The following is a 69814-nucleotide window of genomic DNA, read 5'->3' as shown; positions in this document are numbered from 1 at the left end:
GATGCAATATATACGCTGCCCAAATCCGTTAGGATAGCTCACAATATGTAACAAAAACCTAAAAATGTTTAAGTTATTTTTCCCTCAGTAATTTTTTTTTAATTTCAGCCTATTACGGGGGTACCATTGTTTATTCCCCCAGTAATCCTTGATTTTGACAATCGATCCCAAGAGAATAATTCTAAATACACAAAAAACTTGTACGAATATATTTGTTGCTGCATTACTGATAATAAGGAAAGATCGAAAGCAATCTGTATAATCCATCCTAAGAGAATAGTTAACCAAGTCATGACAGAGCCACCTCCCCAGACTTAAGAGGTTCCTAGAGTAGTGCAAGCCATAGAGACAGAAAGCAGAATGGCAGGTGCCAGGGGCAGAGGCGAGGGGGAAACGGGGAGCTGTTGTTTAATGGGTGCAGAGTGTCAGTTTTCTAAGATGAAAAAGTTCTGGAGATGGATGGTGGTGACCGTTGCACAACAGCGTGAATGTACTTAATGCCACTGACTGTACACTTAAAAATAGTTAAAATGCTAAATTTTGGCCAGGTGCAGAGGCTCACACCTGTAATCCTAGCACTATGGGAGGCTGAGGTGGGAGCATCACTTGAGGCCAGGAGTTCAAGACCAGCCTGAGCAAAAATGAGACCCCTTCCCTACGAGAAATAGAAAAATTAGCTGGATGCAGTGGTGCACGCCTGCAGTCCCAGCTACTGAGGAGGCTGAGGCAGGAGGATCGCTTGAACCCAGGAGTTTGAGGTTGCTGTGAGCTATGATGACAACCACTGCACTCTAGCACGGGCAACAGAGCAAGACCTGGTCTCAAAAAAAAAAAAAAGCTAAATTTTATGTTATGTATATTTTACACAATTAAAAAAATACACATTGAAGAAGACTAAAAAAACATTTAACTTTCTCTTTTCTAAAACCCAATTCTTTTAAATAGAACTTGTCTAGGGTCGGGAATATGAGATAGTGAATGAGATCAATGAGAACATTCATTCATTCATTCATTCGTGTCTCAAAACACATATCCACGCACCAGGCGCTGTGCTGGGTACAGGACACACAGTGAGACAGCCAGACAGACCTGGATGCTGACCCTTCTCCTCAATATTGATCTGAGTTGGGGGACTTGTATTTCAAAGGGAATCCGTTAAACTGTCCGGGGGGATATCGACCGATGCCCTAGATCGTGCATGCTGGGCTCCTCGATGGAGAGGTGGCTTGGTCCCAAGTGGATGAGTGGGCACAGTCATTTCTAATGAACACTTAGTGTTGTCCCCACCCCCAAGAAAACTCCTGCTCTGGAAGGTGGAGGCTGAGCAAACAGCTCCCTTACTTTCAGGCATTTAAGGGCAGATGAGACACATGGGATGGCCAGGCAAGTATGTCACCAGAGAAGCACTGGTGCTTCTGGGTTCCTACCATGTCCCCACAGCCTCGAGGAAGGCATGGTCCATGTTCAAGACTTAGCCAAAAAGGAAGAGAAGGGACAAGAGGTGCCCCGCCACAGGCCGGGGCCTCTTTCCTGTTTGCCAGTGCTTGCTAGAAAAACGCTTTAAGCCATCCTCAGACTCTGGGATGGGGGTGGGGAGCTAAATATAAGCAGGGGGTTAGCACTAAATGTCATAACTGGGAGGGACTGGGAGCAGGGGCATGAGGCGGTGGGAGCAGAAGCCAGTACTGTTCATTGCGTGTCTGCTATGTGCCAGGGACGGGTGTGACGGAAGCTGCACAGAAAGGGGGTCAGTGCACAGGCAGTGAAGTTGGGCCACCTGCTTCCAGTCCTGGATCTGCCACTTAAGGTTTTGTCACCTTGGGTAAATTATTTAACCAGCTCTATGACTCAGTTTCCTCATCTGCAATGATGTGAGGATGGTAACCTCTACCTCGTGGGCTGCTATGAGGATTAAATGAGTTTATAGCTGTAAAATGCATAAGTCAATGCCTGGCACGTGGTAAGCACGATGTGAGTTTCTATTCAATGAGATTCAGTAAATGGTTGGCCCCATGTTGCTCAGGAAGTGAGAAACTCTTGAAGCCTGAACACCACCAACCCCCAGACTCGGGCTTGTCAGTTGTCCTCTTGTCACCAAGCATGAAGCTCTCCATGTCCTCCCCCTTTCCCTGTCCTCCCCTCTGAGATTGCCTCTGCTTTGCCCATCAGGCAAGGAACTTTTATTCGGGTTGGTAAAAGAAGTAGGCAGGGGCTGCGGAACCCCCAGGGGCTGGGAGTAGGGTGACATCAAGCTGCTCGTCTCTGCCAGTGCCCCCTGCCTCCTGCCAGGCTGCAGCTGAGGGCACGCCAAGAGTAGGCGGATGCAGACCCGGCTGGAGGCAGATTCATATGATCACTATATCAGCAACCCACTCCCTCCCCAACTCTTGCCCTTAATGGTGATTATTATACTTATTAGAGACTCAGCTGCCAATGGTTATTGATTCTCCCTGCTGCAGCATTTTAATCAGGGACTGGAAGCTATTGTTAGCAACACGAGCCTCCAAGGGCCCCAGGACAGGTGCAGAGCAGGGCATCGGGACCTTTTCGGCCAGGCAGGCGAGGTCCCTAGGGTTCAGAGTCCTGTGGAACACTCACCCCAGAAACACTCTGTCTCTGGTGGCAGGGAAGTGGGGCGGGGAGGGGAAATGGCGCCACCCTGGGGGTCCCTCCACAGAGGCCGACTGGCAGTTCTTTCCCACCTGGAGCACGGCTGGGGCTGGCTCTGCTGGGAACACCACCAATCGCCTGCACTCACCGGGGAGGATTCTCTTCCCTGGTCCCCTCCCCGGTCACCTGGCATCCTCACCACACACCTCTGCCCGCTGGCACTGAGGGGTGAACTGGATATGTTGGCGTCTCTGTGGAGCCAGGCAAGGACCAGTGACGGGGTGAGGTGGGAATAGCCTAGCTGGGTTGTGGCCACAACACCCCGACCATTTTTCCAGGGTTTGGGGTGAGGCTGGGAGTGAATGAATGTTTGTCAAACCCCTGTTAGGTGTCAGGCATTGTATTAGGAGCTTTGCCCACATTGCCGCCTTTAATCCTCGTACGAGCCTTCCCGAGAGTACAGCGTTCAGCCCATTTTACAGAGGAAGTGGAAACTCAGAGAATCAAAGTCACTTGCCCAAGGTCACTCAGCCAGGACAGAGCAGAGCTGGGGTTGGATCCAGGTCTTACACATTTATAGGTAAGAAAAACCCCATTTCACAGATCACTGGTGGCAGAATCTTCCAGACCTATGAGGAATTTAGTCCTGCACAGCCCAACCCTGTTCTACGCAGGCTCCGAGGCCCCTGGATGGACTTGGATCCACCCACACGTGATTGCAAGAGAACTGAGCCACCTGCCTGGGCTCGGAGTCGGGGGACGGCCCTGGAGTGGGGGGGGGGTCCTGTGGCCCCACTCTGGCTCCGTCTTCCACTGGCTCGCTGAGGCGAGGCTGCCCTGGTTGGCTGAAGCCTTTGTCCACTCCTGCCCAGAGGCCACTCTTGGTCCTGGGGTCCCGGCTGGCACCTGCACTGCCCCCTGCCCAGCGCGCCATCCTGCCTCCTGGCGGAGTTTGTGCAAGTCCTGGCGCACGAAGCCCTTGCAGCAAGCGCAGAAAGGGGAGAGAGGCCAATGAAAGTCAAGTGAAAATTCAATAAATCAAAGATATTAAATATTATAAAAATGGATTTCATACACCCACAAACAAATGGATGTGTAACGTGAGCGTTTTTAGTTCTACTGAAAATATGAACTGGATTAGGTGGTAGTGGCTAAGAGTGACCGCAGGCCGTTGTAGCGACGCTGGGGAATTCTGAGTCCCACCCGCCAGCTCGTCCAGAGGGGCCTGGACAGGCCATGTCCCAGGCACGTCGTTGCTGAACGTCTTAGAAAATGTCTTAGCAATCCTGTCACTGGTGCTCTAATGCTCTTTGGCACCCGGGCCCCTCTACTTTCTGAGGGGAGACAGGCTGGAGGAGGCGGCAGCAGCTCCAGGCAGCTGAGCGCCCCCTCAGGGCATGCCAAGGGCTCCTGCTCCTCTCCCGGGCTCCTTCCCCCTTCCCCATCTCCTCTGAGTTGCCTCAGGGCCTAATGCGATGGCGGGCCATGACGTCATCTCTGAGATCACACTGGCAGACTGGCTCCTGGGCTTGGACAGAGTTGCCCGTGTCCCCTCTTGCTCCCGTGGGGCGTGGCCAGCCAGTCTTGGTCCCGTCTTCCCCAAGCCTGGGTCTCTGGCATTAGAGCCGGCCCCCTCTTTTTAAAAACTGGTTTGTGCCTTTTTCTCTGTCCCCTCCACCTCCCCTCCTGCTCCCCACTGCACTAGTTCCTCTGGGATCTTTCAGAAGGCGGTGGACGCGCCCTGGGCCCAGCTCCCCACTTAAGGAGCCCTGGCGTTTCTGACTCCCACCCCACCCTGTGTGTGGCTCACAGCCTCTGCCCTGCAGGCCCAGCCACCAGCAGCCTGGCCAGCCTGGCCACGTCTCATCCTGCTTTTGCCCACTGCCCTCTCTCATTCCCATGCCTGCACCCCTGGGTGCCGACACCCACCCCTGCTAGTGGTGGGGAAGCATTGCTTTCTAGGGGAAGGCAGCTTGGGAGGCAGGGAGGGCTGGAAGCCCCCTGATAAGCCGGGTGGCACCCAGCAGAGCATACCACCCTCCTGAGCCTTAGATCTTTCTCATCTGTAAAATGGAGGTGGCACCGATGGCAGGTTTGGACGAGATGAGACAGTGCTTGACCTGGCGTCTGGCGCACAGCGCTGTTCCGCAGGCCCCGGTTCCCTGCTGCCCTCTCCTCTTTCCAGCAACTCACGTCCTTCTAGCTGCACGGTCGGGTTGGGGCAGGGAGTGTGACAGACCCGGGAATCAGTCAGCATCTGGGAGGCCTGATGCTGGCGGGGGCTGTGGTGTTGCTGCTGGGTCACCTTGGTCTCCCCTGTGTCACCTGCCACCCACTCCCAAGGAGTGACATATCTGGATCCACATAACCCCAGTGGCTCCTGATATGCCCTGAGACTTGCTGAGTGAGTCACAGCAAGCTGATACCACAGAAATGAAAGGAACCAGTGTTGTAATCTCGGTTATAATGAGCACGATGCGTTTTCTCCTGTGAAACTTGGACATGCATCAGAGCGGCAAGCTGCCTTGGTCCCTGCCCACGCCAAACGGGATGCCGATACAAAGGGTCTTTGTTAAATGCCACCTTCCCCCAGGTCCATGCCTGCAGCTCCTGGGCTGTTCTGATGGCAGCCAGGGAGGGTGTAGGTCTCCTGGGAGGGTAACCTTTCATGGGGGGAGGGGCAGCTCTGCGGGGAGGGCCTGAGACCCATGCTTAGGAACTGTCCTGCAATTTCTTAGAGGCCCAGAGCAGCCCCAAACCTTGGTCACCATGACTTCTGGTCCCAAAAGGGGCTCAAAGAGTGAGAACTTAGGGTACATCATACTTCTCTTATAGCATGACAATAGCTTCCATGTGTTGAGCTCTATATGCACAGACATTATTTAATTCGATCCTCATAACAGCCCTGAGAGGAGGGTATTATTCCCATTTTATAGATGTACAAAGTGAAACACAGTAACTCACCTTGTGATAAAACTCAGATTCAAAACCAGGTCCTTCTCCATGGGTTAGCCAGACCAGGCCTTGCGTTGAGAGGCACTGCAGTCTGCGGCATCCTTAGACTGAGGTGCGCGATGCGTTTAGTCAGGGGCCAGCACGAGAGGTGGCAAACACCACCGGGGTCCAATTGAGGGAACTGGCGAGGGAGGGGGGAACACCCTGAAGGCGGGTGGAGAAGAGCCATTCAGGGACCTGGAGAGAGCCATCCTTGGATGAGGGGCCACCCACAAGAGCTGTGCCTTGGCAGAAGAGCAGCACAGCACACCCGGGCTTGGAGGGAGTGTGGGTGAGTGAGAGAAGAACGCCTCTGCAGGCTTTTCCCCGCAGCCAGGTCTCCATCGTGGACCCCACCGAAGACCTGGCTGGTGCAGACTTAGAAGCTGATCCTCCAGGTCCGGGGCACAGAGCTGGGCGGAGCAGGAACGTGGGAGAGGGATGCAGGGGCCAGCAGAGACGATTCCGTGCAGGGGGCTCTGGAGCTTTCTGGGGGACAGACGTGGCTGGCAGTGACGCTCTGGCCCAATGGAGGGTGGGCTGGGAAAGCAGAAGGTGCTATTCCACCTGCACCCAGGCCGCTGCGTCCTGCCCTTGCCACCACTGGACGTTCTGGGGGCAAGAGCCCCAGGAGAGGACCCCTGTTCTTCCCCTCAGGGACCCAGAGGATGTCCCAGACTTAAAATAGGGGCCTACCAGAGGGTCACCAGGGGAGTCAGGTGGAGATGGGAGGAGGGAAGGAGAAGAAACCGCCTTTGGAGGAAGGAGGGCAGAAGAGAGCAAGTGGCCAAGGCTGCCCACCTCCTGCTTCTCACCTTCAGAAACACACTTGCTGCCAACAGCCTCCTACGCTTCCTGCAAGTTTGCACAGCGCTGACCGTGTGCAAGGCCGATCCCTGCCAAGCAGAGGCGTGCACTCAGGCGGCCGTCTGTGTGGGTGCACCCTCTGTGGGGTGCCTGGCCCCTGAGAGCGGGCTCTCTCAGCCAATGAGGAGGGCAATGTCAGCTCACCTGATCCTCCTCCCTGGGGTTGCTTCCTGCCCACCCCAGCCAAGCCTCCCTCCCCAGCCTGAGCTTGGTATCTCTCACCTGTTAGCATTACTGCCTACAGCTACCGCCCCAGAGCATGAAGTCTGCAGGACAGGGCGTGCATTTGATTCGTCACTATAACCCCCATACTGAGGAGTATGGGAACCACAGGGAGTGGAGTCCTCGGCTGGGAGATACTCTGTAATCCCAGCTGCCCCGTGCTCACTGCCAGAGAGAGAGACAGCTCAGTCACTCAGCCAACATGCAGTCATTTTCCGTCTGTCGGGCAGGTGAGAACAATAATACCAGCCGCCCCCAGCCCACTCCCCCATGCCCAGCATCTTAAAACATTAGCCGCTTAGCAAAGGTGGGGGGGAGGCTCCTGTGACTTTCTGTTTCTTTGTCCCCGCTACCGAGCAGCTGATGGGGAGTGGGAGGACAGTGGTAGCCTGTCGGCTTCGCGTGTGCACACGGCAGGTGCCGTGCAGCCTGGAGGCCTGGGCGAATGGAGTCCGAGGGCTGGGGAAGAGTAGGCTGGGCCTGATCCATCACGCCTACAGACTGCTGAGCTTGCCAGGCAGTTAAACCACAGGGCTCAGCTCCCGGAGAGACCCACTGCGGTTCTTTCCTACCTTGGTCCCTGGGATGGAGTCCTGATTGGATGGAATCCCAGGAGCTGTCGTTTACCCTCACTAGCTGCTGGCCCCAGTGTCTCCCATGTCTGCAGGAGCGAGGTCAGATGGGAGCCTATATCTGTGCCAGGGAGTGCGGGGCTGGGCCTGTTTCTGGGGCACTGGGGCACTGGGGCAGGGAACAGGGCTTGGCTGCCCGGGCTTGGCTCCCCCATGCACCCCAAGAGCTTTCCAAGTCCATGGTCCTGAAGAGAGAAGAGAGATGATCCCAGGGACTTGATCTTTCCCCTTCCCCTCTCTGCTGTCCCCAGCCTCTCTGTGTCATTTGTGTCACAGAACAGAGGGCCTAGTTGGAGAGAGACAGGTGAGATGGCTGAGAGAGGGATCCAGCTCCCCTACCGCCGGCCGGCCCCTGCGAGTCTCTCTCCTTTCAGAACTGCATTGTCGTCATATTTCTCTCCTGCTCAGCCCCGCTGGCCTCAGCTGCCCTGAGCTGCTCCTGCCTCCCCATCCATCACGCTGGCTGCGGGGCACCAGGGTCCCTCATAGAGAAACCTCTCTGCCCTGGGCCTCCAAGGAGACGGGCTCAGCTGTCAGAGAAGAGAGCCGTTTCCGAAGAGGTCAGAGCGCCAGGATTGATTGCTATGAATTATGGACATCGCGTCCCAGTCAGTCCCCAGCTGGAGAGGCTGTCCCTGCCTCCCTTCCCTGAGTCGGCCCTTCTGTCTGCTGTCCCTTCAGCATGTGCTAATGTCACATTAGGTGCGTTCCTGCGCTGACATTGTTTGTTGGCTGATTTCTGTAATGGGTGGGGATTTTGTGCAGACCTCCCCAGTAGGTTGGGACCCTCTGTGCAGGAGGCTGTGCCTCCCCCATGGCTAGAGCCCAAGGGCTGCGCGGCACCACACCCGGTGGGAGCTCAGTACTGAGCAGTCACTGTGCCTGGTGATGGGGTGGCAGAATGAAGCACGGTTGTCTCCAGGAGCCCCAGGAGGGAACCGGGAGAGGTTGTCCTCATCTATGGAGGCAGCAGTGGGCCCAGACTGCACAGAAAGCGGTCACTGGGGCAATGTCATTCCCACATCAAAGGACACTTCGCAACACTCTGCTCCAGTGAGGGTTGCCCCAGCTCCTTCCTCCTCTTCCTCCACCCCTTCCTTCCTGCTGGGCCTCTGCTGTTCTTCCTCTACTGCTCCCACCTCTCTGGTCTCTCCTCTGCTTGCCTCTCCTGTGGCCTCCCAGGCCTGTCCCTGGGCAGTTTCCCTTCCCCACCTCTGTCCCTGCCGCATCTCGGCCTTTCTCCCCTGCCCACACGCAAGTCACCGTTAGCCTCTCATGCCCTCCCCGGGATTCCTCTGTCCCCTCTGCCAAAGAGCCCCACACCGGGGAGACTGTTTCAGACTCCTAGACGCTTCCTGCCCCTTCTCCCGTCCAGTCTGCTACCTCTGTTCTCACCCAGACCTCACATCTTTCTTCTAATTCACGTGGCGTCAGTCTCCTAACCAATTACTCAGACTCCAGGCTCGTCTCCTTCAAAACCACCTTTCATAGAACTTTCCGAATACCTGCCTGACCCTTCTGACACCGTGCACCCCCGCAACCCGGCAGGAGCTCCTTGCGTGCTCTGCCTCTATACACCGCCACTCTGCTCACACCCCTGCCCCAGCCACGCCTGGCACGGTGCTCCTTCTGCCAAGGTCCCCTGGGGTGCCTTCCTTGGCCCACCCTGTGCGCTCTGAGCTCCCACCAGCCCTGGGTGTCCTGGCCCAGCATCCCTGTGTCCAGGGCGCCTTCCTTGATCTCGGCCCCCCAAGCAAATCAGCTGCTCCTGCTTGCTGCTGCCATGAGGCTGTGTGCACACCTCTGTCTCATGGCGACAGCTTCGGATTTTAATGGTTTATTCATGTATCTGTGCAACCCCCACGCTCACCCCACCGTGAGTGAGTCTCACATCCCCAGCACCTGGAGTCCCTGGCTCATAAAGGAATGCCTCTAAATTACTGAATGGGGGAAATAAGATGAATGGAGGAATACTGGGAGCGGAGGGTCCGGTGGGCAAAGGCCCGCAGGTAAGGATTAGGGTGGCATCTGAGGAGCAGCGGCGTTGGACGGGATTCAGCCGCAGGGGGGAAGCTTTGAATATTCGGAACACCCTTTCCCTAGCTGCTCCCGTCAGCACCTTCTCAAAGTGAGGAAAATAAATCTGTTTTCCTTATGACAAAGCCTGATTTGATGATAAACCCTCTCAGCTTCCCAGGAGGCGGCGGTGACTCTGATAGGTGGGGAGGAGGCGGGAGTAGGTAGGGAGGAGGGGGAGGAAGACAGAGGGAGACAGGAGGCGGGGGCGGGGCGGGAAGAAGGCTGGTTCTGTGCGCAGGTTGCTAATGTGGCAAAGGCGGCAGGTTTTACTGTGCATGCGAAAGCAGGCAGCGAGTTTGAAAAGCTACCCACAGGCTCCCGCCGCCAAGCTGGGGAAGGAGAGAGGGAAAGAGAGGGCCGGGCAGGGTGTGAAGGCTCTGCTGCTCCGCCCTGAGCCACAGCCTGACCTGGCACCGTCACGGTCAGCCAGGGCCTCTCAGATGAGGACGGGGCAATTCTGCTTTCCAGGGGGCTGTTCCACCCACTGAGGTCACAGACTCCGTCCCTGGGGAGGCATGTGCACGGTCACTGGGCCTTCTCCACCGTCCTCGGGGTGCGCCCCGCCCAGTCCTGGCACTGAAAGTTCGCAGCCTACAGAGGCTTCTGGGAATCCCTGTCCCGAGGTGAGGGCGGTTCCTTCGGGGTGGCTGAGTCTGAGCAGTGTGTGGATGTCGGGGGACGAGTGGGCGTCCCCTATAACTTTCCTCCCTCACCCCTGAGAGGACCAGAGTGGTCTGCACAGTGGGCAGGCAGCTCACCCTTGTCCCTGGGGGCTCCTGCTGGGGGGCTTGCTCTGAAGATCAGTAGCTGGTCCCTGCGCCCCATCGTGTCATGTCTCTGGGTGTCCTTTCTGTTCAGAACACAAAAGAGCACGTGCACTCATGGAGTTGCAGACCGTACCTTCAAGATCTCTGAATCTAATCCTCTCCTGGCCAGAGGAGCCAAACAGAAGAAAAGAGACTTGCCTGAGGCCACACAGCAGGTCGGGGTCAGTGACCCTTTCTCCAGTCAGAACAGGGCCCCTGCCTCCCCCGGAATCCAGATAAAACAAGGTGCCCAGCGCCTACGCCAGACACAGCGCAGGCTAGAGACGCATCCAGGGGGAACCAACATCTGACTCTAAAAGCTGTGAAACACAGTGCAGCTCTTAACTGAGTCTTGTCGAGCGGGTGACTGACGTTAAACCCAAACAAACTTCCTTAAAACGCTCTTCGCCCCTCTCCTCCGAGTCCCAGACCTCCTGGAAACGGTCACTTTCTCCCTGCCCCTTGGAGCCCCAGCCCTGGAGGGTTTCCTGCTCCCCTCCTCCGCTCCTAGGCTCTCTCCTTCCTCCACTTCCTTTCCCCACTTCCACCCGTTACCCTACCCTGGCCTGGTAGCCAAGCAACGGCTCCTTCCTCCTTAAAAGGTTATACTTGCTCTGGTCACTGTCACCCTCCAGCTTGTGAATCACGCTTCTTTCCCTCCTGCCTTGTGTTTTTAGCATGACTAACAGGGAGAGAGGGGGTGAGGGCGTTTGTGTTCCTCAGAAAAGGATCCACTGAGCTGACAATAAAATCCCACAAGGCCTCATGCTCCGGGCCTGCTGCCTCTCTGACCCACCTCGAACCTTGCTCTGGCTGCTCGGGTGGGATCTTCTCTGCTCAAACTTGCGGTGCTTGTTTCTCGTGTTAGGGAGGTCTCAGCTCAGCCCTCGCCACCCCAGAGAGGCCTTCCTTGACTACCTGTCTTATGTCACTAGCCTCGACTACCAGTCTGGGCACCTGGCCTTCCTTTTGTTGTCCCCTAGCGTCTGTCCCTGTCTGAATTGTATTGTTTATCTGTTATTGTTTATTTATTACTCTGTTACTGCCTGCCTCCCTCACTGAGAACCGGCCTTGTCTGTCTTTCTTATTAGGATGTCCCTGGTGCTTAGCACTTAATAAAGAGTCATTCAGAGAATCAATGGAGGACACTAGAGATGGTTTAGACTGAGGCAGGGCCTGGATCTGTGCAAATCTCTTTGTAGAGAGGGCCTTGCAGACCCCGGGTCCTTCTCCACCCTGCTCAGAAAACCGAGGCTGAGGATCCACGGGAGACTGGGAGCCCCTCAGCCACGGATCGGGAGATCCCCACCACCTCTGGGGTGTGCGAGCTGTGGCCTCCCGCTCTGTTCACGTGGAGCTGTGCTCTTGCTTCTCAGGTGCTCGTGTCCCCGCCTTGTTTCTTGCTGCTTCTGTGCAGGCCGTCGTAGAAGTTACTTGGAAAACACCACCCATGCACCCCCGCACCAGACCTCATCCTGGGAATGGAGTGGTGGGAACTTGCTTGGCGATGGCAACAAACACACACTTCCCCTTCCCACTGCTCTTCCAGTATTGCGGGCAGGAGATAAGGGGGCAGATCCTGGACTTCATGGAAGGAGAGAGGCGGTAAGTCTGGCCCCGTCCCCACTTGCCCCTCCAAACCGCAATACACAAGAATGGGGGGGGGAAGCAGAGAGGCAGGGCTGGGCCACCTCTCCGGGAGTTCATGTCCCCATTAGGAAGAGACTGAAGCAAGAGAGAGGAGCTCAAACCTGACTTGGAACAAGCCCCATTTGGACTTGTTGTGGTTCTGTTTACCAACAAGCAGGAAGGAGACTATTGTGCTCAGGGTTACAGAAGCGGAAAGAAATCCCTGAACAGGGCGCAGGAGCCAAGAAATCGGCTGGGAGACAATAGGTAGGAAGGGAGGAGGTGTGGGAAGGGAGCTGCACACCGGGGGGCTTGGAGGAGAAATCCAGGTGTGCAGAGAGTGGAGGCATTTGGGGACATTAGGAGAGAGAGGGGTAGAAAAGGGGCCATTTGTGGTCAGATCTCTGCAGCAGGTCTGCCGCCTCACCGTGCGTGGCGCTGGCCCGGAGCTGTGTTTGCTGGGTGTGTTCTGAGCGAGGCTCCTACGGGAAGTGTGAGGAGATGAGATTCGGCAGGTGCGTTCAACACCCAGCCCCAATCCAGGAGCTGGAGGGCTTTGCAGTCAGGCTGAGTTTGGGTGTCTGTTCTGCCTCTTACTCGCTGTGGGACCTTGGACCAGAACTTAATCCCTCTGAGTTCTTCTATGGACTTGGGGCAGGGCCCACCTCATCAAGCTGCTGTAGGGATAAGAGGTGACGATGCATGCGCTGCAAAGAGCTAGCACACGGCCCAACACAGTTTCCTACAAATGGTGGCCAGGTGGCTGGCTGCAGCCCAGGCCTCTGGCCCTGGCTTAAACCAGAGGACATCACCATCTGCACCAGGTCAAGGCCAGCTTGGACACAGGGGCATGGGCTGAAGGACTCTGAGAACTCTTGGGTTGTTTGGAATATTGACTTTCTGACAGCTTCCTATCTTTCTCTATTTCCCATAATCTCTGCTGGGATGATGTCCTGACCTACTGACTTCAAGAAGCACCTCATTTTCAGACTGACTTCTGCAAAGGGGCGGCGTCTACGTTGACAAGGTTATTGCAACCCAAGTATTCAGCTGATTGGGAAGACTTGAGTCCTGAAAGACTACATTGTTTTTTCTCCTCTGCGGGGTGCTTTAGCTTGAAACATCTGGGTAACTGCTTAACACCTTCCTATATTGCAGAACATTCCCAGCATGGGGGTTGTTTGCACCTTTCTGGCCTAGTATTTTTCAGGAATTTCCAGAGCCAAGGACCTAGTATGTTGTGAGTGGTCCCACCCTTCTCTGCCCACCCCATTCCCCTCTCACCCCCACTCCCGCCCCCAGCACTCCCCCAAGGGCAGAGGCTCATCTCCCACTGCTCGTCCTCAAGGTTAAAACCTGCCATCTTGCCTGTGTCCCAGATCCCTAAGAGAGGTGCTACGGCTCTCACAGGAGCCTGTCCCGGGACGCAGGGGACCCCTCTGCGGGAGGGAGTGCACATTGGTGATCCTTGGGGAGGGGTGCGGCTTATGGGCCATGTGCGATTCCAGAGCTGTCACCTTTGGTGTCAGGATGGATCAGGCGGATTGTTTCCTGTTCTGCATGGACCAGAGGAGGGTCAGGGAGGGTGGCAGCTAAGCCAGCTTCGGGGCCAGAGTGCAGTTGATTTGGGACCAGAAACCTCAGGTTGGGAGGTCTGTTTTCTGTATTTCCTGCCTTTTGCTTTCCTTTACCATTTGATTACTCTTTGTCACTGTTGGTCTGTGCCACCGGGAACAGCCATCGAGGGTTTGGCCTCTGTGCTTAGACTAGAAACGAGATGGGCTTGGATATGCTTTGAGCAACAGAATCGGCCCAAGGGAGCACCCAGGGGCCAGGACAGGGAAAGGCGCTGGCGTGATTTGCCGGAAGTTACACATGACGTCTGGGCACGGGGGGTCAAATGCAGGTCTTCAGACTCTCAGTCCAGTGCTCACTCCCTTGCACCACAGTTCCTTTGTAGGTGCCATGGTGTGAAACGCGCCCTCCTGTGTCTGAACCGTGCCAGAGGAAACTAAGCGCTGCCTGCTCTGGCGCCTGGGTGCAGAGGGGGGGAGGGGGGAGCGTAGGGCAAGGACGCAGAGGGAGAGCAGGGAGGAAGGGGGAGGGCAGCATCCTGTAAGTGCCGGTTGGGAAGGTCTAGGCCACGGGTTTGGCCAAGTCTGGAAGGGCTGGACAGGCTGGGCTGAAGATAAGGGGCCTCACTATGGGGAATTTTATTGCAAGAAAGCACGAGGGAGGTGGGACCTTGGCTTCTTTGTCACCCAGGGGGAGAAGGGAGACGTGGGAGCCCCGGGGGAAAAAAAGCAGGCATCCTCCCTCTATGTGGAGACCTTCGTGTGCACTGCTGGTGACCACAGGAGGGAGGCCTGGGGACAGTGACGGCGGCTGCTGTAGAAGGTGATGTTGGCTGGGCCGAGACGACCTTGAGAGAGAGGAGAGGCAAAACTGAGCTGGTGTCTCCTGCAGGGGAGAGGGGAGGGGCAGGTGAGGAGGAAGGAGAAAGCTGGGAGAGAGAGATCTGGACGGGCAGGGGGTGGGGCCGAGCTGTGGCCACCTCATCTGTCTGCTTCCCTCCTAGCCAGAAGCAGGAAGGACGCAGATGCGGGCATGCGGAGGTGGGGTGGAGATGGGGGGCTGTGTGTCCTTGAGCGCCGAGGTTTTCCTGCGCTGAGATCCTTCATTACCTCATGTGCCTCCTAAGGATGCAGGCCCTGATCCTGCTGGCGCAGGCCCTTCCCAGAGCTTGCTTTTCAAAGCACTTTGTGGGTGGAGGGCGCTAATCCACTGGCCCAGGAGGTGGAGGTGGATTTCCCCTTTCTCCTGCAGGAGTTCCCAAGAAATGCTGCTTTCGCTGCAACCCACCCCCACGAGCTCTTGTTTTTATATGTTGTATACTGTTTATGTGAAGTCATCTTTCTCCTGGACAAAGCACTTGGCCTCCTGTTTTCTGTCTAAAACGAGGGATAATAATTCCTTCCTCACAGGCTTGTTGGGACTATCAGATTAGAGCCCATGGTAAAAGCGCTTTGTAAAGTGCAAATTTATAGCATAAACGTAAGAGATTACTGTTCCCAGGGAGGAGACAAAAGGGCAAAGGAAGCAGGAAGGGAGCAGGGCAAGGTCGGGATGGGCAAATGCCCTGGCTGCTGAAAGGGCCTGGGCTCCAGCTCCACCGCCCTCCGTTCCCCACAGCCTCCTCCGGGCCTTGCGGGGTGACCTTCAGGGAAACTGAGGACCGTGGAGTTGAGGATGGGGCAGGTATTGGGGGTGGTCATTGCAAATTCGTCCTTTTTCTTACAGAGACAGGGGCCCTGGCCTCTGCCCCTCTACCTCCTCCCGCTACCACTCACAGAGCAGGTTAGAGCGGAGCCCTGCTGAAGGCCTGGGGTGCCCCAGAGTGGGGAGGTGCTCCTCTTCCTACAGGGCTGGCTAGACAGCCACCAGGGAGCCTCCTGAGAGCGAGCGCCCTCGCCAAGGTCAAGCACAGGTGCTGACAGGCCACTAAGGACCTGGCCGGGTGAGTCAGGACAGGCGGGCTCTTGGAGGAGGTGGCTTTTAAGCAAACCTAGACTGCCGGCTGGCCTGCCTGGCCGGACCCCGCCAGCCCCTCCTCTGCACCCGTTCCTGTTTGTTCTCTGGGGGATGGCTCGCATCTGCCCTGTGTGCCGCTCTCGCCATCTTACCGTTCTGCAGGACATGAGGCTCTCACTCTGGATAAAGAGGGGCTCTCTGCCGTCCCTGCCTGTCACTCAACCCTAGCTAGGGCTCCTTTGTGTCAAGATCGGGATGGAACAGCTGCTGGAACGCAGTTGGCTCACTCCCCCCCCCCCCGCACTCCCCTCCCCGCCCCGGGGCAGAGGGACAGATGCTCTGTTTAGAATTTCTTCAGGGAGACAGCCAACAAGGGCATTCTTTCTATTCCTCGGGCTTCCCTAGCCAAAAATGGAGGCTTAGTCAGGAGACAGCTGCAGAGGCAGTGGCCCCGGGGAAATCCCACCCAGTGTAGCGGCAATGGCCTCAGGGAGAAACTGTCTGGAGCTGCCTCCTTCCACTGAAGCTTGAGAGCAGTGCCTGCATTGGAATGTGATGGAGGGCAGGACTTTGGACTCAGGCAAGATGGACCTGGGTTTGAATCCCAGCTCTGCCACTAGTGTTTCCATTTGAATTTTGGGCCGTTTCCCTTTCAGAAGCCTGTTTCCTCACCTGCAGAGTGGAGACAACATCCCTACTAGTCTCTAGGGTTGTTGTTGGGATTAAACGAGTTGATGCATATTAAAGCTTCTATTATGGTACCTGGCAAACTCCAGGAGTCCAGGAACTGTTAGTTCCCTTCTCCCACAATAGAGCAGGTGACTTTCTGTACTCAGCACAGATTAGCTGTGGGCATCTGGGTATGATGTGGCCTCCAGCATCCAGTAGCCCCAGTTCTGGAAAATCTTCTTTATGGTTTTTTTTTTTTTTTTCTCATTGGATTCCTTCAATCCAGGGTTTCTTGAAGTTGGGGAACTTAAGGCCTTCAGCTGTTGTGTGCTTAAGCCTTGTCATAATCCCACACAGCAGGATGTTGTAGTGGGTATGGGATATGGAAGGGGACAGGGTTGGTGGATAAAATGCGGTTGGTGGGGGAGAAGGAGAGAGAGAGAGATTCTGTTGTAACAAACCCCCTGGGAGACAGGAAGAGGCCAAAGGATGGCCCAGTGAGGGCTCTACCGCTCTGAAAGGCAAGGAGCTATTGGCTCACTGCTTTTTTCATCCTCCCCTGGGGCCAGGTGTGCTGGGACCCTGAAATCGTCAGGAGGGACGGCAGACACCGCAGCAGTGGCAGGAGGGCACCTCTCAGTGCCGTCAAGACTGCCCACTGCCAGTGCGTAGCCTGCGTGACGAGTCTCGGTCCAAGCTCCAGTGAGCCCTGTGAGCTCGAGTAAGTGGTTGATCTTCTCTAGTTCTCGATTTTTTCATCTGAAGAATGTGGGTAATAATTGCTAACTGTCTGCTTACAGGACTGTCAGAGGATCCTGAGCGCTCAGTGAGGTGCTAGACAGAGGTAGGGGGAGGCAGATAAGTGGGTTCCCTTCCATGTGGACCACAAGGAACACCTGTCCCTCCAGACTCGGGGACCACCCACCTGGAACCTTGAGTAGTTGCCTTGGCAACCCATTGCCTGGCTAACTCCTACTCCTTCTTCAGGTTTCAGCTTAAACTTCAGTTCTGCAAGGTCTTCTGGACCCTTAGACCTGGCCCGCCTCCTGCAAGCTCTCACAGCATTCTGCACATTCCTTTTATAGCATGTGCCGTGAGTTGAAGAGTGTGGCTATCTGTGTGATTACTCATTTAACACCTGTCTTCCACACCAGACTCCAGGCTCCGCAAGGGAAAGGAATATGCTCCTGTTGCACATCGTCCCATCACCAGCACAGAGCAGGTAGGTAGTGAACTGCCTGCCTCCGCTCCCTTTTGCGCTTGAGTCAACCCGACGCCCAGCACCCGTCCACTGCATCCCCATTGCCCAACATCTCCTTATGAGGGGCAGGGAAGGGTTGCATCTTCCTTCCCTTACAATTCAAGGAACAAGTCGTCAGCTACATAACAGTTGCCCTTCTTCCCATCCTCCCAGGGTGGCAGCCCTGCCCAGGATCCAAAAGTCTGCAATAGCCTATTTAGTCATTAAATATTTAGCTTTGCACAAGGCTGCCCTCTTGTGGTTGAACGTGCAGGCGCGCCTGGGAAGGATGGAAACCCCAGTGGCCAGGATCCAGCGGGCTGAGCCTTGCTGAGCCGGGGAACAGGCAAGTTGGGGTTAGGGTTAGGGTTAGGGTTAGGGGAAGCACCTCCAGGTGAAGATTCATGTCAGTTCTCCATCCTTATGAACGGCTCCCTCCCAATCTAACAGGAGGCCCCCTCTAGGAAGAGCAAGAAATGAAGTGATGCTCCCTAGAAACCCAGCCTCACTCCCAGCAGGGTGGAGTGGGGTAGCGGGGAGCTGGTTTAAATAGCTCTTCCTTCTCCTCAGTGGTGTGCTGGCAAACGTTTAACAATCAGCTCTCCAGACAAATCCTGATTTATTGCATTTATCGACTTCTGACCCCCACCATGGACAATTTTAAACTGCCAGTGTGACGTCACTGAGCGAGGAGTTGGGGAGACACCCAGCAGCACACCACTGCGTGGAATTCCCACTGTACAGTGCTCCGGACTCAAATAACTCCAGGAGCACGGTCAATGGTAAAATACAGTGAAATAACTGGGAAGTGATGCGTTTTGATTATTTATCGCATTTGTTTTCAACATGATGTATTGAATCACAAGTTTATATAATTTACTTTTTCATAATGGCCGTGTTTAACAACTGATTTGCAAAATTCTGGGAAATTAAATAATTGGTTTCTGCAAGCCTAGTGGTAAGAGCTGACTCAGCATACCACTGCTTCCCTCCTCTTCCCCCTTCCCGCTGCTTTCCCTCCCCGCCTCCACCCCCTGCTCCCCGCTTCTTTCCTCTGTTCTCCTTCTCTTTCTCCTCCTCCTCTTCCTCTTTCGTGGCCTCCCTGACATTCTGTGTGGGTAGGAGGGACAGGGAATATGGAAGGGCCCTTTGCTGCAGACGTTGCTGTTCTCTGAGCCAGGGCCATAGGTGTTAAGGAAAAGAGGATGGAGAAATGCAAATTCATGTACGGAAGGACATTTCGGTATGAGTGTGTGTGTGTGCATGTGTTGGGGTGGGTATGTGATTTTTGCAACTGGATCACAAGGCTGATTAATGCTTGCACTAAAGAGCACTCAGAGATACGGGACTGGGCTCTCTGGCCTGGGCCCCGTGCCCTCGGTGGTCCTTAGAGGGCCCTGGCCAGGGAGGAGCGGCAGAGTCAGACTAGGTGAAGCGGCCTACAGGGAGCCGGGGCAGGCAGAAGTAGGCGCTGGGGAAGAGGCTGAGGTTGATGGGGTTGCCATCCAGGCGGATGTCTTCCAGCTGCCTGCGAGTGTGTTTGTGCTCCTCAGGGTCGCAGAAGGTGTCTCTCTGCATGGTCTCTATCCTGTTATTCTGGAAAGAACACAGGGCGGCTGAGCCCCGCCTAGAGGACCTGCCCTTAGGCAGCACTAAAGCCTCTCCCTTGTGCAGGTGGAGAAACTGAGGCCCATGGGGCCAAGGCCACACAACAAGGGGTGAGAAGAGGAGGCCCACAGGAGGTGGATGGAGAGAGAGGGCAGAGATTAGGAGGAATGAAGGGAAGAGGAAGAGAGAGGAAGGAGGCGAAGACTGAAGAGAAGGAGGAAGAAGAGAGACAGAGGGTAGGAAAAAGGAAGAAGAAAAAGCAACTGGGCAAGACGAAATAAAGACATGGAGGGAGAAGAAGTGTTTTAAAAAGAAGAAATGGAGAAAATCAAACTGGGCCCATGGACATTACCTCGACGAGACCTACCAGTCCTGTGTCCACTAAACCCTCCAGCAAAGGAGACCCCACCGCTGCCTAGGCCTTGCACTGCCGCTGCCGGGACCTGCCCGGCTATCTAACTAGCTTGTCCTCTGTGCGCTGTGCGCTGCCCTCGCTCTGGGTGACGCTCTCACCTGCAGGTGCAGCGAGCGCAGGCTCAGGGGGAAAGGGCCAGGGACGGACTCCAGCAGGTTGTCGGCCAGGAAGAGGAACTGCAGCTTCTTCATCGCCTGTGGAGAATGCAAAGAGGTGGGGAGGCTGCAGGGTCTTGGCGGGCCCTGGCAGAGAGAAGGGGCCTGGTGAAGCCAGAGTCAGGTGTCCCCATTCATTCACTCAGGGTTTGTTTAGGCTGCAGGGTTTGTTTAGCCGCAGCCGTGCTGCAGGGCACGCGCTGGTCTGTAAGGAGTTACAGACACCAGCTCCAGCTGGATACACAAGGAAAGCTGCTGCCGCTGATGTGCGGCAGCTGGGGTGTAAGGGAGCCAGTCGGCTGTTAATGACGCCTGGGAGGTGCAGGTGGGGCAGGGACAGGGACGAAGGGTGGACCAGGGCACATTTCAGTTCAGCCTCAAGTTCTCTGCTCTCAGAAGGGACTTTCCCCAAGGAAAAGTCTCCGAACGCTAAACCTGGAGCAGAGGTGGAGAGCACGCTCGGGAGACACCCAGACAGGCGGAACGAGCAGGGTGAGGCACACAGAGGCAAAGCGGGTGCGTGAGTCTAGGGCTCTGAGTCGGTGGCTTAATCAGAGAGGGTTTGGGAAGAGATAAGCCTTCGGGGGGCTCCGAGGGCAGGGAGGAATGGTAGCTACCACTGATGGAGCAGCTACTGTGTGTATTTAATCCTCCTATGCTCTTTACAAATGCTATCTTGTTTAATCTTCCAGCAGCAGTGTCAACTAGGTATTATTACCTTCATTTTGCAGCTGAGAAAACAAGATCAGAGAGGTTAGGCGACTCTCACACAAACCCAGGTCTCTCTGGCTCCAAAGCCCATCTCTTACCCCGGGCTGAGAAAACAGCCCCAAGTCAAGGCAAAGCAGCACCTCCTACTATGGAGACAGCTAGGATGTTTCTTAGGCCGGAGCGGCGAGCGACTTCAGTGATCCTGCAATCCCAGTTCTTCGCTTAGCGATGGAAGCACTGAGGCCCAAGGTCTAGCGGCAGGTTTCTGACTCCTGGTCCAGTGCTCTTCCCACCACAACAGTGCTATTGATACCGTGTTCCATTATCCCCCCTCAAGGGCCACTGCAGATGGGAGAAGACTGAGAGGGTGGAAGGTATTTGGGGAGGGAGCAAGCAGGCATGCCTCTGTGCCCTCACCCTTTTCAAAAAGGCAGCTCTAATTAGATTTATTTGATGCTTCTAAATATGAATTAGTTTGTGAAACAGATTCTACCACTCGAGAGAGAGCGAGCACTTCAAAGCCCACACGAAGGAGCTGAGACTGAAAGAGGAGTAATCGGTCTTTGAAAGCCACTCTCATCATTCGAGCAGCGCGCTTGTTCACGCTCCACCTCTTCCCTGCACCTGCACCCAGGGCTCTGCCAGCCCTGCTGGATGGGCGGCCCCAGGGGCCACATTTGTGTCATATTACTGAGCCCTTGCCATCAGAACTGGCCAACCAATGATCAATCAGATCGTATCGCTTGCGAATTGGATTATAGAAAGACAACGATATGTCACTTAATGGTAGCTTTGGGAAATAAAAGGATACGGAGAGTTAGGGCTGGAGTCAGCTCTGTTGCGAGGCAAAGTCATGTGTAAGCCAGAGTCTGCAGGGAGCAGAACCTATGAGTACGCAGAGGACACTGCTGGGCAGACAGGTGCATGGAGCAGATGCACAGAGAGAAGCCAAGACAAGAGACCATGTGCCCCACAGAGGGAGAGAAAGAGATGTTGACCTTGGTTTCTGATCCCCCATTCCTAGTGCAGGTTGAACATCCCAAATCCAAAAGACTGAAATCCTAAATGCTCTAAAACCTGAAACTTTCTGAGCACCAACATGACGCTCAAAGGAAATGCTCATTGGTAACAGGCCTGTGAGGCGTAATGGTACTGTTTCCTGTTCATGTGGGTTCTCGGGATGACATGCTGTAAAACACCCTTTTCTTGGGTCAGCGTCAGATTCTTGCAACCAAAAGAATCTTAATAAACAACAAATGCAAACGGATGAAAAATGGGGTTTGATTTTTATACCCCATGACAGGGTTGGAGCAGGGATACTCCGTGGGGGCATGATGTGTGGGTGGAGGTGGGGCTTGGCGGTGGGAGGTGATGGACGCCAGGCCCTGGCTTACCCTGAAGGCTCCAGGGTGTATCCCCGAGCTCCGCAGCCGATTCAGGCGAACGTCTAGGAACTCGATGCCACCGGGCAGCACCGGCAGAGCTGCCAGCTTATTCCCTGGGAGGATCAGATGCTGAAGGGCAGACAGCATGCGGAAGGCATCGTTGTCGATGGAGGAGATGGAGTTGCTAGAGAGGTCAATTCTCTTCAGTTTGGCTGAGGGACATCGGGGTAGAACAAAGAGAGATACTGGGACGCACCATCTTTCCTTGTCCCCTGTAGGATCTGCCTCCACGCCCTGCTCCTTTCCTCTCAAGACCAGGGAATTCTAACCAGTTCCCCACCTGCACTAGGTCCAAGCCAGAAGAAATAACATTATAAATCAGGACTCCTTGGAAAAGCCCTCGAATGCCTTGATACCTTTCCCTGGAGTTCTGTCCAGCGGTGGCAGCCCACCTTGGGTTGGTTGGTGGAAGCCTCCTGAGAGCGAAAACCAACAGGCTCAGGAGCCCCTGGCTCCACTCCACCTCCACTCATTAATTTACAGAAAGGGCACCGAGGCCGGAAAGGCTGTGGGTAATTGGTGGTAGAATCTGGGTTAGAGCCAGGTCTCCTGTCTGGAGCAGGGCAGAAGGCATAAAGAAGCAAAACCAACAGCCACGTAAACAGCATCAGTGCTACGGAGAGCAGACTTAGGGTAGTCTTGTCCAGAGGCCAGCTGGTCTCAGAGCTATAGTTGCTGGAACATTCTGGAAATGTTGGCTTGATCATACCTTCCCTTGCCAGCTTCCCAGATCTTTTGCGAGAACAAATAAGAACAGGCCATTTTCACCCTCTAAACTCTTCCAGGAAAGGAATTAGAGAGGCTTGGGGTTATTTCCCTTTGACAGATAGAAAGACTGAGAGCCAACAGGGAAAGACTAACACAGGTGGGGGCTGACACAGTGTCTGGTGACTGTTCCCCTGGCTGGGTGGCAAGGGAAAGGACCCTGCTGGTCCCCTCTTCCTGGCCCCCTCTCCTCTTTTCTCAGGGCCTTACATACTCAGCCCTTCGAAGTCTCCAGCCCTGACATGGCTGATACGGTTGAAGCGGGCATACAGGTAGACAGTTGTCCAGGGAAGAGGTGGAATGTCCTCTAGGTCGATGTCATCACAGTACACGGAGGAACCAAGGCACACGCAGACCAGACAGGTGGGCAGATCTGGCCCAGGCGGAAGACAGAACAAAGGGAGAGAGATCCCTTCAGGCTCTGGGGCCAATGGTCCTTGCCCCAAGGAGTGTCTGAGCCATGACCATCAGTGTTCTCTTGACAGCCTATGCGTTGCTGCCCAGAACCAGCAGGCATCATGTACCCAGACAGCAGTGTTAGTGCTTCCCAGCCTGTCACTCCACCCTCAGTTACTACCAGTTCGAGCCTATTTGTGCTTTCATCAGACCCTGGTCCTGTGTACATTTTTCTGGGGCTCTGTGGGTGTTTCTAGGACATTCATTGGTCTCTTTTCCATAGGTCTCCTCTCTGGTTTCAAAAAGCACACTGAAGATGAAATAGAGCCAGAATTAAGTGGAATGGCCAGTGGTTGCTGGCTCTGCTGCCTGCCTTGGGAGAGAGAAATTAGGTAAGTTCTGTGTGGCTCCAAGGAGCATAATGGAACCAAGGGGGAGTGGACAATGCCTGCCCAGCATCCATTTCCTCTTCTTATGGCATCAGCATTCCAATTTTCCACTGGGAAACAGCCCTCCCCTGTTCTCCGTCCTTGACCCTATCCTTCTCTGTATCCAGTGGTCACGAGACTTAGGCCAGGCCCTCCAACAGACTGGGGAGACTTTATTGTCTCCTACAACTAATAGTGCAGGTGGTTTCTGCCATTTGCTATCACAAGGTGCAGAGATTACTGAGAGACCAGTATTAGCCCAACTCAAGGAAGAACCCTGGTAGCAGCGACACAGCCCCAAGATTAAGAGTCAGCTCTTCTCTGCCAGCAGTGACCAGCAGGAGTAGGTGAAGTGGGCAGGGGTGGGGGTGGCCAGTTCCCTTCTTATCTCAAGGGCTCAAATGGCAGTTTAGCTGAGGCTTGTTATGGTCTCTTCAAGCCTGAGACTGTAGCTCCAAGAGGTCATGGATCCCTGACCGAATGGTTTTTCTGTGATGCCTCAAACCTGAGGTCCACCCAAGGCAGACATCCCAAGAGGAGAACAGGGAGGCTGAGGACAAACAAATGCTGTATGAACTTCATCCCTCCTCTGCCCCAGTTTCTCATCCCCAGTGGAGTGCCAAGCCCTGACTGCCAGGGTGCCAGCTCCCAGGCTCCAGGAAGTTGGGGAAGGAAAGAGCTGCTAAGGAGGGAATTTGAAGCTGAAAGCAGTGTGACAGCTTCATTTGCTCCCATGCCAAGTGACAGCCACAAAGTTATTTATTCTTCTCTACAGGCTTTTAATTGTCTCTAATCTAATTACCACTCAACCTGCTCCCCCGGTGATGCTATTAGTTAAGGTAGGGTGGCTTTGCTAGGGCATAAGGGAGTTCTTGCATTTCTTTGTTTCCTACTCAATTTGTGCATTCAGGCAAAAGTATTAGGACAGCCAGTCTCTGCCTTTGATTATTTTTTCCCCTGTTCTTACTGTGGCTATTTCCCCTCCTCTCCTGCTGGTTAGGGTGGCCCTGGCCACATTCTGTTCTGGCACCACCTGGTGCTGGGTCACAGCTGCTTGGCCTATGACCTGTGGAAACTGTGACCGTGTGACTGCACTTACCGTGGTTGGCCAAGAAGCCTGATAGGCCCAGCGTCGTAGGCCTGGTCATCATGGGGTTTGCTGAGGATGTCCTTGCAGGCATAGAGCTCTTGGTGGCACTGACCCTGGTTGGAGGAGCCAGGCTGGTCACCTTAATCTGGAAGACATAGCACGCAGTTCACAGTGGGCCAGCTTTCGACTGAGAGGGACTTAACTTTGGACTCCGGGAACCAGTTTCAAACCAATTTCAAATTGGTTCAATTCACCAATTTCTAACTTGCAAAGAATCACTGTGGAGGAGGAAGGGGAGGGACAGCGGAGAAAGTAAGCAGGAAAGGGACCTTAGAGAGCATCAGGCTCAGCATCATGTTATATGAAGGAAGAACCTGAGGCCCAGAAAGGGGAAGGATGAGGGCCAAGGAGCCAGTAGGTGGTTCCAGGCCAGAGCTGGAACCCAGGTGCCTGATTTCCCTTGCTCCGGGCTGACCAAGCTCACGCAGGGGCTTCAGGGCTTGCAGTCCCTGCTGCCCCGGTCCGGCCTGCGGGCAGGGATAGAACCTCAGACTGGAGGACAGTCTCAGGGCAGAGACAGGGGTGGCATCTCCTTTTCTAGGGAGAACATGAGGACATTGCTGATCCCCACGCCAGTGAGCCATGGCTTAGGGTCCTGCTTGGTGGCGGGGAGAGGGGTCCCACCAAGGTTGCCACAAACGGACAAAGACATTGCATGTTTGTGTCCTCTTTCTTAGCGTCATCTAAGTGACAAGTTCCTGTGGAGGGACAAGAATTTTCACCTCAGAGAGAGAGAGAGAGAGATGGGGCTTTTGGCTTTTGCATTAGAGGCAGGTGGAGAGGGGCCAGGCCCCTGGCTCCCAGTTTCTTCCAGGGAACACATCTGGTCTGCTGTGTCCCTCACCTCCAGGAGCTGTTCCCCATAATCTGTGAGCTCCTCGTAGTTGCTCAGGTCAATGACATCGCCGTAGTTGTCCGGGTTTGGGACATTGTTCCCCACAGGCAGAGCTGCGTAAGAGTCCTCTTCCCTGGGCGTCTGCTCTTCTCTCCTCTTCCTTCCCTCCTTTGGGAGAGAAGCTGTTCCTGCCTCCCGCAGCACCAGAGCCAGCAGGCCCAGGAAAGCCAGGAGTCTCATGGGGTCCTGGGGGTGGCAGGAGGAAGGGGGCAGGCTCTCTGGAGTGTTGTGGGAACGGCTCACACTTACCCCACTCCCAACCCCCACACTGGTGCACACACACACACACTCTCAGTGCTCTTAGCACCTGTGCAAGCTCCCCACAGGCTGGGACCAGGTCTACCAGCAACCCCCCAGCATCATCCCCCTGGGGTCTTTGCATGCTCACCCACACCCCGATGTCACTCGCACAGCCACGTGCCGACACCTGGCAGAGGCTCGCTCATTCATCTCAGCACAGACACAGGAAGGTCCCCTTGTCTACACACTTCCCTGTGAACCAGGCTCTCGCTCGTGCATTCACACAGATGGTCTCTCTCACACAAGCACACATTCAGAATGTGACTGCTAGTCGCTAAACCAGATTTCAAGAAACTTCAACGTCGAGGAGTCTTGTGGGTTTGTTTTAAAAGATCATTCATTCGTGCATTTGCTAAACCACATGTACGGGGTATCTGAGTTCCAGGCCCCAGACTTGTCTCCGGGGGTACAGAACAAATAAGGCACAGCTCTTCCCAGGAGCACCTCGCCCATTTGGAAGACTCGGACTTCTAAAGTGACGTACGATGTAAAAGCGAATGTTAGTTTCTAAAATACACTCATAAACGCAGCTCTTTAGAAACAGATGATCACAGATATGAGAGTTCTTTGTGTGTGGTTGAGGGAGTGTGTACACACCCAGAAAGTTGCTTAGATGGATGTCTGTGTGCATCTGTGTGTGTGCACACAGGTAACTAACTACGTACACATGTGAAGTGCACGTGAGTATAAATCTTCGTGTGGTTCATCCACATATGTGCAGACGGGCCAAGAAGTGTGTGTGGCATGATGTTGAGGCAGCCAGGCCAAGCGTGTGCACCGTCACACCCAGCGTCCGTCTGGCAATGCAGCTCTCCCCAAAGCCAGCTGCACAAGTTTCCAGTAGCTTCTTCCCCTTTCCTAATTCCAGCTGGGCAAGGGGGCAAGCCCCAGCAGCAGTAAGAGGTGTCTCTTCACCTAGCCTCCCACTCCCATACCTCACTCCAAATTGACATAATCTTAAAAAAAAATCCCTAAGACAAGAGTTTACTGCCCACCCAGAAGGCTCCTCCAGCTTCTCTGGCCAGAGGCCTAAACTCTCTTCATCCTCCCTGCCCAGCCCTCAACTCTTTCCCCTTATTTGCATCCCGATGGGCCTAAGGCCCCAAACTTTGGACCTTACCTCTTTAAGGCTTTTGGTTCCTGAATGGAGCCCAGCAGCTTCCAGAGATGCACGGACTCTGGTGGAAATGTGGTCTGAATTGGGGCCTGGATTAACAGTGGGTGCTGCGGAGGGTGAGGCCTGCGACCAATCAGACTGCTCATTCTCCCTGAAGGCCCGCAGTTTCCCCTCCTCCTTCCTTGGGTCAGGGAGGTCTCCCACCCCATTCCTGCTCTCTTCCTCCACCCACTGTGCCCCCCACCTCCCACTGGGCTCGCCTCTTACTCTGTCAGCTACTTCTCTCTTTTCCTGGCCCACCCTCCTGAGAAGGCCACATCTCTGAGGCCGGGCAATGCCCACCCCAAGGGAGGGACCCCCCCCCTCAGATCCCAAGCACTCAGAGAAGGCTGCAGTGGGGTTTGTGGAGGGACGGAGCTTGCCCTTCTAGCACTTTTCTCCAGCCAGAGAGCGATGAGGTTTGGGCTTCGTAGCTGGAATCCAAAGATAAAAAGAGGCTGAGGTCAGGCACCCCAGAGAGCCCCCCACCCCCACCCAGCGCCCCAGCACAGGGACCATAACTGAGCAAAATCACCGGAGGGAGGGTCTGAAGGGCTAGGTGGTTCAAGGAGAAGGTGAATGGGGGAGGAGGCAGGATACGAAAGCCAACTTCAAGTTCACACATGAGATCATGAGGAGGATAAAGGAGAAGGGAAGGAAAGGGACTTCCTGGGCATAAACACTGGAAGACAGTGTGTAGGGTCCTCAGCGGGCTAGGAAATGTCCCTTCCCTCACCCTCAGCTGTGCAGTCACCCCTCGGACCCCCAAGTCCATGGAAGCCTGAGTCCGTTACAGAAAACGGCATAGCATTTGCATATAACCTACCCCCATCCTCCCGTATAGTTTAGATCATCTCTGGATCACTTATACTGCCTGATGCAATGCCTACACATCACTTTGCTCGTGTGGATTCGAAAGCATTCTTGGCACGTGGCAAATTCAAACTTTGCTTTTGGGAACTTTGCGGAATTTTTTCCTGTTTTTTATCTGCAGTTGGTTAAATCCATGGATGCGGAACCTGCAGATACAGAGGCCCACTGAGAGACTCCCCTTTCCTTGGTGCCTCAGGCAGGAAGTAGGGCAAGTCCTCGCTGAAGGCAAGGGCAAGGGTGGCTAAGATGTCTCCCCAGATTCTGCCAACCTGCACCCCCCATCTTTCCAGGTTCTTCAGTGATGCTCCTTGCTCCCCACTGACAAGATATTGAATCCCAGCTTCAAGCCCCCCTAAAGATCAGCTACTCCAAACCCCCTATTGAATAGATGAAGAAACTGAGGCCCAGAGAGGTGAGGTGACTTGCTCAAGGTCACAGAGCCAGGGCCAGCGCCTAGATCTGCTGTCAGGCCAGAGGGTTTCCTTTGCTCATATGCCCCTCCCCCTTTTCAACCTCCTCTCCAGGAGTCCCGAGTCCATGTGTCTCCAGGCCGCCAGAGCAGATGGCCTTGGCAGAGCTCATCTCTGCCCTGGCACGCCAGGTGAAGAGGCAGATCTAATAGCCTGGCAGAAGAGGGCAGCGCTTGGCCTGCAGTCTTCCTGGGCGCCAGCTGCTGTGGGAGGGGGCTTCCCCCAGCCCAAAAGCCTGGTCACCAGAGCAAGACATGTTCCTGTGCTTCTGGCAGCCCCCATCTGGGGAGAGACACCATCAGGGGCTCTGCTGGGTGGAAGGAGAGATAGTCCTGGAGCCTGGAGGGTGCCCAGGAGGCAGATGGCACATTTGGCGGGCTGTGCTCCTCCATTTCTCTCCACAGCCTGGGCTGCGTGGCCAGGTCCCTCCGCCCCCACAGCCAGCCTGGGCGCATCTCCTTCTCTGACCCCACACCACTCACTACTGCAAAAAGTACAAATGCGATCCCCACGTTCTCAGTGGCACACACAGTCCTGCCATCCCTGCTCTGTTGCCGTGCCCCGCCCCCCCTGCAATGGGTCCTCCCCAACGTACCTGTGCCTGCTCCCCACACTCCTGCTAGGACACAGGCTCTTGTCCTGGACCCTCTCTCAATTTCTACTCTCACTTTCCCAAGCTTACAGGCCACACACTCTTGGACCCATGGGTTTCAAGGAGTGTCCATGGATGTGTACATGCGACCTGTGGGGAGAACGTCTCACCAGCAGGCTGTTGTTCCAGGCAGCTCGGTTCTCCTAGAACCTGGCAAGGGAGGCAGGAGGTGGGGAAGGCGTCCTAATCCTAATGTCTCATTAGGAGAGGCACAAGGCATGTTGATGGATTGGAGGTGGCAGGCAGTGTGGACAGAAGTCTGGCCAGCCAACCCTGTTGCTGCCCCTCTCATGAACAGGGGAGAGAAAGGCGCAGGGAAGTGCGGGAACCCTCCTGCGTTTTGGAGGACATGGGTATATTCCCTGCTGAGGATTTGTAGCCACATAACTCCGTGACCAGAACACGACCCTCTCCTCTCTTCCAAACACACATCCCCCCACAGGGTAGATTCCACACCCTCCTACCTCTTTGTTCATGCTGTTTCCCCTCCTGGTTATGTGCTTGTTTTTTTCCTTCTCCCACCTGGCAAAATATGATTCATCCCTTAAGTGACAGCTCACATGACAGGAGCCTTTCTGGTTTCCCTCGGGCAGAGGTAGAAGCCCTCTCCTTAGTGCTGTTTGTACACAGCATTGTTACAAACACTTCAGACGTCGAAGTATCAATGCATGGATTTTCCCCCCTTTGCAAACTTATGAATTCCTCAAGGGCGCGGGGTGTATATGACCAAACCTTGAATCTTAGCTGGGAACTGGGCATATAGTCAATGTCCATTGAACACTTGCTGAGTTGAACTGAAGCAGGTGTTTGGTAGGCAGGTGGGAGGGGTGAGGGCATCATCTGGCAGTTTTCATCCTAAAGAAGATAGTGTAGGCTGGGAGGATCATGAATCCCACTTCTGGAACTAATCTTCCCTCTGAAGAGAGATTCTGGGTTACCCGGCTCTGGCCCTTGTGTGAACTTCTGTATGCCCTGTGGGCCATTCCAGATGGTTTGGTCGTTTGTTCTCTGCCCTCAGTACAGCCCCAATTAGTCTGCAAGTTTGCCAGGTTGGGAAAGACAACGATTTTGGGTCTTTCTATGTGTGTCTCAGTACTGAGCATCTGGGAGACCCTTGACAATTTAGTATCTGTGGGTTGAAAGAACCTGGGACTTTGGGCTTCAAATGTAGCTGTCAGATTTCTGGTCTGACTTTAGGAATAATTTCTCATGAGGGTTGTTACTTTGGGAGAAATTCTGTAAGAAAAGGCTTTGGTATAGTTTTCCTAGGAATTTCTTAAGAATAGGATATTTTCTCCACTCATCTTCTCAGAGCAAGTGAGAGGTGGGGGACACAGAGGTGGGTGGCAAGATGACTTTAAGGTGTTATCTTTGACCTGTTGACATTGTCAAGTTCAAGCAGGGTGTTTTTCATATTACTTTATTTACTCTGCTGTGAAGCGTGTTGAAATGTGAGAGTTGTTTCACAAAGGTAACATGGTCTTCGAGAGAGAATAGATACATGTACAGAGTACACACACACACCTACTTACACACCTGTGCATGTAGATGCCAACAGCACTGAGGGAATGAACTTGTGCGTGGAGGAGGGGGCTTTCTTAAACCCTAGGGAAAATGGCACATTGTGAGTGTGTTGGGGGGAGGTGTACCTGTGAAGCGAATTTAACTCTAATCCCCTCTGGCTTACAGCTGCAGAGAGCAATGGAGGGAGCAGGCATATTCTAGATGAGGCAATGGGATGATGGTGATTGAGTTGCTGCTAAAACAAAACAGTTCGGTTTGTAGGATCAGGGGAGTGACCCCTCCCCTCTGGAGAGCCACAGAAGCTGTGTTCCCCTGAGGGCCGCATCAAAGGGGCTGAGGTTGCAAGGTGTGACTAAGGTGCAGAAGGGGGGCATATCCAGGCCATAGCACCAGGTTGCTTACAGCCAAAATAGCAGACTGACTTTAAGCAGGAGGCTTGGAGAAACCCGCGGCAGCTTGGAAGAATGAGGCAACTGTAGTGGAGCATGGGGGAAGGAGGCTATAATGAACTGGGCCCTACTTTCTATAATTAGCAGAAGAGAAAGGTGAGAAAAAGTATAATGGGAATTTCTTGGAGTTAGGAACTCAGCTTAACCCAATTTCTTAAAAACCTCGGGAACTTTTCTCATACTAACTTGGGGTTGAGCTCTATCTTACTAATTCTAGAACATCCAACTCCCTATGCCTCCTACCAAACTACACATTCAGAGGGTTGAGGAGGAACAGCATCCCTTACGGGAAGTTAGGGGGGAAGGTGAAAGCGAGGCAGCCCTGCCAAACTGTTCACCTGGGCCAGGCAAGGAGGGTGCGGACGCCTCTGGGGGAGGGACAGACCATACGGGGAATAAATTACTGCAAGGGAAGGGGACGATATTTAGGACTTGTCCTGCATTAGAGTGTGATTTAAAGTGTGGGGCCGCAGACTCAGAACATGAGCGCTGGAGGGCCCTGGGCGGAGCATCTCATCCGCCCCCTTCGTGTGCAGATGTGGGAGCTGAGAGCAGAAGGGACCCGGCAAGGGCACACAGCGAATGGGAGCCAACCGTATCCTCGTCTGGGTTCCCAAGGCCTTCCCACGTGTGCTCACGTGTGCCCAGCCTCTGCACCTTTTTGCCCTTTAGACCCTAGAGGAGAGAGACGTAGCCCATGGCTTGTCCCAGTTGGAACCCGGGGAGAGGGTGACGAGGAAGACCGGAGCCAGCCGTCGCCCCCGCCAGCCACCAGGTGTCGCTGATGAGTCTGTCTGAGAGGCGGGGGCCGAGTTTCAATGTGGAAGAGGCTTCTGGGAGATTTCCAGGTGCTCCGCCCCCTCCTCCCGGTTTCTCAGGAGCCTCCTCCCCGGGGCGGAAGTCACTGGGCCACCACGCTGATGGAGGACAGGCGGCGGGGGCGGGGCTGGTGCCTCTCGACCTCCCTTGTGGACTCCGTTTTTTAGGCCTCAGGCTCACCGAGGCTGGGCCCGGGGCTGCGGGACCCATCTGCACCCACCCAGCTCCAGCCCGGGACTCTGGCTCCTCCCCGCCCTCCCTGCCGGTTCCTGGTTCCTTGCGCCACTCTTCTCCCCCTTGGCTGTTCCTCGCTGAGGCCCAGCCAGGAGGGCGTGTGCTGTGTTCCCCCGGGGCTGGGGGGCGGCTCATCCCAGTGAAGAGCCGCCAGATGATGCAAGCCTTTCGGGGACCCTGACCCTCTGCCCCCACCCCCTGTGATTCCCCCATGCTTCCTTCCTGGAGAGCCAGGGCGATGTCGTGCCGGGGGACGGGCGGTGGAGCAGCAGTATTGGAAGAAGGGATCCTTGGCCAAGGAGACCTGGGTTTCTCGGCCTCCTTGAGCCAGAGCTGCCCAGGATGGAGGAGTCTCCAGCCGGACTTTCCAAACCACTTCTGGGCGGCCCTGACCATCTTCTGCTTGTTGGCCAGGACCGAGATCTGATGGCAGCGTATGGCCCAGATTTACCCAGGGGCAGCGGGTGGAGAAGGGAGAGCGGGACATGAAGTCTTTAGACACACATCTGTGTTTCTGGAGCAAAGGGAGACCACAGAAGGCCAGAAGTTTGGGTGTGCACTGGGTGTCTTTGAATTGGGTGGGACCAAACCAAGCCCTGGGAAGTCTTGCTCCAGAGGCTGCAACAGAGTATATGGCTTTTCCCTGCCTCGGAAAGGTGGGATAAGAGAGGCAAAGCTGGGAACAAGGAAAGGAGATAGAGAAAACGAATGGTGGGCACAGGCGCCTGGGCCCCAGCCTTCAAGTGCGGTCAGAAGAGATCCAGCGGTGGAGGATGGCCTAGATGACCACGGACTGCAGCAGGCGGAAGCACATCATGAGGTCTAGTGGGATCGGTGGCTTCACATAGTTCCCGTCCAGCCGCAGGTAGCGCAGGTGTGGCACGTTCTCCAGATCCGAGGAGAAGTCATGGAAGGCGACTAAGTTGTTGGGGCAGATCTGGGTCCCGTTGATTTCTATGGAGAAAGAAGAGGAGAAGTCAGCTGGAGGCAAAGATGAGGAAGGAGAATGGGGGTGGGGGACAACCAAGAGTAAGGACTGTAGACTTCTCCTCTCTGGAACTGGCTGACTTTGGGGATGTGTGACCTTAGATGAGCTGCCCTGACCTCCAGGCTTGGTTTACTCATTTGCAACATGAATTAAGTTGGAATTGGGCCGGGCACGGTGGCTGGTGCCTGTAATCCTAGCACTCTGGGAGGCCCAGGAGGGAGGATCGCTTGAGCTCAGGAGTTCAAAACCAGCCTGAGCAACAGTGAGACCCCGACTTAAAAAAAAAGTTGGAATTGATCAACAATTGTTATTGTACATTTACTTTGGAGAATCAGAAGTAAACTTTGAGCTGGGGCTTTAAGACTAGGTAGGGTTACCATAGGTAGAGACCTGGGGGATGGTGTTCTGATAGACAGCCCAGTTTAAATGAAGTTGTGGAGGCCAAAATTCTGCTCATGGCAGAATCTGGAAATAATAATAGTGCAATGTGATGTACGGCGGAGAGTAAGCTGGGAAGGTAAGTTATGGCCAAATTGTGGTAGATTTTCAAATACTATTTAGCTAAACATCAGGGCTTTGATCTGCGGTCTGAGGAATGGCATTGAACAGAACTGTCTTTATGGGAGTGATGTTAGATTATAGGAACCATAGCGTCCTGGGGCGTTAAATCTGGAAGGGTCCTTAGAGATCCCTATGATCAGGTGTGTACTGTAGAAGAAGAATCTAGCTACAGTGTGGAGAAGCAATGGAGTTAGGCGAGATCCGAAGCCAGCAGGTGGATGTGAGAATTACGCTGGAGGTGTCCCTGTGACTTGGATGTGAGGGCATGAGGATGGACAAAGACGGCTAATGAAATAGGGATGACAGGAAGAGGAAAGGGGCCTGGGATAACTCAGGGGCCCCAGGGACATGATGAGCCTATTGATTCTAAGGTGTCCAAGGCCTGAAATTCTATTTTCTCTTTCACCTCTTGTTGGATGGCATCAGGCTTGTCAGCTTCTAAATGGATTTTTTAATTCTCCCTAACCCTTGACTCATTTATCATCTTTGGAGGAGGAGGAGGAAAAGGAGGAGGAGTCATCTTCATTGTTGTTATTGTCTTCTTCCTCTCCCATCATCAGAGGAGAAGAGCCCTGACACAGGTGAATTTTCCCTTATGCCTTTGTGACTTTGGGCTGCCGACTGACCGCCCTGATGCTCAGTCCCCCAATCTGTGAAATGGTGAGAGTGGTGCCTGCCCTGTGCATCAGATGAGAGAATGTCGGCAAAGGCATTTTGCAAACTGTAAAGGATGGTACAGGTGATGGCATTATGGTCATTGCAAGAACTTAATCATCGCACTGACCTCAGTCCCACTCAGCCGTTCTGTCTGTCAAGGACACAGGAGACAGGCTGGATGGAGGGTGGACACACGTGGGCAGGGCATGCTTGTTCTGACTTCGACCTCAGAAGGCTGGGATGTCCCTGAGCAATCTATTCTTCCACCAGTCTGGCAGGGACCTGTCAGCCATTTATCAGTCGAGGTATACTTTCTGTCTGTATATTCAGCCTACACAGCTTCCTGGGGGTAATGTGTTCCATTTTAATGTGCTACCTGCAGGGTAAAATTAGATAGTTTTTCCCTTTTCTTGAATTTGTTTCTTGCAATATTTTAAAAATCTCTCCCCCACTTCTTGTAATTATCCCAGATGAGTGAACAGGCCTGTTCTCTCATCCATTTGTTTCAAGATTGTAGAAAATTCAACAATCTTTCTTCGCATTCTTTGGCTTGGAATCTAACAATCCTCTAATATTGTTCTAAGGGATTCTTCTCTTTTCCCTGGATCCCTTTCATCCCTTCAGCTGCTGTATTCCTTGTGTGAATATGGCCTGATTTTTTTCAAGGACCAGATAATATTATTTCATTTCTAAACTTTTCTGCTGATGCTCTGCTCAGAGCTGACACTCGTTTGGAATGAAACTGCGACTCCCAGCCTCCTCTCCTGGGTGGCAATCCATACTCCAAGCCCAGGACCCTGTAACTGTAACTTAGGCAAATTCTCCCTTCAATGAAACTAACCATCGCAACGTTGCAGATAGATCCAGAAAGCACTAGCATATGGTTTTTTTTTTTTTCTGGCAGCCACATGTTTACCAGTTGTCTACCCTGGGTTTATAGCCGTTTTTCTGGCTACAATTTTAGAGACTCTTCGAAACCTAGGCTCAGACTTGGGAAGAAACGTCCTCCCATAGCTGCAGGCTTCTGCAGTGGGCAGGCCCAGGACATTTCAAGATGGACATTTAAATGTCTCTGTTCTGCTTTTAGGAGAATGTCTGGGAATATAGTCCATGTCTACCCTACCTACACATCCAGAGGCCAGAGAAGCTGGGGCTGATGAGAAGGGATGGAGGAAGAAAACCTATTACCCTCCAAGTGTGGTATTCTGGGCACTTTATCATATTAAACCAGCTTTGTGGTAGAAGATATTACCATTTTCATTTTACAGATGAGGAAATTTTCCAGAGAGGTCAAATATTTTTCCAAGGTCACACAGGTAGCAACTAGTAATGCCAAGATTTGAAGTCCGATGCCAAAGTGGGTGGTTTTGCACCTCCCCTGCCCAGGTTTCTGTGAAAGGGTGGGGGCAGTAAGAACTCCCACCTCCCTCCTTGTGCCCTCCCCCAGCCCCGCCCCCACTCACTCTCGATGCTATTGTTGTTGAGGTACAGGTGCTCCAGATTGTTGCTGATGGCAGGCACGCTGCTGATCTTGTTGTGTGACAGGTGGAGCACAAGCAGGTTGGAGATGTTGAAGGAGTTCTTGGGGATCCCCCTGTCTGACAGCTGGTTGTAGTTGAGCCGAATGAAGGCAAGATTGGGGAAGCCCTTGAAGTATCCATTAGGGATGGTATCAATCTTGTTGCTGTCCAGGTAGAGCTGGTGAATGGCTGTGGGGACCTTGGGTGGCATCTTTCTCAGGATGTTGTGGGCCAGGTTGAGCTGCATGAGGTTCTTGAGGCCATGGAAGGTGTCGGGCTTGAAGACACCGTCACTCAGCTTGTTGTGCTGCAGATCCAGGAGCACCAGGTTCTCCAGCTTGCTGAACACGCCAGGGGGGATTCTGGATATCTGGTTTTGGCTCAGCCTCAGCTGCTCCAGGTTCCGGGGCAGGGCCGAGGGGACCTCTTGGAGCTGGTTCTTCTCCATGTAGAGGAAGACCAGGCTGGGGAGCTTCTCCAGCACCCTCTGGTCTATCTTGCGAATTCGGTTGTTGTCCAGGTTGATCCATCTCAAGCCCGTGGCATTCCTGAAGGACTCTACTGGGAGCTCGGTGATGAAGTTGTTTTGGAGATAGAGGTAATGGATGCGGGATGGGATGACGGGGACCTTGCGCAGGTTGCGGCTGTCACAGTAGAGGGCAGATGGGAAATCAGGAGGGCAGAAGCATTCGCGAGGACAGTCAGGGAAGACTGATGGCGGGCCCGGAGGGAGTTGGGGAGGCAGGTCTGTAGGCTCTGCTGGTTCATGGGGCTGAGGAAAAGCGGGTGTGGGCCTGGGCCTGGGTCTGCGCCTGGGCCCAGTGCCGGGTCTTGGTCGTCTTGTTGCCTGGCCTTGGGCCTCTGAGGCCAAGATGAGAAGTGGGAGGAGCCAGCAGAGGGGAGACCTCATGGTCTAGGTGATGCGCCTACAGGGAGGAAACACGGGAGGTCATTAGCTTTCTGACCCTCAGTAACTGGATGTCATGTCTTTGCAGCTAGAGTTGGCCAGGACTAGCTCCAGGGGAGATGGGTGGAGCTCAGGGACTTGTAGAAGCATCTCCCTGTTTGCCTGTACCCAGCAAGTGAGGGAGTAACAAGTGGTTGAGGCTCTGGGTTCCCTGCCCAGAGGCTTAACCACTCAATGTATTAAGCCTGCTCTGATGAGGGTGTGCCATCCTGGTAGAAGGCACATGGGACTGTGAATCAGGAGTCCTGGGGCTTGTTGGAGAAGACCTTTAACCTCTCTGGTCCTCAGTCTTCCCATTTGTAGCATGAGAATATCACCTCTGTTTTTATAAGAGGGATGTTAGGATCTATGAACCATAGAGTCCTGGGGTGCTAAATCTGGATGGGTCCTTAGAGATCCCATACCATGGTGGCTTTCAAGCTGTGCCTTCATTTCTGTGGAGCCCCCCAGTAGGGGAGAGACACAGGAGATGGCCCTGGTGTAACCTCAACCCACTCCTGGACCAAACTGAGCAGCTCTGTTTTTTTTTTTTTTTTAATCTTATATATGCTAAAGCATTTATTTGAAAAAACGTTATATTGCTAAAAATGGTTTGAAATCCACCGATCAAGTCCAGAACCTACTGTTTACAAAGACTGAGGACTGGAGGGAAGAAGTGGTTTGTCAAGGCCAAGAAGCTATTGAACAGCAGACCCCAGAGCGAAAGGCAAGACCTCCTGCCTTCCAGAGTAGAGCTCGTGGACATTTTGGGAAGGAAGTGAAGTGCTGTGGACACCCTTGCATCCACTCCTGCTCGCACGTGCTCTGGGCCTCCCCTCCCCTCACCCCTGCACTTGGCTCGGAGAACACTGGTCTTTGCCATCAGGAAATATGCCAAGAATTTCTCCCCAGATGCGGAGGCTCTCAGGAAAATAAACAGGGAAGGGATAGAAAGATGTGGAAAAAACACTTTCCTTTCTTTTGACCGGGTATTGCTGCTCCCCTTATCCTTTGGAGTTGGTGGTATTGAGGGGGGATATTAAGGAGAACTTCCTGCTCACTTCAGTGATGTTGGCATGGGGAGCTGAAGAATGTTTTGGAGCTGCCCTTCCCATTGGCCCTGATGACCCTCAAATGAGTTGAGTTGAAGGCGGAGGAACATCAGTAGAGCCAGGGCTGCAGACAGGCAATGGCAGCTCCACAGGCTTCCTCCCCTGGGCTGGCCTGGGAAGGGTCGAGGGAGGGGGTGCCCTGTACCTTCCCCTCTTCAGGGCCATCATCCCTGTGACATGCCCTCTGGTCTCTAGCCGAGGTCCCTGAAGCCACATTGCTTCATCTGGCCTTCCTTGCCTCTTCCTCACAACTGTCCCCCTACTCCAGGTCTGGACACCGGGGATGCTGGCTGCTTGGGGTTCTCCGAGACAGAGCGGGCTGGAATATGTCCCCAGCTTCCATCTGAACCTGTGATCACTGCCTCTGAGTCAGGCCCCCTGTTCTCTCCCACCTTTGAGCCCACATCAGCTTAGACTCTCTCCTTGTTTGACCTAGGGCCCAGCTTTGACTGAAGAAACACAGCAGAAGCCCCTGACCAGCTGCCGAGTCCTGGCTGGATGCTCAGGAGTTGCTGAATGTGACTAGAGACAGAAAAGAGGCAGAACTCCGGCCTGAATGGGTGGAGGGAATCGTGCCACCTTTACACACACACACCCTTGACCCCGAGCGTGCACGCTCTTGCACACACAGCGTTCTCTCCCGGTCCTGCACACAGAAGCAAGCTCGTGTCCACGTATCGTGTGTGTGTGTGTGTGTGTGTGTGTGTGTGTGTGTGTGTGTGAGCCCTTGTGCAGTGCACTGAGTATGGGGAGGAGGAGGGAGGGGCAGACACTGTCCTGCAGCCTCAGACTTCTCCAGCTCCCTCTAAGGTGGTTTCTTCCCAGGCAGGCCTCTCCCGGGGGTTCTGCAAGGCCGTTTCCCCCCCACCCCCGGCCTCCTGTCACGAAGGACCTTGAAGTTTAGATTCGTGGCTTTGTCTCCAGTTGAGGATGTAAGAATCTCAGGGATACACTGAAAGGATTAAAAAGAGAAGACGTTCATTGTAAAACTTTAAACTTGACCCTTGTTGGCAGGACCCCACTTGCTGAACTATGAATTAACATTTTATAAGTCTTATAATTTTCTTAGCAAAAGAGCAGTCATGTTGCATGTAAATTAAGGGGTGGTTAAAGCATCTGTATCCTAAAAGCAAACATTTTTGAAAGCCCCACTTTTTGTGACCTTGGTTATTTATTTTTAAAAATCTTTGTTTTCTAATCACCCAGAAGCCTGGAAATAAGCAATGAATGTTTCATGCCGTGAGAAGCCCTGCCCCAAGGAGGCTCCCAGCACCGGCCAGGGTTTCCCTGTTTCCCTTCGTTGCATTGGTTACCAAAAGCATATACTGGGCCCCAAGTTAAGCAAGTGAGGCTTCCCCAGAGCTTCGGGCAGAAGCCTGCTCGGTGAGGTGCAGGGACTCTGGCCTCTGCTGGGGGTGGGTTTACTCAGTGGCTCAGTGCATGGATGACCCTGGTCTCCATTGTCAGGGATGACAGTGGGCAGGTCGGTCACAGCTCCACCCAGCAGGCTGACTGCCTGGCCCTTCCCGTCCACAGCGAACAGGCCTCCTCTTCCCCGTGATCTGTGCCAGGCCACTTGGGAACTTATCTTCCCACTAGTCCTTCTGACCCTTTTGCATTCCAAACCTCAGGGCTAGCCAGGCTCCTCCCAGAGCCTAAGGGAGGTTCCCTAGGAAATGCTCCCTGGGCGTGTGTGTTCTGTGGGGAAACTAGATCTTGACTACTCCCCTTCCCTTAGCCCCAGAGTGAATCAGAACCATCCTGTGAGCACCAGTGCTTCTCTCAAGGAAATAGCGTTCATTTCTAAGGCTTTTCTCATGGGGTGACGCCCCTTCCTGCTGGAGCTTGGCCGCTTGGGCGAGCAGGAGGTTCCAATAGCACAGCCTCTCTCTGGCAATGCTCTGATGACCTAAGTCTCTGAACCAGAATCCGTGTGACAGACTGAAGATACCTGGACTCCAAGGGGAGTCATAGTCCCTCCCACAAAGCCCCAAAGCCACACTTCCTATGCTCCTGCCTTCCAGAACCTTCTGTCCAATCATAAGTTCCCTTCGGGTAGGTCCTATGTGTGTGTTTAAAAAATTTCTTATGCGTTTGCAAGCACACTTCCCCACGCCCAGCTTCCCCCTGGGCTCTTCTCGCTGCTCCATCAGTGAATGCTTGTTGCCCACCCACAACAACCAACTCCGTGCAGCCTGTTCTCCAACATGAGTCTCAAAAAGCTGCTGCTTCATGGAAGGGAAAAGCAGTTGCTCCGCCCAACCCAAAATTCACTCCCTGTATTTATTATTAAAAACATTTCCTAAGTGTTTTAAATTGAAATTCCAGTTCCAACTATTGCAGATCTGGGCTTGCCTCCTGGCTTTGACTCTCTGCCCCAGACTCCTCATCTGTGTCAGGATCCAGTGAGATCATGCATGTGAAGACATGTTATAGAGCAGTGGTCCCCAACCTTTTTGGCACCAGGGACCGGTTTCATGAAAGACAATTTTTCCATGGACAGGGGACAGGGGGATAGCTTTGGGATGATTTAAACACGTTACATTTATTGTGCAGTCAAACCTCTCTGCTAATGATAACATGTATTTGCAGCTGCTCCCCAGCACTAGCATCACCGCCTCAGCTCCACCTCAGATCATCAGGCTTTGGATTCTCATAAGGAGCGTGCAACCCAGATCCCTCGCATGCGCAGTTTACAGCAGGGTTCTAGCTCCTGTGAGAATCTAATGCCGCTGCTGATCTGACAGGAGGTGGAGCTTATGCGGTGATGTGAGCAATGGGGAGTGGCTGCAAACACAGATGAAGCTTCACTCGCTGGCCCATTGCTCACCTCCTGCTGTGTGGCCCATTTCCTAGCAGGCCGCAGACCAGTACTGGTCCACAGCCCAGGGGTTGGGGACTGCAGTTATAGAGTATATAATCTCTACAAATGGAAGAGATTTTACTTACTCATTTTTTTGTTTTTAAAAGAGTGGATTCTCTAGAGAGACTCCTTGACTTTTAAAGTGAGATAGCCCTTTTCCCTATTTACCTTATTCATTTAAGATTAGAACCCAGGACTGGTGGGATGTTTATGCCCAGGGCAGGCCGGGGCTGAGGTCCAGATGGGTCTGTCAAGTCATCAGGAGCAGGTATTATTTAAGGACACCTGGCCTTGGATGGAGAGGTTGGGGTTGGGCTGGGAGTGAGGTTGAGTTTGTTTCCTGGGGCCAGGCAGGGTTAGCACTGGGGACACTCCATACTGTGCCCTGGCATTCTTCCCTCTTGTCAGATTTCCTGTTGAGTTGGTCACCCCTCGGCCTCCCAGGCTTGACCCAGATAGCCGCCCTGCTGTGGAGAATGAGCTGCCCCTGCCCCAGAGCCTTGCCTGTGCGTGCCGGGTGCCCCTCTCTCCTTCCCTTCTCTGTGTTCTAAACCCAGACTTCTGAAACCACCCCACTCCCTTTATCTCTCCCTGTAGCCTGGAAGGAAGTTGGAAGCAGGGAGAATCAGGTGGTCTCTGCCCATTTGTTACAGAGGATGGAGCCAGGCCCATGCAGGCTGCCTGAGACCCTCTCAAGGGCCCCATGAGGGCTGGTGTGGTCCAGGGATAACAAAGGGACAGGCAGGGGGCCTGATGAATTCAACACAGCATTGATGCCACGGCTCCTTTCCTGGGGTGGGGGATGAGACGGTCTGAAGGTGAGCCTGCCTGGGGCGGTGGGGAAAGAGCATTGTGGTGCATGCTGGTTAGGAGACAAGGATCCTCAGTCCCTCCACCACTACCTAGTGATGTGATCCTGTTCTGTGCCTCAGTTTCCTTATCTGTAAAATGGGAATAACAGAATCTTCCCTACCCCTATATTCTTTACCCAGTTGTCAAAAGCAAGTGTGATAAACAGCTTTAAAATGCACTACATATCAAAAAAGCTAAAAATAAATATAACACTATTATGGAGAGACCATCTGTCTCCCCAGTGTCTACCACAAGGCAAAGTGTAAACAGAATGAAGACTTTCTGGCCTGAGGCCACTAGTCCAGAAGAGCAAGTTTTCCATTCTGAGGGATGGAGAAGAAACAAGACTGAGATGGGTCTTCTCTGACAGCCTGCTGCCCACCACGTCCTTCTCTGGCTCCCTCCCCCAACATCTCCAACCCCTGAAGAAAGCCTAGAAGAATCTGATGCCTTGGGTGGTTATAGATCTAGGGCCCAACCCTGCAACTCTTCAGCTGCTTAACTGGGTACCCTTGGGCAAGGCCTTGGTTTCCTCATCTGTAAAATGGGCATACTAACACCTTCTTAACAGATTGTTTTGAGGGTTAAATGAGTTAATGTGTGCAAAGTAGTGCTCAATGAACGTTAAGGGATTATTGAAATTATTTCAAAGTACTGGGGTCTCTTTCCCTTCAGCCTGGTGGGGGCAGCCCCACCTGCTGTCCAAAGGCAGGGATCCTTGCAGGTGGGCGTTGGCTCTTCCACACAGAGCAAGTGCCTCCCCTTTGTGGCTTGAGAGACCACTCCTGGGTCTCAGAATATACCAGTTGGAGAGATCCTAGAAGCCCCCAGCCACTGCGGAAAGCTCATTCTGCCCTTCCAGTTCCCTAACCCGTCCCCGCGCTCTCCTGCTGCAGTGAGGGGACACTGGCCAGAGAAGGCCCGAATCTTCCCTTGCTCAGCTGGCTGTGGAGTTCCACTGTAACCCACGACTTCTCCTCCCAACCTTTTGCACCTGGCTTTTTTCGCCCCTTCTAGCCTTGAAATGCTTCACCCACATGCCCAGTAAATAAGGCTGCCCACTGGGGAGGTGAAGGCAGAGTGAAGAACTTACGGCTCAGCTTCCCCGCTGTGAAAGCCCTTCACAACAGACAGCAGCTGGGCAGGAGGGGAGGGGATCTAGAAGGGACAGGGGAGGGACCCCGCACCATGCTCCTGGGGTCCTGGGGCAGGCAGATTAGCAGGTGAGAGGAAACAGAAACTCTTTGGAGCTATCTTGGGGGAACTTTCCTTCTGGAATGTTCCTCTGTGATATATATGGCTGCCTGTGCATGCAAGGAGGAGGAGGGGAGAGAGCTCACAGGAGATCTTCCCTGTTCCTTCAGGTGTTCGCTCCCACTTCCCCCAAAAAGGGATGACCTATTTGGGATGCTCCGGAGCTCCTTTTCCAGGAAGCCACACAGTCCTCCTGCCCAGCTAATGCCACCAGGAGTCCTGGGCTCGTACATTATGGCAAAGGTCTCTCTCAGGCCCCTGATTCAGGTTCTTAAGCTCTGGTGGCCATCAGGATCCCCTAAAGTATTAACACGACAGCAGATTCCTGGGTCTTGATTCAAAAGGTCTGCACTGAGCGTCAAGACGTCTGTATTTTTAGAAAGTGCTGCACACTGCTCCCTCCCCTGCCCCTGTGACTGTGCAGATCTAGCCCACACCTGCCCGCCTGCAGACAGACCCTCACTGTTTTGGAGAGGAATGAGGTGGGGAGCTAGAGAGGGGCTGCCCTTCAGTGTTGCCCTCCCTGATTGCTGAAGAAACTACTGTCTTTTTTCTTCTCTGCCACAAGGACCCCCTGCCAATGGTTGGAATGGTTGGAAAAATTTCAGAATGGCTTCAAAGAAAATATTTTTCTGGCTGCCTGCCTGCAGGAAAAAAATGAACTGCCCCCAGAACTAGGAATCAGGACCTTCAAGGATTGGAGGGTCGCCTTCTTCTCTTTCTTCCTAAAAGCCAAGTGGTTTAGACCAGTGAGACAGAAATTCAGAGCTGCTGAAACACTGTGCAGGCTGGAAAATGACTTTTCTCTCCCTCCTACCCAATTAAGCTCTAAATAATGAAGAAATCCTTCCAGCTCCTGCTCTTGCTCATCTCCTCCCTGCTTGGCCTCCCTTAGGACACAGGATTTTCTTTTGGCTCTGCGACCTCAGTGGGAAGACGCACTTTCTCTTTGCTGCTACAGCTGGGGAGGCGTGTGAGAGGGTGAGAGACAAAATGCAGAGGGTGTGTGTGTGTGTGTGTGTGTGTGTGTGTGTGTGTGTGTGTGCCGGTATCTAATCACTGTGTCTGCATGTCAGATGCAGTCAGAGAGTGGAGGTGAATCGACAGGATGTCTTTATTTTGTGTGTGTGCGGTGGTGGTGGTCATGAAAGTGCAGGCTCTACGGGGGGGTGTGAGTGTGTGAGTCTTTGACGACGTGTGACAACATGTGAAAGGCGCAAAGAAATGAGTTCTAGAGTCCGGTTTCTATGGAAACCTGATCTGTAGAAATACTGTGTGCGACATGGCTCTCTGTGCTACAACAAACATCTGTACCAAGAAAGTTTAACTTCGGCAGCTGGCACATGGAGGGTGTACAGAGTGATGAAAAAAGAAGGAAGAGAGAGAGAGACTATAAAGGAAAGAAATGAGGAAGGCTAAACTTGAGCTCATTTGAGAGCAGAAAAAGGTGGGAGGAAGGAAGGAAGGAGGGGGAAGATACAGACGAGATCAAAAGCTGGGTTGGACAGAGCAGAAGGACTCTCGCTGGAGGAAGGATTCTTCCCAGTCTCCTGCCCATCTCCCGACTGGGCTTACCTGCACACACCTGCCTCTCCTCTCAGCTCTGGGTTTAGTCTTCCTCTTCCTCCCCCACCCTTCCTCGGAGCTTCGGCAGCACAGAGCCAGCTAGAGGCTCTGATCTCCCAGTGGTGCGTGCGTGCTTGTGTTTGCCTGACTTTTCTTCCACCAGATCCTATTGGGGTGGGGAGGTTAGGTTAGGGGAGGGAGGGGCAGATCCTAGGGAGGGAGGGAAAGAGGGAAGGAGAGCAGAGAGGGAGGGAGGAGAGGAGAGAGGGAGGGAGCTTGGGAAAGGAGAAATGACAACAATAAAGTCTTTATTTGGCAGCCAAAACTCCCAAAGACTTCATCCATGCCCACTAACGGACTCATTTTTAATAACATTTCCTTCTGCTGCTGCTGCTTCTGGCGATGGATTGTTTGACCCATGTTTGGAAAACAAGCCAAATTAACAGAGGAAAAAGGCATGAAAAGCAACCTCTGTACAGGCCAAGGCTGGGTGGCTGGATCTACCACTAGCCTGTTTAATTCCTCCCAGCAATTGCCTTGCTTCTCATGCTTGTCTCTCCTTTGGTGTTAAATTCCCAAGCCAGTGAGGGGTTGGGGATGCTTCTCTGAGCAGTGACAACCCTTCCCTAAGTCATCTTCTGCAGGAGGAGTGGAGTTTAGCAAGGGAGTGGAGTTTCACTATGCATTGAGCTGGCATGGGAGATAACTTTGGGTTGGCCACCAGAAGGCTGTTCTGAGGACCGGAGAGGGAAAAATCTGGCCTGGGTTGCACAGCAAAGTTAAGGCAGAACTAAGATTTGACGTAAGACCTAAAGTCACTGTCTCTAGTTCATGTCGACAATGTAGTATCTTCTTTCGGTTCCTCTGTATCACACTCAGGTGAGATTTGGGGACTGTGTGGTCGTGAGACAAAGTGATGGGAAGTCCAAATTTCCCCTGTGCGAGTCAACGTCCCAGAAGATCCATTCAGGTAACATCATTACCTCTAACAACACTTCTCAGCTAAGAAACCACAGCACACTGCAGCAGCCCATCAAAACTTCCTGCCACCTTAGCTGACTGCTTAGAAAACTCAGTGAAATTTGCTTCTCTGTCATTGGTCTGTAAGAGCTGCAGGGCTCCATGACAGGGGACTCCCTTTACTGCTCCCCAAAATGGGGTAGAGGAAGAGACTTTGAAATTAGGGTCAGCAGCCTTCAGCGCAGCCACTCACAAGCTATGTGATCTTGCGCAAGTCACTTGATCATGGGAGCCTCAGTTTCCTCATTTATAAAATGTGGATAATATCTACTTCACAGGGTTGGGAAAATTAAATGATATCATAAATGTGAGAGCACTTTATAAACCGGAAAGATATTAGGGTTTAGGAAAGGGATTATGGTAAATAGTAATCTGCCTAAGAAAAGGAAGAGGAAAAACAAAACCCACACCTTCCGTGCCTAACCCACTTCCACCCCGAATCACGTGTCTCCCACACCCTGGAAGTCAGCGAGCTCCCCTCCAGATTCGCAGTAACCGCGGGTGTGCCGGCCACTGTGCGGGGTGCGGCCTACTCTGCACGCTGAGAACCCCACCCTGGATTCGCTTGTTCCCCTTGGCATGGTGGGGGTGGGCAGGCACCGTGGAAGGAAGGAGAGCAAAGCACAGCGAGGTGCAGGGGGATGGGCAGGTTGCAGGGGAACGGACAGGCTGCAAGGGGTATGGCCTGCCAGGGGTGTCCCCTGTATCCATTTGTATGGGATCCATCCTGAGTCTGTGCCCCTGGGCGTGGGTGGCCAGCTTCCTCGCCCTCCCCACACCGGCATGTATTCCTTCCTCCCGTTTGTCTCCCAGTCCCAGGCTGTGAAGAGGGAACTGGAAGGAAGGCTAGAGATGAGCCGCAGGATATTCGGGAATGTTCAGAGTAGAGTTTTCTAACTGGTGGCCTGTGGACCTATATGGCATAAGGACCCAATTTTTTTTTTTGACAGTACATTAATTTTTTTAAAAAAATTTTATTGTGGAAAATTAAAAACATATACAGTTACACAGGATGGTATTTATAACCCCGTTACCTAAGACCTGGCTTCAACAACGACTAACTCACGGCCAATCTTGTTTCTTCCGTGCCTCCCCACTTCCCAAACCCTACTGGTATATTTCGAAACTTTGTTTTGGTTTTTTTTTTAATTGGATTTGAACACCTTTAGGCAGGGAAAGCACTTTGCGGTTCAACACAGTCGTCATCCACCTCTACTGTCTGACCCTAGAGTCTAGGCCTAGACTGCCCCGCTCATTTCCTGCCCGTCCTTGAAGACGTTTGAGTTCACAACCACTGGTCTAGAGGCAGCTGCTGAGAAATGGGAGTGAGTTGGGACAAAGTGAGGACACTAGAAGGGAGAGGGTGTCAGGTCATCTCAACCAACCTGCTCTTCCCATCCCCTTGACAGAGGATAAAGCAGCCTGTAGACAGGAGACAGAGGGCTGGGTTCTTGAGACCTGGCTTTGCTTCTTGCATGCTGTGTGACCTTGGAGACGCCCCTCTCCCTCTCTGACCTCAGTTTATCATTTGTAAAACATGAGGTTCTACTAAGTGATCTGTAAGTGCTCTTCCAACAATATTGTGAAGAGTCTGAGATTTGGAGTGGGGACGCTGGATTAAAATGTCAGCTCTGCTACTCTCTGGCTACTGGGTGAGCAGGTCTCATAACATGTCTGAGCTGTGGTTTCCTCATCCGTACCCCTTGCAGGGTACCCCATGAGGATCATCGGAAGCAATGGCTGGGAGAGCACTTTGTGACTCGCTGGCCTTATACAGCTAGATGGTAAGACTACCTGGCTGCTCCAGAAAGAGCCCCTTCCACTGTCCTAGAGTCTCGGGGACACCAGGGGTGTAGCTTCATCCCAGGGGAGACATTTATTCTTCCTAGTGTGGCTGGAGGACACTCACAGACGCATGATGTGAGTGCTGGGACAAATAGTGGGAAGTCCACATGTCCACGTTGCTGCTGCTGTGCTCCTGGGAGGGGGCCAGGGCGGCGTGATCAGGGCAGAACGCACACGCAGGGAGGCCGCCGGGAGAGGGAGGCGTGCTCCAATGTGGTGGATTTCCGCTGCGCTGCAGAGTCTGGACCTGCCCACACTTCCCACCCAGAGAGAAGCCCGTCTGGGGGCTCGGTGTTTCTTCGACCCTCACAGTAACTGCTGCCTTGGTTACAGGCAGCGAGTGCTCGAAGCAAGAGAAGAAAGGGCACGATTGTGTCATATCCTTCCATAGAAATGTGGAAGGGAGGTGGCACAGGCGTCCCACTCCCCATTGCCCTGTCCTGAGACTCTGCCGGGAAGGAGCAGCGTGGGCCTGAGGAGTCTGGCTCCGACTGCCTGGTGGTCACCGGGCCCCACAGGGCCCTGGATGGACCCTCACCCCTCGCCAGTTGAGGCTCCCAGGCCAGGGTGGCTGGGGTCTGGGCCAATGCGTCACAGGGGAGAAGCTGTGGGAGTCCTGCGGTCACTCACCCACTGTCCCGCCTGGGGGGCCTGGGTTGCCTGGGGTGAGTGGGCTCCTGGCGGGCAGAGCCAGCATCCTGCTCATCACGGTATAACCCACAGCACCCACTGAGGGCTTGGCATGCCCTGGGTGCTCAGTAGGGGTCTGTTTCATTGCCTTTAAGAGGGTTGAAACAAGAGATCCTGTGTCACTCTCTTTTTGAAACATGTCATTATTTTTTGAATAGGTAATACATTCTCTTGATTGGAATCCAAAAGGTATAGAAGGTTGCACAGGGAAAATTATTCTTCCCCTGCCTGCCTCCCCATCACCCAGTTTCCTCCAGGAATTGATCGGTGTGCCAGTTTCTTGTGTCTGCCAGATGTAGTCAATGCATATACAGCAATAAATAAACAACTGCGCTTTTATTTTCACTTGGTGGTACGGGTATACGCTGAAGCTCACCATACTGGACTGCAGACACTCTCTCTTTCTTTGCCCCGCCATGTTTATTTGACCTGTTTCTCTTGATGGACATTTGAGCTCCTCATTTTTAAGGTAGGTGGTACTGGACTTGGAGTCTCACAAACTTGGTTCCAGCCCTGGCTCTGCCGCCTCTCCATGCCAACCAGGTGGCCTTGGGCTGCTCGTACGCCCTCTCTGAGCCTCAGCTTTCTCACTGGTGCGTGCCAGGTATTAACTGTAGTCCCTCAAATCAATAGGGAAAGAAACGAACTTTACTCTAGCATTTAATCTTCTTCTATAATGTCTGGATCTGATGCTCATTTCACCGGGACGGTGGACAACTCCATCTCAATCGTTCTTGGTCTGCCTTGTTCCCTGGGGGTTGTGCAGCAGTTTGAGGCAGGTTTAGGTGGTGCCAGAGCCCGTGGTGGGAGAGGTGCCCGTGGAGAGGGCACATGTATGACTCCCGGTTAGGGATGCTCCTAGCCACACCCTTCGTCCTGCGAGACCTCTTATGGTTGAGCAGCCCTCTGACACCTTCCAGGCCATGTATGTGTAGGTGACAGAAACTTTGTGCAGGGCTGTCATTTCCTCTCTGGAGACATGGTAGCCGCCTGGCACTGCCAAGGGGCAGGCCACTGGTTTCCTCTCTCAGGCCCCTCATTCTTCCTCCACCTGGCCCCAGCCAAGGGCCCTTTCTTCTCTTGGGAAGAAGGTCCTTGTCCCCCTTACTTCTGGCCGAGACACTGTGGCCATGCCCAGCCCCCCAAAAGCTTAGGCTTGTGGAAGATGAAGGCAAAGCCCTTGTCAGCTGCTTCCATTTCCTGCCTCCCCTGAGCCAGCTGCTGTTCCAGTGAGAGGAAGGGAGGCGCAAAGGCAGGGAAGGAAGAAATAAAACTTATCTGTTGGCCACACAGTGAGCACAGTCGGACTGGAGGACCCCTAAATCCCTTCTTGTGGATTGTCTACCATCCTGTGTAGGGGTTGTCAGTCTGTGGACCATCTGAGCAGTCCCGCAGAGACAGGGCTGGGTTAGACGCCTCATGAAAATGACCATGCTGGTAAATAAATCCTATAAACATGGCACGAGTACAAAGGCTGCACTGTCAGCCACCGGCTTGTGGGACTGAACAGCACCGGCCTTGGGCGTGCTCGGTGAGCGCTGCTTCGGGGCTTCCCAGGTCTTTAAGAAGCGAGGCTCAGATGAGGGGTGATGGCATTTTGCCTTCCAAGTCGGGGTCCTCCTAGGTTCTGGGATGCCCCAACCACATCATCCTGAAACTCCAGCCTAACTTAATTTGGTGTTGTAAAAGTCTCAAGTCACAGCAAGTCGCAAGCACTGGATCAAATATCCAGGTTCCAGGTTTCATTCTGAGCAAACTTCCCATACACTGTGCTCCGTGTACTGGATTATGGGGCAGGGGCACTGCCCTGTGCAGGCACAGTCTCACTGCAGCCACATGGTGATGGCCAGTCTGTGGACATGCGTGGTCACTTATACCTATGTCACAAGCTCTAGGAGGGCAGGAACAAGACAGTCCTGCCAAGACCACCACACATGACCTTGGCGGTCCCTACATCCACATGTGCACCAAACATCATCTTGAAGCTGAATAATAGTAACAGTAACAGCTAAAGCCTGTTGAGAATTACTGTATGCAAAGCTCTTCTAAGTGCTTTACCGTTACCAACTCTTTGGTCCTCACATAACTCCATGAGGCAGGTACTGTTATAAAACCCATTTTACAGGTAAGAGACTGAGGCCCAGACCATTTGCATGCCCAAGGCCACATATCCAGTAATGGCAAAGGTAAGATCTGAACCCTGGTTGTCTGCCTGCAGTGCTCTTCTTTTGTGTATATCTATGTGGTGCCAAATAAATGCAAATTCTTTAAAAATCATCTCTAGATTCACGTAACTTCGTGTCGTCAGGTATTCATGCAAGCCCAACTATCATCGCATGCTTTTCGGTAATGTTGAAAAGAAATCTTCCCACTTGAAAGTGTGAAGAACCACTGACGTAGGTTTCAGTTTCTCATGCTTAAGAGAGGGAGTTCCTTTCAACTTCTCTCGCTTTCTCAGTCCTGCATGGACGCTCAAGTCCTGTCAGTTCTATTTCAAAGCTGCCCCTCTCTCCCGCCGGGCAGTGTTTTCCTCCAGACCCTGGGCACTGCTGTGGTTTCCTGATGGGTCTCCCTGCCCTCTACGCCCCACCTCGCTCTTCCTAAAGCATGGATCTGACCAGGTCACCTTTCAGTGGCTCCCTATCCCATGACCATTGTCCTTAGCCCATAGCATAAGCTGGATTCGCCTGAATATATATATATATAGAGAGAGAGAGACAGAGTCTCACTGTGTTGCCCAGCCTGGAGCACAGTGGTATCATCATAGGTCACAGCAACCTCAAACTCCTGGGTACAAGTGATCCTCCTGCCTCAGCCTCCAAGTAACTGGGATTACAGGTGTGCCCACCACACCCAGCTGATTTTTTCATTTTACTTTTTTAGAGACAGGGTCTCACTATGTTGCCAAGGCTGGTCTCGAACTCCTGAGCTCAAGCCACCCTCCCTCCTCAGCTTCCCGAGCTGTAATCTCGGCTGGGATTACAGGCACGCACCACTGTGCCAGGCCACTCACTTGAGTGTTTTTAAAAGAGCCTGAGACCCCAGCCCTAGAGATGCTGGTTCAAGTACTATCTGTGTTTAAAGGCTGTCACCATGAGTGATTCAGATCTGTACCCTTGGCTGAGAGTTATAGCCCAAGATCCGTGCTCTGTCACCTGGCTTACCTTTCCAGTCCTATTTCTCAAACTCTGTGCTCCAAACACTCAACTGTCTTACAGCAGCCAGAGTCCTCTAAGCCATTTCACTGTTCCGTCTTTGCTCACTGCTCCTTTTGTCTAGAAAGCCCTCCTCCCCCATCTTCCAGGATGCTCTCCCGACAGCACTCTGCTCTTTAACCCCTGGCTCCACCTGTGTGCTCCAGCAGCCCCTGGCGAATGACCATCCCAGACCTGTGCCACTTCCCTGCCCTCCTCTCTTCTCCTGTCTGCGTCTCCCACCAGCTGCCATGGGCCTGTGCCAAACCTGATTCCCTTTTGGAGCCCCAGGCCCCCATGTGCAGGCACTCAGTATCCTGCACCCTGGCCCCAGTGGTAACTGGGCAGCGAGCCTAGAAGCACTAGAATAGTTTATCCTCTTGTATGTTTGCCTGAGTCATTGCAAAATCCTCCTGTTTTTTTCTTTTTCTTCTGCAGCCTTCTCACTTTTTAATCTATTTTCCATGACCCAGCAAGTGTGTTATTTCCCAAAATACAAACTTGATCATGTAATTCCCTTGCTTAACATTCTGCACTGTCTCACAGGTGTTTACAGAATAAAAGCCAAATGCCTTAGCATGACATCTGAGGCCCTTGCAGTCTGACCCAGCTTTCCTGCTATTCTCATTTCCTTCCATAGTTCCTGTGGAACTTGAGAACCAGACTCATGGGATCATGGTTCCCTGGGTTTTCATGTCTCTAGGCCTTTGCCCAATCTGGCTTCAGATGTCCTCTTTCCTCCTATTCTCCATTTGGGGAACTCCTATTCACCCTGCAAAACCCAACTCAAATGTTCCCTCCTGTGTGAAGCTCTCCTAGGTTCCCACAGGCAGAATGAACCTGCCCTTGACCATGCTTCCCTGGGCCAACAGCTTTGTGACTGCACTTACTGCACAGTGTAGTCACTGTTTGTTTCCACATCTGCCTCCTCTGGGTGAGCGGAGGGTCTCCAAGGCAGAAACCTAGCTCCTGGAAAATAAGTAATCAGAATAGCTAACACTTGCTGAGCACTTACTATGTGCCAGGCATATATTTTACAGGGTATGGGCTCATTTAATCCCCATAACAACCTCAGGAGTAGGTGCCACTATCAACAGCCCCATTTTACGGATGAGGAAACTACAGCACAGGGTATTATGCAGTCAGTGAGTGTTGAAGGAAGGATTTGAACCCAGGAAGCCTGGCTCCAGGGTCCGTGCTGTTGACATGACGATGATCGATGCTTGCAGAATGAATGGTGATGGCAGGCTCCGAGCCAGTGAGTGTGTGTACACATGTGTGTGTGTCAATAAACACGAGGTGACTTGGTCCCTGCCTACGTTGTCCCTGGTGTCTAGCTGGGCTGGAACCTGTTCTCCTGAGTCCTGGTCTGTGGCTTTCACAGCAATAACAGAACTGTCATCTCTTCTAGCAGGTGTCCCCAGCCCTTGCGCCCTCCTCCCGTTGCTCTCACGAGCCCCAGCCTCCTGTCCGTGCATTTCCCCTTTATTTCGCTCCGCTGGCCCCATCTGGGAAATGACTGGTTGGCCTGCAGCACGGGGAGTGGTGCCTGGTCTCCCTCTCGGCCTCCGCCGGCCCCTCCTTCTAACCCCCGTGCACAGTCCTGGCCTTGTTCAGAGCCAGATCACAGGGCTCAGGGGCCGAGCCACGTGCCTGCCCACCCGAGGCTCCCGTCTGAGTCTGTGAGCCTCCCGACTCCTGCCCCCCCGGAAGGAAAGAACGCAGCCAGAGGCAAAGACAGAAACCAAGAACATGCTCAGGCTGTTTCTCCCTACTCAGCCTCCCCGGCTCGGAACTGCTACCACAGCACGTCCTCAGCAGTGCGCCTGCCTTGCAAGGCACGGATCCTGTGCACCGCCTGGGGCCCCGCTGCCTCCTGAGGCTGGTGACGTGGGGCGCCAGGCCGAGGCAGAGGGACACAGACCACAGCCATTTCACAATTGTCACGCCTGCCCGTGCCCAGGCTTGGGTCTCCAGAGGGTGGAGCCACCTGCCCCCCTGGAACCGTGGCACAGCACCCCTCCGCCAGGGCCGGCGGCCACCTGAGCAGACCCCTCTCCTCCTACCCTTGCTGGCACGCGCGTGCTTTGGGTTGTCCCTGGACTCCCGCGTCCACTTTTCAAATGGCCTGGCTCTGCCTTTAGCCCAGCCAAGCGTGCCCCCGGCAGAGGGGCTGCGTCTCCCCGGTCAGCCCGGCATCTCCCGGGGTGGGAAAGAGGAGCCACTCTTGGCTTCATCCTTGTCCTTCCTCCTCATCGGTGCCCAGGGAGGGCGGCAGGGGCTTGGGGGTCTGTTCAAAGTGCTCCATGGAGCAAGTGAGGATACTGGCTTCCTTCTACTCTAAACGCCAACCCACAGTCTCAGACGGGCAGCACAGGTGCAGACAGGACAATCTGAGGACACCAAGACCCATGGGGACTGTCTGTCCAAAGGTACACAGTACAGGATAAGGACATTTTATGGCCACGGCTCATGCAATAGCACTGTGGAGTGATCCAGAGCATTGTCATGCGGTGTCCTTGCCAAGAGACACTGTGTTTCCTCTGTAGTGTTTATGCTGGTCTTGGCGTCCATGGACCGTGCACTTAGCCAAGAGAGCTCTGGGCCGAGCGCTGCAAGCTGGGGGAGTCATCTGCTGGGCACAAACGCTGCCCCTTCCATGCAGTCACCTCTCTGCAGTGAGCTCACTCAGCCACCCCCAGCCAAGCCTCAAAAGGACATCCTGGGGCCCTTTCTCGGGACACTCTGGAGATGGGACTGGGGTCAGTGCAGCAACACCAGACCCTGCACCCCATGGCGTCCTGATGCCCTCTCCCCACTTGGTCCCTGGAAGCTGCCCCTTGCTAACGTCAGGGCCCTAGGGCCGGCCATGCCCTCCCATGAGGCTGCTCTGAGGACAGGGCAGGCTTCGGGCTGGAAACAGTTATGCTAGCGACGGAGCAGCCCATCTTGGCCCACCCCAGGTGTGGGGAATTTTCAGGCCCGGTTGAGCCAAGCCACAGAATGAAGGCAAAGAGGCAAACATGTTGTGGAGGTGGCTGGCAGCCCCGACCGTCTGCTCCATGGGCCAGGCCCGGGACAGGCTGTGGAGTTACCGAGTAGTGCGGGGCTGGGGAACGGCAGCCCAGGACAGTGGTGACTCTGCTTCCATAGAGACCCTCAGAAATGAAGACTTTGCAACCCACCACGCCTTCATCGCCCCCATCAGGGTCAGCCTAGCACGTCAAGCTAAAATGACCTCGTTGGGAAGTTCTTCCTTCCATCCACCTGGCCTCTCTCAGGCTGGAATTCAAGCTCCTTTCTTACATTCAGACCCTCATTGGAGGACAGCAAAGCCCTCTTCCGCTTTGAGGGGAACTTGGATTTGCCCAGAGCTCTGGGCTCCTCGGAGACAGGTGCTGGGGACACGGCAGGCTGTTGTCATTCGCACTATTTATTATATCGTTAGCATTACTCATCTGTCGGGCTCCTGAATGCAGTAGCTTTCTGGGCAGGCAGCCACCCTCCCTCCTGGTGGTTCTGGAGAGAGGAAAGAAGAGGGGAGGTGGGAGGAGTGGAAAGCGTGAGGAAGAGTGGGCAGAAGGAGGAAGGGGAAGACCCGGGACAGGGGGGGACCAGCCATCTCCAGAACCTGGTTTAGGGTGGCCTCCCTGCTGCCGTCTCCACCAAGGGGCGGGTGGGTAGAGGGGAGCTTGGTTTGTGAGGCTGTCACACTCTGGTTGCTGTGACGGGAGACCCTTTCCCTTCCTCCCACCCTTCCTCCTCCCTCTTCAGCCCTTTCCCTCCTGTTCTTTCCCGTGTCCCCACTTTCTCCTTCACTTCCCTCCTCTGCCTTTTCACCTGTCCCTCTATTTCCTGTCTTTCCTCCCCTCCTTGCTCTCTGCATCTTTCTCTCTCCTCCTATCTTTGGGCTACTCTTGCGGCTGAGCTGGGGAGGAGATATAAAATTCATCAGCCACCACATTGCAGCAGGGTGAAATCATCCGGGCCGCTTCTCCCAGCACCACTCTCCTCCCCATTAGGCCCCTCTCGGAGCTCCAGGCGCCTCCCTGAGCCCTTCAGTCCAGCTCCCCGACTCACCTCGACTCTCCCCCAGCTCCTGTTACCCGGAGCTGAGTCCCATCCCTCATCCTGCTCCGTGGTGGCGGGGCAAGGGGTGGCTCAGAGCCTTGCTCACTCTGTCCCCACTGGGAGTTTCCCTCCCAGCGCCGGAGCCCCATGCTGGGCCCTGACTCCTGGACCAAGGGAAGGGTCCCCTTCCCCTTGCTTTCTCCCTTGGTCCCTAAGCCTGTCCTCAGTGCCCTGCTGCCTTCCTGTGGGGGCTCCTGTGCCAGCACTGTCAGCCCCCTCGCCCTGTCTCTCCTTCCCACCCTTGCCTGGTGGCTTCTGCTCTCGCGGAGACCTCCAAACTGCCCTTAGAGGAAGTATCTAAATTACTCTGGCTCCCCCTTTCGACTGAACGCTCTATGAGGGCACATGGGATATCCCAGCACCCTGCATGGCCTGGCGTTCGTCTGACAAGTATTGTTGAGTACCTACTATGTGGGTGGCACTACGGTGAGCTCTGAGGGTGCAGCTATGATCCCTGTCCTCCTGGATCGTTCAGTGTAGTGGAAGATACAAAAATAAACAAACTTATAAATAAATCGAAGTATATCGCAAACAGTGGTAGTGCTATGAAGGGGAGAAAGGATCCATAGTAGATCCCTAACACATATTTATGGAGTGCACGAAAGATGAGTTAACTCCTGTTTTCTTTTCCGTTTCCTTTCCTGCTCTGCTTCCAAGCCCGAAGGCCGGTTTGGTCTGTGCCACCCAAAAATATCCTTAATTATATTCTGTCCTAAATTGTTCTCTCATTTGTCCCCCTTGTATTAGTCTTGTCTCACTAATAATAATACTAATAAATTTCCATGCATTAAGTGGCTATTACGTGCCAGGCAATAAGTTAAGAACCTTAATATATTACTTCACTTTAATTTTTATTCCTGCTTTAAATATAAGGAAGTTGAGACTCAGATTGAATAACTGTCCAAAGCTACACTGCTAGCAAGAGCAGACGACCCATGTCCTGTCCTTCCTTGTCCCATGGGGCCACGGCCCCCATGATGCCGCAAAGGAGAGCCAAGCTGGTGGTGAGTGGGGGACCTGGAGACACAGCCCAGCTAGTCCAGCCAGAGTGGGGCTGGCACCCTTCCTGCCCTAGAGGGTCCTGCCCTGGTGTCCTCACACATACTGTCTGTACCCGAAGGGGCACCCTGATCTCCGGGCCAGGTCCCTCACCTCCCAGAACCTCACCCGCCACCTTCGCTTCTATGTCTCCCTACCGACCTTCCCTTCCATCGACATCTGCCCACAAGAACAGCAGGGGCAAGGCTTTCTGGCTCCTTGCCTCTTGTAAGAACAGAGCTGCCTTTTTTAAGAAGCATCCACGGGTTAATCCATCCACCTCTAGCTCCTCGGTTCCTCCAGACCCATTTCTATGCAGCCCTGGATTTATTCTGATAAATGACTCCACCCCATGTGCTACCTACTGACCCAGCTCAGCAGTTATGCAAGCTCATGAACACCGCATTTATAAACAGACTCTGGACTCCACGGATGGCTGGGACGGTGAGCGGTGCCTGGCCTTTACTTTCTTTATCAAGTGTCCAGTGCAAGGCCTCCTGACACGCTATAATCCATTCTTCACCAGCAGCAAGAGATATCTTTTTCTTACTTTTTAAATCAACTTTTTTTGAGTTATACACTGCGTAGAATAACAGGTACCCATTTGAAGTATAGAGTTTGATGAACTTTGACAATTGCATATACCCAAGTAAAAACCACCCCAATCAGATGTACTGAAAAAAAGTTTTAATCATTTATTTATTTATTTGGAGATGGGGTTGCCCAGGCTGGAGTGCAGTGGCACCATCATAGCTCACTGCAGCCTTGAACTCCCGGGCTCAGGTGATCCTCCTGCCTCAGCCTCCTATGTAGCTGAGACTATTGGCATGCACCACAACAACTGGCTAAATTTTTATAATTTTTTAAATTGATAAATCAAAATTATATATGTTTGTGATTACAACATCATGTTTTGATATATGTCTACATTGCGAATGACTAAATTGAGCTATTAATAATTAACATATACATTCCCTCCCATACTTTTTTGTGGGGAGAACATTTAAAATCTACTCTCTTAGCAATTTTCAAGTATAGAATGTATTGTTATTAACTGTAGCCACCATAATGTACAATGGATCTTTCGGACTTATTCTTCCTGTCTAACTGAAATCTTATACCCTTTGACCAACATCTCCCCACCCCACTCCTGGTAACCAACATTTTACTCTCTGCTTCTGTGAGTTCAACTTTTTCATATTCCACATATAAGTGAACCCACATGGTATCTGTTTTTCTGTGCCTGTCTTATTTCACTTAATGTTCTCTAGGTTTATCTACGTTCATGCAAATTACAAAGCTTTTTTCTTTTTAAGGCTAACTAGTGTGTATTCTTTGTATATATTAATATATAGCACATTTCTTTATCCATCCGTTCTTTGATGGACATTTAAGTTGTTCCAAATTTCGGCTATTGGGAATCATGCTGCAATGAACCTGGGAATATAGACGTCTCTTTGACATGTGGTAGTCCCCCCTTATCTGCGGTTTTGCTTTCTGCAAAACAGTCACAGTCAACTGCAGTCCAAAATATTAAATGGATAATTCCAGAAATAGACAATTCATAAATTTTAAATCGCATGCCATCTTAACAGTGATGAAATCCCTTGCTCTCTTGCTCTGTCCTGCCAGAGACATGAATCCTCCCTTTGTGCCGCTTATCCACACTGTAGCTGTCACTTGCCCATTTGTCACTTAGTGGCCAGCTCTGTTATCAGATCACTGTCTTGGCATCACAGTGCTTGTGTTCAAGTGACCCTTATTTTACTTAATAACGGCCCCAAAGCACAAAAGTAGTGATGCTGGCAACTAGGATGTGCCAAGGTGCTTCCCTTAAGTGAAAAAGTGAAAGTTCCCGACTTAAAGAAAGAAAAAATATCGTAGGCTGAGGTTGCGAGGATCTATGCTAAGAACGAAGCTTCTATCCATGAAATTGTGAAGAAGGAAAAAGAAATTCATGCTAGGTTTGCTGTTGCACCTCAAACTGCAAAAGTTATGGCCATAGTGCACGATAAGTGTTTAATCAAGATGGAAAAAGCACTAGATTCGTGGGTAGACAACATGAACAGAAATGAGTTGCGACTGATGGCAATTGGGTTTGGTACTGTCCACTATTTCAGGCACCCTCTGGAGTTCTTGGAATGTATTCCCCATGCCAAGGGGGGACTACTGTACTGATTTCATTTCCTTTGGATATAAATCACTAGTGGATTGCTGGCACATATAGTACTTCTACTTTTAATGTTTTGAGGACCCTCCAAGCTGTTTTCTGTAATGGCTGTACTAATTTACATTCCCACCCACAGTGTCCAAGGGTTCCCTTTTCTCCTGATCCTAACACTTATCTTTTATCTTTTTGATAATAGCCCTTCTAACAGGTGGGAGGTGATCTCTCATTGTGGTTTTATTTTGCATTTCCCTAATGATTAGTGATGTTGAACATTTTTAAATATACCAATCAGATGTGAAATATTTCTATCACCATGAAAAATTTCATGTTATGCCACTTCCTCCACCCCAAAACCATTCAGTGGGATTCCCAATTTCCAGTAACAGTGGATTAGGTTATTTGGACAAAACCTACCATTAAAAACAAAAAAAAACTGATGGATAAAATATTTTCCTAAAAAAACAATGGCTAACAAGAGTTGGTAAGAGAGAAAGAAACAACCAGGCAAAATTAAAGGGAAAAAATGGGAACCCCAGAGACATAAACTGAAGGTTTGCCCTGAAGGTATCTGCTGATCCCAGTAAATCCGAACTTTTTTTTTTTTTTTTGATGCCTGCAAGGGCAAGACATAGACACTAAAGCTCAGGGCTTGAGAATATAGGGAGACTTTCCACAGCAAGGACACAAAGGACGACACCCTTGGAGTAGAGGAGAACCAAAATGAAACCAGGTTGGTAACAATGTGGCAGAGTGATCACTGTGTGGCCCAAGTAACCTCAATACCTTGAACTTGATTTAAGGTGGTTTGAGATCAATACCCGTAAGTGCTTGGTAAAAGCAAAAAATAAAACAAATAAAAATGCTTCTCTGGAAGAAGGCATGTTCATCCCACAGATTTCAAATTATTTCACCAAATTATTTCTTAAGTATGACAAGCAGGAAACAAATAAAAATCACCAAATATACCAGGAAATAGACACCAGGCATAAAAACTTATAGATACAACAGACAAGAGAAACTAAAGTATAAAACTTTAGATTTTATAATTATCAGACACAGACTATAAAACAATTAAGTTTACTATGTTTCAAGAAATAAAAGTCATGCTTGGAAATATATGCAGTTAATAAGAAACTATAACAATTGACTTAGATTTGGAAAAAGACCAAATCAAACTTCTAGAAATAATAAATTCAATCAATAAAAAAATGAAAGCTCAAAAGATATAGCCGAAGGGAATTAGTAAACTAGAAGACAGAAGAAATTATTCAAAATTTAGCACAGAGGAACAATAAGATGGAAGCTATAAAAGAAACATTAAGAGCCATAGAGGACAGAGTTAGAAGAACCAACATATGTTTAATTGGAGTCCCAGAAACGCAGGAGAGGTAAATTGCGTCAGCTGCGGTATGTAAAGAGACAACAGCTGGTAATGTTCCAGAACTGATGAAAGACAACAAATCACAAATTTAAGAGACAAATTAATCTCAAACAGGATAAACAGATATTCCCCACCCAGACATATTACTGTGAAACTTTAGTAAACCAAAACACAAAGAAAAGTATGAAAGACGGATTATCTTAATCAGTTTTTCAATATGTAGAAAGAAAACAATGGCCTACGTAAAATTCTTTTCTCAGTGAAACTACATTTCAAGGATGAGAGTGAAATACAGATGCTTTCAGGTGATAAAAATAAAGTAAAAACACCAACAACAACAGAAGGCAACTTTGTTACCAGTTGATTCTCACTACAGGAAATTCTATTCTTCAAGCCGAAGGAAAAACGATCCCAAATGAAAGGTCCGAAAGGCAAGAACAATGAAGAGCAAATCAAGTGGCAAACGTAGGTAAATCTAAAAGAACATTGACTGTAGGCAGCAGGAATAATAATATCTTGTGAAGTTTAAAAATAAAAAATATAACGTGTTTCTCAAACGTATAATATCGAAACAGATCTCTGGTATTTTCCTCCAAACCCAATCCTGTCATATTCTTTCCCATCTAGGTAAACGGCAACTCCACTTTACAAACTGCCCAAACCTTGGAGTCCTCTTTGTTCGCCCCCATTCAGCTCTCGCATTATTAGCAAGCAGCGCGGTTCGGTCTACCCGGTGGTGTGCTGACGCTGGCCTGTACTGGCTCAAAGAGCCAATTGTTAAATGTTCAGAAATCTCACCAGCCAGTTGACGTGCTGCTGGCAGCTTGAAACCAGCCGTGACAGGAGTGTTTGCACCGTTGCCGCGGCCACCCCAGGAGCCCGTAGTTAGACCTTCGGCAGCACACCTCTGGGTTTCCCAGAATCTGATCACTTCTCATTACCTTCACAGCTAGCACCCTCATCCCAGCTACCATCATTCCCTCGCCTGCATTATCGCGATAGTGTCTCAAAGGCTCTCCTTACTTCCTCCCTTGCTTCTTTTCAGTCTCTTCCTGACACAACAGCAAGAGCGATCCTGTCACTCTAGTGGCTTCCAATCCCTTAGCGTGAAACCCAAGGCCCCAAGCACCTTGACTTCCCCTCCCTCTCAGCTTACCTCTCTGCCCACAAATCCTATCACTCACCTTTCCTTTTGTCTAGGCACACTCACTCCTGCTGTTTCTCAACCAGTCCAGTACTCTCCTTTGGGCCTCAGGGCCTTTGCACTTGCTAGTCCCTTCTTCTGGATGTTTCTTACAGATATCTACACGACTCCCTCCCTCCTCTCCTTCAGGTCTTCATCACATTCCACCTTCTCAGAATGGCTGTCTCTGGCCACCCTCTATGACATTGCAACACTTACACAAAACTTCTTAAACCTCCTTTTCGGCTTTAGTTTTCTCCTTAGCAGTTATTATTAACACACTATAAATTTTATAAATTTATCTTTATGTTCTAGATTTTGAATTAAAATACAAACTCCATGAGGGTAGGGTTTTGTCTGTTTTTGTTGAGTTGTAGCTCATATTCCCCAAACCGAGTCTGACACATTGGCACTCATTAAATAATCCCACTGTGTCGACTGACGTGGCCCACCCAGTGGCATTTGAATTTTCTAGTTCAGTTAGGGAGGGCGAGTTTTCTCTGCACCTCACCGGCATCTTGGAGGCGACATGAGGGCCCAAGTCCGAAAACTGGCAGCCTGGAGCTGAGTCCAGCCCAAGAATGTGTTTTGTTTAGCCTACTAGACATTTCAAAAGAAATCAAAGTGGATGTCAACATTACAAAATGAGAGATTTCACATTTAAAAAAATCCAGATTTCTAGCTTCTCTGGAAAAATCCAAAGATCTTGCAATCCTGAGGCTGCTTTCCCACCTGGCAGCAGTCAGCAGGCCCCGAGCAGCGCCTGCCCTCCCACCCCCACCCTGCGCCCAGGGCTCCTGTCATTCCCGTGTCCTGGCTGCCTGGTCTCTTTGGCTCAGGCTTGTGTCTGTCTCCGGGTGAGGTCCGCAGCGAGACCTCTGAGGTGGAGTCAGGACCTCTGAGTTCCAGTCCCCGTCTGCAGATGGAGATAACAATGCCTACTTCAGAGGGAGGCTCTGAGACCTGATGCGGCAGCATCCGAGAAGGGACTGTGTGCGTTGCACAGCCCGGAACACCCCGAAGGGATCAGCACTCACGCCACGCCCATTCGTATAAACGCCTCATCAGGGGCTGCCTGCGCGTCTCTGTCCGGGCCAGCCCTGCCCGAGGGTCCCACCCAAATATTCCACACAAGCTCATGCCGCCTCTCGGATGACATCTGGCTCCCACACAGACAGCGAGCTCCTCAACACCCCTCTGTCCTCAGCCTGCCCGGCCCCCTTCCCGGCACGTGTGGTCTGCCAGGCTGTCCCAGTGGCAGAGTCATGGGGTCTGTGGTGTCTCCTTGGACAAGGTGCCACTGTACTGGGCCAGCAGCTGTGCCAGCAAAACCCTGCAGGTTGGTGCCCAGAGATAATCTCTGGGGTCCTGTGCAGGTGGCCCTGCCCCTGGAGCCCTGTGAGTCTCCACCGCTGGGACCGGGCAGGCGGGAGCGTGGCGAGCTGGGTGCCATCTTCCTGTCCATGGCAGGTTTGGGGTGGGAGTGCTGACTGTTATTGGGAGGCTTCAAGAATCTGTGGGGAGACCACAGGAATGCCGGAGGAGGGGGAGACGGAGGGATGGCAGGGAGGCCAGAACGCAGGGCTTCCACATGCCACGTCCGCGGGGCTCAAGATCTCAGCTTCAAGTAACTATGCGGTCACTTATGAGCTGTGTTGCCTGAGACAATTCACTTAATTTCTCTGACACTGGTTTCCTCTCCTTTGAAGAGGAGATATTTTTACCCACTTTCCTGTATCGTGAGAATCCCATGAGATTGCGTGAGACTCACGTGCATTTAATTAATAAGCTCCTGCTATGTGGCAGGAGCTACACATACATGCGCTCTTTCACTCCTCACACCAGCCATCTGAGGTAGGGGCTATTATTATCCCCATTTTACAGATGAGGACACTGAGGCACAGAGAGGTTAAGGAACTTGTCTATGAAGGTACAGTTTGTAAGTGACAGAGCTGGTATTTGAATCCAAGAAGTCTAGGTCTAGAGTTCAGGGACCTTTTAAGCTTTTGCAATGTCTGTTCTCTAGAAAATGTTGCTGGGACAGCCCTAGAATCTACGTAGAAATGGAAGAGCAAATGATTCACTCGGATGGTGGGAGGTTATTTCACTGAGAAGAGGGGATTTGTTAGGACTCATCAGTAAGTGGAACAGTCAGGCGGTCCTAAATCTCTTGTGTCTCAGTGGGGTGCCTGCTCCTGCAGGGAGTTTGGGATGTGTGGGGGTCACAGCTCCCTGGGGGAGCTAGGACAAGCAGACTGGGCAGAGAAGGATCCCAGTGGGGAAGCCTACTGTCGAGTCTTGCGTGGACGTCTGCGAGTTGTAGGAAGCTCAGAGAGGAGACGTGGTATGCAACTGTGGGGAAGGCTTCTGGAGGAGAAGGTCCCTGAGAAAGAGAGCTAGGGTGGGAGTCACCCGGGTGCCATGGTTACAGTGTGATCTGGAGTCCTTCCTGCTGACCTTCACACAGTGTTTTCTGAACCCCACTCGTCCTAATGAACTTCTGGCTAGGAGTGGTCCCACCAATAATTCTACAGCAAAGGGCAGGATTCTGTGGTCTCGTTCAGCTTAGGGGTAGTAACTGGGAATGGGCATGGTCGCCTGCCTCCTGCACTTCACAACTTTATGATTTAAGTAATAGCTTTATGATTTAAAATACTCTCCTGATCACTTTCATCCTAAGAGAGCAGATAGTAGCTGGAGGTTGGGTCTTGCGGCTCGTGACCAAAGAAGGAGACAGGAAACAAGAATGCCATCCTCTCCCTCCCTGGTGGCACTCTGCTTCTGTCCCGTGCCACCCTCTCCCCATTTTGGGGGAGAAACTGGCTCAGGCTGGACTGTCCTGGGGCTTCCTGGGTGGGTTTCTGGCATCCCCTCTCTGGTTCTGCCACCACTCAAATGGGTCTTCCTGGACATGGTCATTTCTTGCCCCTCAATTCTGTGGACTTGGAGTCTGAGCTGAACGCTTCTGCACCCACCTCACATGGTCTTGGATTGTCCTCCAGCTACTTGTTTTCACACTCACCATGCAAGGTCCTGGGGGCAGGGCCCATGTCCTATGTATGTTTCTGTCTTATGCCCCAAAGGGCTCACACCTGTAATCCTAGCACTTGGGGAGGCCAAGGCAGGAGGAGCACTTGTGCTCAGGAGTTTGAGACCAGCCTGAGCAAGAGCGAGACCCTGACTCTAAAAAAAAAATAAACCACCACGGTTTGTATCCCACTGACCACTTGTTCCAATGTCCACACCCAGCTGCAAGGGAGGCTGGGAAATGTAGTTTTTATTCCGAGAAGGCAGGGGAAGGCATCTTTTAGGACACAACTAATAACCTATGTTATAATCACTAGCTGAAAAATTTGAATTTATTCAAAAGATAGTCATGTTATAAAATGAATCCTATTTGGCTTTCTCTAAAATAATCAGCTGTCTAGAAAGTATGATTCACTCATTTATTCATTCATCAAACATTTCCTCATCTATAAATGGAACTAACAGTATACCTCATGGGGAAATTGTGAGAATACTGAATGAGCTAATACATGTAAATCTCTTAGGACAGTGCCTGGCACATGTAAACACCATGTTAGGGTTCGCTTATACTATTATTCCTTGGCACTGTCCTACAGGCCATAGGGATTAGAGTTGACTAGGACCATATCCCCACTTTGAAGGAGTTCATAGTCTAGTGCATCGAAGAAGTATGAACGCAAAGAAAGTCCCTATATTTGTGTTTTCCGTGTAGGGTGTGCCTCAGACTGCCCTGGTGCCTCCCTCCCTCCCAGTTTGATTCACTAGGGTGGAGGCAGGGCTGGAACATCTGCATTTCATTAAAAGTTGCACAGGGGATTCTGAGGAACACCCATGGTGCAAGAAGCTGCCCTACAGTATGATGGGTGCCATGTGGACACCGGAGCCCTAGGGAGGAGATGATCTACTGCCTGGATCAGTCAGGGGAGGCTTCCCAGAGGAGGTGTTTCCTGAAGTTTCCAAGCAAAGAGGGTAGGCTATACCCTTCAGGTAGAAGGACTAGCATGCCTTAAATCAATGTCATTTTCCAGAAACTGCAAGAGTCAGCTGGTGTCCATGGAGGGTATGTTCAGGAGGGTTGGGGCGTGGGGGCTGGATTGCCAGGAGATGAAGCCAGAGAAACACACAGGAGCCTGACTCTGTAGCTCAGCGCATGCATAGACTGGAACCCACTGTCATGTGTGGCTCACCCAGGTATGGAACATAAGGGAGTTCAGGCTTATGGGGGAAATGAATGAGCTCACCTTTGGACAGGTTGAATTTGAGGCATTTCAAATTTGACATCCAAGTGAAACTGTCTAGCAGGCAGGGGGCATACAGGTGTGGAGTTTAGGTGAGAAGTGTAGGCTGGAGACAGAGATTTGGGTCATCTGCAGGCTGGTGGTAGCTGAAGTCATGGGAGTAGCTGGGACGACCTAGAGGCGGCATGTGGGGTGGGAAGAGCAGAGGATAGTCAGGCTCGAATGTGACCCAACACGCGGGAGTAACCTTTGCTGCTCTGAGAACACCTCACTAGGTAAAACAAACCGCGATTACAAACTATTCGTGTACCGGGAAAGTCAGGGATGCTACCCTTGCCAGTAGAGGACAAGAGCAAGGACAAAGTGAGGGAGGAGTGAAAGATGTAGTTGTCACTACTCCAAGTTCAGGCATAACTGGCCTGCGCGACCATCTTGGAGAGTCCTTGAGGCAGAAAGGATTGCATAGCTGTCTGGCTGAGGGGCCGGCTGCCCTGGCAGGCTGGGGGAGCCGGGAGCACAGCCACTGCTCCTCAAGCTGAAGTGCTCAGGGGCACCCACCCTCCTCTGGAAGGGGTTTCTGAGAAATGCCTCACTGCAGTCAGCACAAGGGAACTCGGGGACACACCCGCTCTGCCCCGATGCATCTCACACACGCGTGGATGGCGGCAGAGCTCAGGGCCCTCCCACCCTCTCCCCACTGGCACTTTTCAGTGTTTCTATATAAAAAGACCTACCAGAAGATGCAATCCAACGCATATTTAGCTAGAGAATTAACAGAGGGTCTCCTTTTAAAGAATAAAATTACTCCCATTGGAGACCGTCACAGAAAATGCCAGACATATGGTCCCCATATGAAAAAGCTGGGAGTCTTTAGGTGGGGCAAGAAAATTTTCTGAAATACTAACTTATGTTCCTCACAGTATTTCCTTCTCTTTTGTGCATCCTCCCCACAGCCTCAAGGCAGGGTCGTATCCACAGAACAAAAGACTTTCTGTCCGTCTCCTTGACTAGATAATGTAGATTCGATAGAAGATTTGGTCAATGAGCTCCCTTCCCCCTGCCTGCCTGACAGCTCCTAAAACTCAGCTGTACGGGATGGGGGAGCACAAGAGAACAGAGACATTGATGAGTTTTGGAGAAGTGGGCCCTGTACTTGTTTCTTCACCCATGACTAGGCTGAGCCCCAGAGAGGGACAAAATACCAGGAGATAAGAGGGAGCTAAGAACAGGAGGGTCTGTGCCTTCTATACAGCTCCAGGGGGACAGCTCCGGGGAGCAACAAGCTCTCAGAGAAGAAATGCTGCACGGAATGTCTAGGTAGGTAATGTACTCTTAGGAGGAAATAATCGATTTCCTCGTATATAATCTCCTGTTTGTTCCAGCATGCAGTGGAACCCCAGAGTCATCGCTGAGTAGCAGGGAAGTAACAGAGAGAGCCACCAACCTACAGAGACATAGGTCAGGAACAAGGGGCACCGTCCTCCTTCTGAGAAGCTCCCTGACCAGGACGAGGTGGGGTGATGGAGGTCTCAGAGGATGCTTCTGCAAACAGGCGACACTGAGTATCAGATCTTGGGCTGAACCTACCCCACAAATCAGACACAAAGCTGGGGAAAGGGGGATTGATTCCTGAGTTGACTGAGACTAAGATTCTGCCAGCTCAAACGACTGAAAAGTCAAGATAAAAATTTAATTTCTTAAATTAAAGAAGATTAAAGAAAGTCACATTTCTTATACACATGAATTTGTGAACCAAGATTATACATTTAAATCATATACGTGTATAGATTTAACAAATAGGCTTTCAAAAAAAACTGGGATATTTTAAGAAAATATAAGACAGGCGGTCATTGTCCTACAAACCTGAGTCTTTAGGTGTCTTTGAAAAGATGAAAAACTTATTCCAACCCCACTCCCTTAAAAAACAAACAAAGAAACAACAAACCAGGAGAAAGAAGGTTGTTGTAGTACTAGCAGTCATTTTCCAAACATTTCACTGGGAAAAAAAAAAAAACAAAAAGCCTTGAATCCAGTTATTCATTCATCTCGAGCAAATATGTAAAAACTGGCAGAAAGCGCAATGAAGAGAGAAGTTACCAGAACAGGGGCTGGGGATGGAAAATGTTTTGCAATTTCATAGCTGTTGCCGCCTCTGTTCTTTGTTGGTGTAATGGGTCGTGAATGTGGCGTGTTTCGCTGCCTGCTGGTGAGGGCAGCGCAGCAGAGACTCCAGACACAGTCTCTGTTGACCTTTGTGCATTCAGCGCCCAGCCGCCTTGACGTCTGTAGCGGCCCCACGCCACTCCTCTGAAGGGCGTCCTGGTGAGTCTTGCACCCCCCACTGTGCCCTCCCTAATTTGTAAGGTGGAGCCATGGAAGCTTCTGCCATCAGGGGCCTCCCGCGGGGACGGGCTGCACACACAGACTCGGAAAACATCCTTGCTGAGGAAAAAAGGGGCCACTGGCTGTCTGCTCACTGTCTCGACACCTCAGGAGGGAGAAAGGGACTTGGGCTGCAGAAGAAAGGAGCACGTCCAGATCATCCAGACCATAAAACACTGGCTCATGTCCCCAAGGGAAACTGGGGACTTCCCTAGCCTTTGGGTGGAGGGAGTCAGGTCAGACTTCCTGGAAGTGGGGGTGACTTGCTTGGTTAACGCCGTCATTCAGCTCTGTCCTTTTCCAGGTTTCTTCCACTTTCAAATACACCCACTGACATGGATTCTCATTCTCCCTGTTCTCCAGGGGGGTGCCTCGGTACCTCCAAAGCTGGCTTTTGTCTTTAAGCCTTGCTTTGATGAATTTCCTCTGACCCTGTGAGGCAGGAGCCTGAGGCTGGACGGAATGGATTGAACAGAGAGGATAACCACCCATCCCTAGTCTGAGGGTTTCTTGTCAAATTCAGGAGTATTTCTGAACTCATTAGTCCACCCTGTCTGACCTAGAGGAACGGAGAACAGAAACACCTTGAGTCCAGGCCATCCATTTCTCTCTCCCTGTCTCCAAATCTCCCCAGCTCCTTGTCTTCTAGATAAAGAAAAAGAAGACTCAGTTGTGTAATGATCAAACCTAACCAATAACAACGTCTAGCATTTTCCAGCACTTACTATATGCCATGCCCTCAATGTGGTCTGTCTGGTATAATTTCCCCAACAGCCCTATGAGGTAGGGGGCAATTATTAGCTCCACTTTTCAGAAAAGAAAGCCAAGGTTCACAGAGACTAAGGCTGTACAGTTGTTGAAAGGCGGGCTGGGATTTAAACCTAGTGCCATCTGACTCCAGAGCCCACACTGTTAACTCCTACACTCTACCATTTCCTAGAGAGAATGCAGAGTTGCACAACATATAGAAATCTAGGCAGATTATAAGAGCAGTTTGTGAAAAGAGGGAAGGTGAAAAATCTGTTTTGAAATTTTAGGTGGTATCTTTGGAGAAAAGTAGAAAATTCCATTGTTGGAAATGGTGATGCTTTTCCTATGTTTGGCAAAAACAGACATGGAGGTCATGGCTATAAAAAGGCTAGTGTAAAAGGGAAGTTGGAGTAAATGAGTTGGCAAGTTGGGACTGCACCAACAACTTCCTCTAAATAAAGGAGGGAGCTCTATCCCTTCTCCTTGTCCCATCCCAACTCCAGCTCTAGACTCTGTAATTCCCAGACCTTCTGCTGAACCATACTCCCCACCCCGTCTAACCCCACCAAACTCTAGTCTGAACCCAATAGCTTCCAGGAAAACAGCAGGGTGAGACAGAGCCCTGGACGACGGTTCCAAGGGAAGATGCCAAGGCTACCCTGCCCCAGAAGCCAATGGAAGGAATGATACAGAGATGGGGAGGGCCAACTATTCCCCAGGTGGAAACCCGGGTAATAGCTTGGCTCTCTGTTTAGCCATCTGTGAGCACTTGTCCTGGGGGATCTGAAGGGACCGAGAGGGGTCCAATAACCCTCCAGTGGGTAGAAATTTTGGTAAAAGATTGAGCAAGGGTAATCAGCTGCTTAGGAGGCAGGCCTGGCTTAAAATAAAGTTGACTTCTCCAGCTGTTCCTTCCTACATGTAGCATCTACCAGTTTGGTCAAAGAAACCTGCCCACAATATGCCCAGAAAGCAGAGGGCAGGGAGTATATGTATCCTCTCGGATACAGTGAGAACAGCAGAAAAAAACTATGGGCCAGGAGTCAGGAAAGCAACCTGCCCCAACCCCCTAGGACTGCTTACTGCCAGTGGGACCTTAGGTAATCACCCTGTCTTAGTAAGCTCGGGCTGCCATTACAAAATACCATAGCCTGGGTGGCTTAAACAACAGACATATATTTTCTCACAGTTCTCAAGATTGGAAGGACTGGAAGTTTGAGATCAAGATGCAGCATAGTCAAGCTCTGGTGAGGGCTCCCTTCCTGGCTTGCAGACAGCCCCCTTCCTGTTGTGTGCTCACATAGTCGTTTCATGGTGCATACATGTGGAGAGATTTCTCTTTTTCCAAGGCCACCAATCTTATTGGATTAGGACCCCACCCTATGACCTCATTTAACCTAAATTACCTCCTAAAAGCCCTATCTCCAAATAAATGCAGTCACATTGGGAGTTAGGGATTCAACATATGAATGGGGGGGGCACAATTCAGTCCATAGAACACCTTTCTGAGCCTTAGTTACCTCATTTTAATAGCATCTCATCCTCAACACCACCTAGTTAGGGGTCTTTGTCTGTCCTCCTTCATGCCAGTTGTTCTGCCCCTGTGTGATGAGGATTTAACTTCTCACTTTCACAGTTCCTTTACCCAAGAAATTTCACTAAAGACTTCAATTACCCTATAAGGGAGGCAAGTAAGGTACTAATACACTGTGCTAGCTAACT

At 52.2% G+C, this 69814-nt stretch overlaps 2 protein-coding genes across 2 annotated transcripts; both read right to left on the bottom strand.

Moving 5' to 3' along the window:
• Positions 1 to 18680: 18680 nt before the first annotated feature.
• On the bottom strand, positions 18681 to 25427 carry OPTC (opticin). Its single transcript, XM_012655913.1, has 6 exons — positions 25197 to 25427; positions 24302 to 24437; positions 22593 to 22751; positions 21563 to 21765; positions 19401 to 19496; positions 18681 to 18875 (listed from the first exon to the last, which is right to left on the bottom strand). Exons 1-6 carry the CDS (start codon positions 25425 to 25427, stop codon positions 18705 to 18707), a joined length of 996 nt encoding a protein of 331 aa, XP_012511367.1. The 3' UTR covers positions 18681 to 18704.
• Positions 25428 to 32215: 6788 nt separating this feature from the next.
• On the bottom strand, positions 32216 to 44201 carry PRELP (proline/arginine-rich end leucine-rich repeat protein). The gene is made up of 3 exons (XM_012655949.1): positions 44053 to 44201; positions 35394 to 36376; positions 32216 to 32678 (listed from the first exon to the last, which is right to left on the bottom strand). Exons 2-3 carry the CDS (start codon positions 36358 to 36360, stop codon positions 32503 to 32505), a joined length of 1143 nt encoding a protein of 380 aa, XP_012511403.1. The 5' UTR covers positions 36361 to 36376; positions 44053 to 44201; the 3' UTR covers positions 32216 to 32502.
• Positions 44202 to 69814: the final 25613 nt, after the last annotated feature.

Source organism: Propithecus coquereli, unplaced genomic scaffold (assembly GCF_000956105.1).
Source record: "Propithecus coquereli isolate 6110/MARCELLA unplaced genomic scaffold, Pcoq_1.0 Scaffold491, whole genome shotgun sequence".
Lineage (NCBI taxonomy): Eukaryota > Metazoa > Chordata > Mammalia > Primates > Indriidae > Propithecus > Propithecus coquereli.
This window is presented reverse-complemented; position numbering and strand designations above follow the sequence as displayed.

What these genes read in the sequence shown, in the direction of transcription:
- OPTC (XM_012655913.1), bottom strand. Translation starts at nt 25,427, where the DNA reads ATGAGACTCCTGGCTTTCCTGGGCCTGCTGGCTCTGGTGCTGCGGGAG. An exon ending in AGGCTTCTTGGCCAACCACG is followed by an intron (nt 22,752 to 24,301) that starts GTAAGTGCAGTC and finishes CGCCTGGGCCAG; the next exon opens with ATCTGCCCACCTGTCTGGTC. An exon ending in TGGAGACTTCGAAGGGCTGA is followed by an intron (nt 21,766 to 22,592) that starts GTATGTAAGGCC and finishes GATGTCCCTCAG; the next exon opens with CCAAACTGAAGAGAATTGAC.
- PRELP (XM_012655949.1), bottom strand. Translation starts at nt 36,360, where the DNA reads ATGAGGTCTCCCCTCTGCTGGCTCCTCCCACTTCTCATCTTGGCCTCA. An exon ending in CAACAACAATAGCATCGAGA is followed by an intron (nt 32,679 to 35,393) that starts GTGAGTGGGGGC and finishes CTTTCTCCATAG; the next exon opens with AAATCAACGGGACCCAGATC.